This window comes from Hordeum vulgare, chromosome 4H, assembly GCF_904849725.1.
Source record: "Hordeum vulgare subsp. vulgare chromosome 4H, MorexV3_pseudomolecules_assembly, whole genome shotgun sequence".
Classification (NCBI taxonomy): Eukaryota; Viridiplantae; Streptophyta; class Magnoliopsida; order Poales; family Poaceae; genus Hordeum; species Hordeum vulgare.
Window position 1 is genome coordinate 544,831,284 of NC_058521.1, and position 71,223 is coordinate 544,902,506.

The 71,223-nt window shown below is 45.1% G+C and overlaps 5 protein-coding genes across 5 annotated transcripts; 3 read left to right on the forward strand and 2 right to left on the reverse strand.

Moving 5' to 3' along the window:
* Window positions 1-14,979: 14,979 nt before the first annotated feature.
* Window positions 14,980-16,192, reverse strand: LOC123446884 (putative cyclin-dependent kinase F-2). Its single transcript, XM_045123427.1, has 2 exons — window positions 15,045-16,192; window positions 14,980-15,013 (listed from the first exon to the last, which is right to left on the reverse strand). Exons 1-2 carry the CDS (start codon window positions 16,190-16,192, stop codon window positions 14,980-14,982), a joined length of 1,182 nt encoding a protein of 393 aa, XP_044979362.1.
* Window positions 16,193-32,642: 16,450 nt separating this feature from the next.
* Window positions 32,643-34,085, reverse strand: LOC123446885 (putative cyclin-dependent kinase F-2). The gene has a single exon (XM_045123428.1). It carries the CDS (start codon window positions 34,083-34,085, stop codon window positions 32,898-32,900), a length of 1,188 nt encoding a protein of 395 aa, XP_044979363.1. The 3' UTR covers window positions 32,643-32,897.
* Window positions 34,086-37,528: 3,443 nt separating this feature from the next.
* On the forward strand, window positions 37,529-40,227 carry LOC123449398 (eukaryotic translation initiation factor 3 subunit A). Its single transcript, XM_045126608.1, has 4 exons — window positions 37,529-37,705; window positions 37,873-38,161; window positions 39,281-39,332; window positions 39,427-40,227. The coding sequence occupies exons 1-4, from the start codon at window positions 37,575-37,577 to the stop codon at window positions 40,035-40,037; spliced, it is 1,083 nt and encodes a 360-aa protein (XP_044982543.1). The 5' UTR covers window positions 37,529-37,574; the 3' UTR covers window positions 40,038-40,227.
* Window positions 40,228-43,074: 2,847 nt separating this feature from the next.
* LOC123449399 (dual-specificity RNA methyltransferase RlmN) lies at window positions 43,075-47,986 on the forward strand. Its single transcript, XM_045126610.1, has 8 exons — window positions 43,075-43,222; window positions 43,330-43,495; window positions 45,092-45,202; window positions 45,404-45,538; window positions 46,120-46,224; window positions 46,862-47,031; window positions 47,127-47,226; window positions 47,456-47,986. The coding sequence occupies exons 1-8, from the start codon at window positions 43,107-43,109 to the stop codon at window positions 47,696-47,698; spliced, it is 1,146 nt and encodes a 381-aa protein (XP_044982545.1). The 5' UTR covers window positions 43,075-43,106; the 3' UTR covers window positions 47,699-47,986.
* A 3,281-nt stretch (window positions 47,987-51,267) lies between these two features.
* Window positions 51,268-54,807, forward strand: LOC123449400 (mitochondrial outer membrane protein porin 5). The gene is made up of 6 exons (XM_045126611.1): window positions 51,268-51,441; window positions 51,544-51,611; window positions 53,533-53,643; window positions 53,736-53,822; window positions 53,896-54,104; window positions 54,186-54,807. Exons 1-6 carry the CDS (start codon window positions 51,390-51,392, stop codon window positions 54,490-54,492), a joined length of 834 nt encoding a protein of 277 aa, XP_044982546.1. The 5' UTR covers window positions 51,268-51,389; the 3' UTR covers window positions 54,493-54,807.
* The last annotated feature ends 16,416 nt before the right edge of the window (window positions 54,808-71,223 follow it).

Here is a 71,223-nt window from a genome sequence, read left to right on the forward strand (position 1 = left end):
GATGTTATGGTGCATCTGCTGGTCCATATCGTGGAGGATATCATCCAACTCGGGCCGACATTCCTGCACAGCATGATGCCGTTCGAAAGGATGAATGGTGTCATCAAAGGATACGTTCGCAACATGTCACGTCCAGAGGGAAGCATAGCCAGGGGCTTTCTGACCGAAGAGTGCATCTCCTACTACACGAATTATCTAGGCATCGAGAACCCCGTTGGTCTGCCCGTCAACAGGCACCTCGGCAGGCTCACAGGATGGGGTCACCGTGAGGGTCGCCGCGAAATGCATGTCTACTTCGAGGGTCGACTCGCCGACTTTGATAGAGCAAACCTAGTCGCGCTACAACACATAGACGTGGTCGATCCTTGGGTCGTAGAGCACAAAACCTTTATTGAGAAGACGTACAATGACCGAGGCCAACAGAGGACGGACGGAGATATAATCAAAGAGCACAACTCATGTTTCACGCGTTGGTTCAAGCAGAAGCTTCTGTCGTACCCTTTACATGAGGATTCTTCCGCGGAAGAACAACTCATATTCGCCTTGTCACAGGGCGCCGAGCACAACCTGATGACTTATGAGGCGTACGATACCAACGGCTACACACTCTACACCGAGGGAAAGGACATGAAGAGTGATGGTTATCAGAACTCCGGGGTAATGATGGAATCCTACACCGGTAACGACAAGGACAGATACTACGGAAGGATCGAGGAGATCTAGGAGCTGAGCTACGCTGGAGAGAAGGTCCCGATGTTCCGTGTCAGATGGGCAAAGAGCGTCATAAGAGAAGACCGGTATTTCACCACCATGGTTATACCCGAAGCCAAATCCAAGACCGCGGGCGCAAACGTCACCGCGAAAAATGAGCCATGGGTACTGGCTTCCCAAGTGGACCAATGCTTCTTCATTACCGACCCTCCAAAGCCCAGTCGTGTTGTCGTGAGGAGAGGCAAAAGGAAGATCATCGGAATGGATGGAGTCGCCAATGAGCAAGACTTCGACAAGTACGGCGACCCGAAGATGGAACATGACGACGATGATGAAGTACCAGCATACACCACAAGAAGAAGCAGGACCACCCTACCTAAAGGACGTCCGTTCAAGAGAAGAACTCCATTTACGAAAAATAAGGGCAAGAAGATTGTGAACAAATAGCTAGCTAAGATCGATTGTATTTAAATTGTAGCCTTCATTTCTCGATTGTATTTCGACATTTTCAAATTTGATGATATTTTTTCATGTTCAGTATGAAAAAATATTGAATATTCATGAGGACACTCGATCTCGATCCCCTCCATCTCGATCGCTATCACCCCTCGCAAGATCCCCCTCGCCGCCGAGCACCCCCCGCACCCTCCCCGCTCCACCGCCGCCGCCGTCGGCATGCTTACCACTAGAACACCTATTCACAAGATTCAACTCCTATTCATAGGCATCTACTTGCAAACATCAAAAAAATATACTAGGCAGTAGATGTTGTGAGGGAAGATAAATCACCCTCATGGTGTGATGCACACCACAGCATCAACTTCTCAAACCAAGGTGCAACCAGCACAAGAAAACAATGCATAGAAAAAAATAAAAGGAAAAAAATAAAAGGAGGGGGCAAGAGGATTCGAACCCGGTCCCCCTGGTACTCAATCCTGCATCAAACCACTAGGCTAAGAAGCATCTGCTCGACAGCAAAGTGCAAGAGGGCAAGGAATACTCTCTGATGGCTAGTGTGCCGAAGGAAAATAACCCCAAAAAGGGTGCTGAGGGGGGATCGAACCCGCCACCTCCTGCTAGCAGGCAAAACCCACGCGCCACTGCGTCAGTCTTTCAGAGATTAACAAGGTAGAGAAGGCGCACCTCATATACATGCACCATTACTATATAAAAAATATTCTAATGGCGCACCGCTCGGGGTGCGCCATTCCTAAGTCGGCTGCCCTCGCGCGCCTCTACTCCATCTGCCCTCGTGCGCCCTCGTCCCCGCCCACCCCTTCCCCCACCTTCGTCCACGCAGCCCACGGAGCTCTGGCGGCGCTAGGGTTTGCTCCAGCCCCAAAGTTGCGCACCCAACCGCCCCCTCCTCTCTTCTCCCGCGGCCTCCCCCCTACCCCCTTTCCAATCCAGGCTCGAAGCACCGAACCGGCGTCGTCACCGGTGAGTCCCTGATCCAATCCAGGCTCTCTCCCCTGTTTGTCTACATGTTGGTTGTGCCTGGTCATGCTTGCCCCTCGAGTTTGTCATTGGCAAGGAAGCCGCTGGTGGAAGTCCACTCACCTTGTCCAGTCTTTACTCCCTCTCTTCAATAAATCTCTGAATCTCCATGGCTGATGCTTGGCCTGCCCTCAGGTGAGGCGTGCTAGAGTTCAAGGTGATTGAACGCCACGACGGGGACACAGATCGGCAGCCGGTGGCCCGCTGATCCTAACCCCGTCAAGTTCATGTATGTGCTCTCTTCTTCTCCTTGCCCCTCTTGTTATTTTCTTTATCAAGTTCGATTAGAACAACCTCTTTCTTAATTGAGTGAATATTCTTTGTGTGGCTTCTGGTGTTATCCTTTTACTTCCTTCAGATATATTATAAACATTCAGATAGTTGTTCTTTTGTATAATCATATAACAAATTCTACATTTCTCAGTTCACTGACGCTCATAAGGTGTTTGTTTTTATGTCTGCAATTCCTTTTTCTTCAGAAAATGCACTGCTCGGTCCATCGTCAGCCTTGGATCGCTGTTTCATCTGCTCAGTGGATCCTCTCTGTCCTTCAGGTACGATTTGCATCGATTTTTCGTTAGAGAGTGCCCGCTCCATACGAGGCGGCTCTGGAGAGATATTTCTTGTGGCTACATACTGCATATATCGGAGCTGAGAGGGCATTGGATTGAGTGTATAAAATAGGTGCAATTGCATGATGCAAAAGTTAGTGGACTTGTACTATTTTTTACTTTGAATATATAAATAACCTAGTGACAGGTTCATACTTCATTATCTTTTTAATCTTTCATTCTGTCAGGGTGCTTCTGGAAACCACAGAACTAGAACCCCAAGGTATCAGCAACCTGCGCAACCCTCCGACGCTAGTTTTGTTGCTATCCCGGTTGAGATTAGGATCAGGCATATAGAAGCAGTACCATTTTCTTCTTCTTGCATTGGGATGGGGAAATCCCTATCTTACTGCTTACCAAATTTTTTTCATGTTACCTTATCATATTCTTGACCTTGTAAGGCATGCCTTGGACACTGCTTGAATAATATTTGGCTGAGTGCATTTTACCTTATGCAAATTGCAGTAAGATGATTCTCGTATCCATGAGTTGTGTGTCTTAGCTGAGCCTTGCTCTGATCTGCTATATTTGCTCAAGATGTAGATGAGCCTGGTCCATTAATCCTATCTAGATCCCACATCCAGGTTAATCATCTGTTTACATAGTGTGTTGGTTATTAGTGGTTCCGATTATATTCCAGCTGGTAAATGACAACATGGTAAACCTGCAAGGTGCCAGCTAGCATGTGTACTTATTTCTGAATCTTGCATGCCATGCAAGACATTAACATTAGCTTCATCAGCTAGTATCAACACTTGCATTGCCTGCGGGTCAAGTATACTGAATTAGTAATCTGTTGTAATGATTAGCTCCATTTGTGATGCCAAAATTAGGATCCAATCTTGCTATTATCTGATCATCTTGAGACATTGTCTAGTTTACGTGCATTGAATTTTACTTGATACTAGCATATTAGCATGGCGTGTTATGTTCTGTTTGCCATTGTAAAGGCTATTGATGGATATAGAAAGTTACAAATATGCTTTGTTTTTTTGCTCATTTGCTCTTTCCCTTTAGATTTACCCAGGTACAGTCATTTATTGTTTGCTTCCCGTTTCACGTATGTAGTTTGTGTGTTGTGCTAGCTTGATGTTTTCTGTGTATGCTTTTTATGGCCGATGATTTACTGCAGGTTAGCATTGTCAAAAGGTCATACATAACGCATGCCTATATCTGAAGCGGAAGAGGCGCATCAGCAGCACGGACAGAGGAGCATCAGCAGCACGGACAGAGGAGCAGCAGCAGCTAGTTCTTCAGGTACAATGGAAAACAAGCAAGCTTATATCTGAAAAATGAGTTAGCTAGGCTCAGAATTTTGAGTTGGCCCCTTTACATATGCTATCTGAAAAATGAGTTAGCTAGTCATCTAAGTTGAGCTGATTTTGATTTCCGTATGTTATGGGGGGACAACAGATATTGCTATATGTTCATTCTTGAGGGTACAGACTTGCTAAACTATTGATGATTTTTTGTTGGGTGACCTATTTTTGTCCATATGAAAGCAGAGGACCATATGGTCTGTGTCCTTTTCATCCATATGAAAGTAGAGGCACATTGTGGTGCTAGTTTGCTGGGTTTTGTTTCCGACCATCGTGTCGTGATGATTTTGCAGGTACCCCGAGAGGCCCTTGAGTTTGCCGGAATGTCGATTAACTTCCGTTCCGGCAAATTCGGGTACTCCATATGTCCTATTTTCTGCAAAGGTCATGCTGAAATTTTCCGTGAATTTTAGCATGACTTTGCTAAAAATAGGACATATGGGGTACTTGCGACTAATGCATGGGCCGGGGTATCTTAGTACTTAATTAAGTAGGATCAACTGCCCCTTTATTCTTGCTGCATTAAACCATAGGTGGCAATAGAGCCAAGTGATTAGGCCCAACTTAGAATTCTCCTTCCCTTTTCTTGGCTTTTAGGGTGCCTCGGTATCGATAAAAACCTAAATGATGAAAGCTTAGGCTTTTAGGGTGCCTCGGCGTCGACAAACCCTAAATGATAAAAGCTTAGCTTTTAGGATGCCTCGGTGTCGACAAACCCTAAATGATGAGACCATGATCTTGTTCCTTGACAATAACCAACTTTTTGACCAAACTTTTTTCCTATTTAGAGCGAAACATGGCCCACAACGATGAGGCCGGCGGTTCGGGCAAGCCATTCTGGGAGCTGTCCCAGGAGATGGAGGAAGAACCTCACCGCTATGAGGACGCCGCGGAAGACACCGATCCCGTGTACACAACCCCTAGTGGCGTCGAGGATGACACCACTGATGGTGCCGCCGAGGATGCCACCACTGATGATGGCAGCGCACGCACAGATGGCAGCCAATCGAAGAGGCAACGGAAGGACCGGCACCCGAACGTGCTCAGCACCGTAAAGGAGGAATTTACTGAAGTGAACTCCGACGGGTATCCAACGGCGCCCAAAGAAATAGTCAAGGGGTACGCAGTTCAGCTCGGGTGCATTCTACGGAGCACTGTCTCGATCAACACCGAGAACCTAAGGCATAAGGACCGAGGGAATTTGCGCAACCTCCTCTTCACGAAGCTGCACGAACAATACAAGTTCCCCGGTGACGTCGCAAACACCCGCCTCTCAAGGAATAAAGTGAACAGTGCCGCCCTCACGAAGATGAGCAAGGCCCTGTCTACTTGGATAAGCGTGGTGAAGAGAAAGATTGACAAAGGTGATAGTTATGAGAAGATCAAGGCGAAAAATCCTTCGATCAGCAAAGATGACTACAAGGAGTTCAAGATCAAGTGCGAGAGCAAGGCAACCGCGGAATCAAGTCAATGGGGGAAAGAAATGCGGGAGTTGAACTTAGGGGTCCACCAACTCGGTCCCGGCGGTTACAGAGTGGCGGAACCTATATGGGACAAGGAGGACGCGGAGCGTGCTGAGCAAGGCCTACCACCCCGCTTGGAGAAATACGGTGACAAGCAGACCAGGAACTATGTCAGGGCCCGGTACAAGGTGGACCCAGTAACAAAGGAGCTTACCACGGATGCGAAGACCAGGGCGCTTGAGCGTGTTCTGGTAAGGAATACACCCCACGTAATTAGCTCCATATGGTTGCATTCTAATTAATGAAGCCAAATTTCTAAATGGTTCATTCCTTCCGCAGGACACTGAAAGCAGTAGCGCGGGGTCGTCTCAGAGCTCCCACTGGGACACAAATTTAAATAGGGCGTTTAACATAATGAAAAACAAGGATAAGTCCAGTAAGCCGTCGTTAGCTGGTCGTGTGGCCGGCAAAGGCTTGTCCACGAAATGGTCGTCATACTATAACGCTGGTGGGCGAAAGGAGAGAAATACCAACTTGGAAAGCCAGTCACGCGAGGTTGAAGAACTCAAGGCAAAAGTGGTGCGGATTCCGGAGATGGTCCAAGAGCTAGTGCAACACCAAGTGGGAGGGGTGATCACCACCATTGTGCCTACCTTGATTGAGGGGCTGCAGGCGTGGATTGCGGGCGGCCAACAGGGGCCGCCCCCGATTCCCAGCTTCACGGCCAGCAACTCGCACAACGCGCAGGCGACGCCATTGGTGTCTCCGGCGCCGGCGCCGGCCGGCACCTCGGCAGCAAGCGGCCCCTCCGTCACTTGCACGCCCGCCATTGGCGGTGCCTCGACATTAGCCGAGCTCGACGCCATCACGGTAACTAAGCCTCTCTCGGCCGATGACTTCATCTCCTTGCCTTTGACTGGGCATCCCCTGACGCCCTACATGTTTTCGCAGGGCGCCGGCGCCGACGTTCCATGCACTCTCCTGCACTTCATGGGCGACGAGTTGATCGATGTCGCCAAGGGCAGAATCGTTCAACCGTGCAACCCCATGTTCCACGGTAAACCGATGCCACCCACCACATATAGGGTTCAACTGGTTCGGGTGCTGCCAGGCTGCGACGACTTGTTACCTCCGTTCCACCCCGTTGGGGCCGACAAAGATAATGTGATGACCCTCAGCGCCTGATTAAGCTGGCCCTTGCTTTGGCCGAAGAGCCAGATTCGTTTGGGGGCGGGGGACACCACCCCACAGACAACACCGCCAGTCGTGCCGGCGCCAAGCCATGGCAAGACCGCCGCAACGCTACCGGAAATGCATATGGCACAAGATCCGGACATGCATATGGCACAGGTTCCGGACGACGACGATGGTACATTTACCAAGGTTGATAAATACTTTGCCGGACATGGGTACGGTGAGGAATTCTTGGGGCCTCCTTCTCAAGAACCCAACCCTGCAAAAGACGACCGCGATCTAGCTGGTACCGCGGAGAAACCCAATTGCAACAGGCATTGTCTGGCGTTTAGTTTTGAGGAGACGCCTCCAGCTGCCGCCTTCACCGAGCCTCAGATAGCCGAGGTGCGAAATATTATCAGCCCCAACACACTCAAGAAGGTGGTCTCTGAGCAGATGAACTCGATCCCATTACATCAGCAGAAGAAGGGACGGAAAAGAAAGACTAACAAGGGTGCGAGCCAGCCGGCACTGAGTACGATCCGTGCTCTGGACGGGCCACCTTCACCTAAGGATATCTCGAGGAGGGTGCATGTGGAGGGTAGGCCGATGCTACCGACTAATCTGCTCAATGCTGCAACCGGTGCTATGCGGAGTCTGCATGACAGTGTTCTTTGTTTGGAGAAGCGGCGTCTCTCCGAGAATAATGTGGCATACCCGGTTTTCGTGGCCAAGGTGCTAGAGGGCAAGGGCTTTGTCGATAGCGCCATCGGGGGTATGATCGTCCTGCGGTTTGCTGACATCTTCGCTATGTTTAACCTTCATCCGCTGCACTACACCTTCGTTCGGCTATTTTCGCTGAGTATGGAGATGCGGATCATTAGAGACAAGACCCCGGACCTAGTGATAGTCGACCCCTTCTATATGCATGCCAAGATCTTGGGCAGCGCTGGGGACCGTCAAGTCGCGAGTTCATACCTCGAAGGCGTCATTCTGGCAAACTCAGAAAAGGATAACTTCCTCGTGCCTTACTTTCCCTGGTAAGTTATCCCCTCATCGCCACGTAACATATGATTTCTTAGATTTTGATCGTCCTTTTTTTCTAACATTCCGTGTTTTGTGCAGTGACACACGTTGCACACTCATCCTCTTAAGCCTGAAATATTCCACGGCCACGTATTTCGACTCTGACCGTCAGTCAAAAAAAGACTACCCAAATATCAAGAAAGTTCTTTATGAAGCTCTTCCCGGCTACGCCATATCTGGAGGCACCTTCAGCAGGACAAGTCTCAGGCACGGCAAGCACGTGTTCACCCACAATAAGACGTTCGCCTGTGTCAAGCAGCCGCTTGGCAGTCAGAAGGATGCCTACTACGCCCTCCATCACATGCGGGCGATCATACGGGACAGTAATCACCTTCGGCTACCAAATAATCTCAAAGATTGGGCCGCACGCTTGTCGGCAATCCAGGATGCGGACATCAGACAAGAATTCTTTCGCATCCAGTCGGAGTTTGCGGAAATCATCCATCAAAATGTCCTTCGTACCTCGGGGCAGTTCTACCTCAGATCTCCGTTGTCCAATAGTGAGATAGATACAATGCTACAAATGCAAGCTGACAACGACCGCAATTTCATGACCATCACGAAAGACGGCGGCTTCATCCACGTTCCCGTGAATCGCTACTAATTCATGTTGCAATATTAAACTTTAATGAACTGGTATGTCTCTTTGGTTCGGACAGTCGTTCAACTTATATATAATCGATGCTATTTATTAGTAGGACCATGAATCGTGTTGTTATAGTTGTAATATTAAACTTTAATGAACTTGTATGTCTATGTGAATTGCTACTAACGTTTTGTTTGGCTAGTGCATAGAGATGCCGTCGTATGTCGTGTACAAGGGTAAGGTTCCCGGAGTCTACGACGACTGGGAGGAGTGTCGGAGACAGGTTCACCGATTCAGCGGTAACGGTTACAAAGGGTACACCACAAGGGCGGATGTGGAAGTTAGATACGTGCGCTATCTAGCAGGAGAGAGGAGGGAGCGTTGGAGGAACCGGATGAAGACCAGTTTCATTGCGATTATGCTCATCGTGATGACCGCAGCTCTCTTCTATGTGATGGTAGTTTAGATGGTCGATATCGACTTGTAATGTGAAGACAAACTCGCTACTCGCGGTCTCGAGACTTGTAATGTTCTAACTTTGTTCGGTATTTTAAATTCGGAGACTAATATGATGAATTGTATTCGGAGACTAATCTTCTATTGTATTCGATAAATCTATTGTTTATATGTTGTGCTATCTATATTCTGTGCAATAATATATGTTGTAATCTGCGCAAATATCAGAAAAAATAAAATAAATACCTAATATCCATACTAGTGGCGCATCATCAGCACACTAGTGGCGCACTTCAAAAGCACACTAGTGGCGCATCGTCAACTAGTGCGCCATTAGTAAGCCGGAGCATATGGGTAAATATGGCCCTGGCAGGCATACTAATGGTGCACCATAAGCTATACTAATGGCGCACCAGGATCTATATTAATGGCGCACCGGGATCTATACTAATGGCGCACCGAGATCTATACTAATGGCGCACTACTTGGTGCGCCATTAGTATACCAGATACTAATGGCGCACCGTGAGCAATACTAATGGCGCACTGCCTGGTGCGCCACTAGTATACGAGATACTAATGGCGCACTTGTGGTGCGCCATTAGTAAAAAAATCTAATGCCGTGATGCTAGTGGCGCACCTATAGTGCGCCATTAGTAGCCAAAATAGGTGCGCCATTAGCAAGCCTTTTCCTAGTAGTGGTGATAGCAGCAGAGCAAAACCAGTAACAGCAGCAACAACAGTAATAACAGCAGCAGAGCAAAACAAGTAACAGCAGCAGCAACAGTAGTAACAGCAAAAGAGCAAAACAAGTAACAGCAGCAACAACAGTAGTAACAGCAACAGAGCAAAACAAGTAACAGCAGGAGTGGGACAAACTCGTAGGCAAATCGGTGATTTGTTTGGATGATATTCATCATGCAATAGTTATAACACTGAGAGATATGTGGCTAGCTCCCGTTCGTCAATGTGATGTAGGCATGAATTCCGTGTGTCGTCATACGTGCTTAGGGAAAAGAACTTGCATGACATCTATTGTCCATCCCTCCCGTGGCAGCGGGGTCCAAAAGGAAACTACGGGATATTAAGGTTCTCCTTTTAATAAAGAACCGGACCAACGCATTAGCACTTGGTGAACACATGAACTCCTCAAACTATGGTCCTCACTGGGAGTGGTTCCGGTTATTGTCACTCCGGGGTTGCCGGGTCATAACACATAGTAGGTAACTACAACTTGCAAGATCGGATCTAAAACACACATATATTGGTGACAACATAATAATTTCAGATCTGAAATCATGGCACTCGGGCCCTAGTGACAAGCATTAAGCATGGCAAAGTAGTAGCAACATCAATCTGAGAACATAGTGGATACTAGGGATCAATCCCCGTCAAAACTAACTCGATTACATGATAGATCTCATCCTACTCATCACCGCCCAGCGAGCCTACGAATATATTACTCACGAACGATGAAGCGCTTCATGGAATTGGAGAGGGAAGAAGGTTGATGATGACGATGGCGACGATTTCCCCTCTCCGGAGCCCAAAACGGACTCCAGATCTTCCCTCCAGATGAAGAACGGGATGTGGCGGCGCCTCCGTATCGCAAACGCGACGAAATCTTCTCTCCTGATTTTTTCTGGGACGAAAGTGAATTTATAGAGCTGAGTTTGGGGGGCGGCAGAGCCACGTGGGCCTCACAAGCTTGCTAGCCCCCACCAGGGGGGCGGCGGCTACAGGGCTTGTGGCCCACTGGCCCATCCCCTCCGGTGGATCTTTGCGCAGGTATTTTTCATATTTTTCAGAAATATTCTCCGTAAATTTTCAGGACGTTCCGAGAACTTTCATTTCTACACAAAAACAACACCAAGGCAATTCTGCTGAAAACAGCGTCAGTCAGGTTAGTTCCATACAAATCATGCAAATTAGAGTCCAAAACAAGGGCAAAAGAGTTTGGAAAAGTAGATACTATGGAGACGTATCAGGATGCCCCAACCGAAACCGTCCTCTCATTTTCCCCCTCGAGCGCCGCTCGCTCTCCTGCCTCCTCTCGACGCGACCCCTTCCATTCCCGAGCGAACCTTGGCCAGGGATGGCATCGGCCGCCGGCGGCGAGGTCTAAAACCTCCCTCCCGTGTGCACCCTTGGTCCTCCCTCCCGCGCCGGTCGCTCTGGAGGTGTGGCGCTCACGCCGCTCGCCTCTTAGCCAACTCTCGGTGATCCCTCGCGCGGCAGCTGCCTTGCCCCGCCGAGGAGGGCCCAGATCTGGCCGCCGGCAGTGGCGACCAAAAGGTCCCGTGCCGCGCGCGCCATGCTCCATACTTCTTCCTCCCTGAGCCATGGCCTTCCCCTCGCCGGTTGCGCACACGCCTTGCGGTGGGTGCTCCGTCGTCGAGCTGTCGGCTACGGCTCAGCTCCCCTTTTCCTTTTTCGTATTGCCTTCCACCACCACGACCAGAGAGGCACCGGATGCGCGACGCGATGGCGTCGTCTCCGTCCCCTTTGCCGGCGTGCGCAAGCACCTCTAGGGTGAACGTGCCGCCGTCAAACGGCTCGGTGGTGGCGCCCTTTGCCCCAGGAGGTGTGAATTTCTTTGCCATGTCTTTGCATTTTTTGTTTGACTTTTGAATCTAATCATATCCATTCTTTTCCTCCGAGGAGGTACGTTCTTCTTCCCCTCACCTCGGCTTGCCGATGCGTGTGAGGATCGAGAGGAACACGCGCGGCCTTGCGGCGGCGCTCGTTGCCGGAGAGGGCTCCGGTGAGGCTTTGTTTTTCCTTTGAACTTTGCCCTTCTCCGGTTCAAATCGGGGATGGGAAAATCTTTTCGCTTTCGTTTTCTTTCAACCGAAACGCATCTAATGCCTAGTGGCTCTGATACCATTGATAGATCCGTGGATCCTCTAGGCTTAGATGAATCTAGTAGTACCCGTACTTTACCTTGTTCGGAACTCGATGAGCTCCCGTCGGCGTCCATCGTGAGGTGGTGACGACGGTGTGGAAGGAGAGATGGGTGTGGCGTGGGTGGTGCTTCCCGGGAGCACCGCGCTAACCCTGGATCGGATGGGTTTGTAGGTGGGAGTGTGGCGGCGGCGAACCTCGCAAGTCGTGCCCCGGCACCCGACCGTCCTTTATATATCGCGGGTCACAGGGGTCCACCAACCATAATGGGTTGGGCGCCCCCGATCAGGGCGTATGGATCAAGGTCCGGTGGGCCGTTGGGCCCATTCGGGAGGAGATCAACCTAACAATCCCATCGTAACCACAAGATTTGATTCACATACCACAGGAAAACGTCTCCCCTTACCATTTACTAGTTCCCTTCAGCCAGTTTCAATGCAAAAAACTCAGCTACATTTTATGGTTTGTGACTGATCATCATAAGGAAGGGAACTGAAAAGAAGAGGAAATTGAAAAACCCGGTTGATGCGAACATTCTCCTGAAATCTTTGCCTTGTGCCAATTGCCCATTTGTACAACAGTCCTTTCGCCTGCGGAGAATGCAAAAGAGATCAGACGTCATGTAAACCTTTTAAAATGAAAATTAGATATATTCAAAAGACATCGAAAGTCTTGAAGTCAAGTAACATCCAAACCACCATAATCAGCAGAGTATAGTTAAAAGAGAGAAACCTCATCCTTTACTCCTGATAGATTATTTATCATCTACCTACATGTATTCAGAAAGAAACAGAAGATATTTTTATACCAGATTTAGTGGATGGCTCGGGCCAGGGCGAAGGTCGGGGCAGTCTCCAGGGTAGCGGTTGGGCCTGTGGCGTTCTCCAGGGCAGGGGAGGGAGCTGTGGCGGTCCGCGGGGCAGCTGTCAGGGCAGACGCTTTCCCGTGAGGCATAACCTTAGCCAAAGCTTCCTTTGTGATCTTTTCTGCGAGAGTGGCCTCCTTTAAGTTCATTAGGTCTCGCATCTGTGTCACTTCCTCCTCATCCTCGTCATTGAACCCACGCTTGATTGCCATCTTAATCTTGTCCTTGACTCGGAGTCGATACATGTTGGGAAAGGAGCTGCAATGTCACATACAAATGTCTCAGCACAAGACAACTGCAGACCTAAAGAACTGATACTGTACTTCAGAGACAAACGGATAAAAATTGCATATCTGATGACACAATACTAAGCTGCGACAACTATGTGCTTCTGGACCTGATTGTAACACAAATGCAAAGTACACGTAGATTCCATGTTTAACAAGATCCAATCCTTTTATTAAACTCGGTTAAAACAGAAGAATCAAGGAAACAATTGTGGCACTAATTATTGAAAATCGAGTTAATTCGTCTGTCCATTGCCCATGTGGATAACTGAAGATATGGTGGAATACTAACAAACATGCTCCTGGATTTGATTAGATAAACAGCAGTGTAACTCAAATCTGAATACAACACAGTAATTGCAGATCACAAGATCTGATCAGAAGTACATTTAACAAGGTAAGTTGTACGCGAGTTGCATCGCAGAGGAACATAGATAAACAGTAATATAAAAACACAGAATTGGTATAAGGATTTCTGAACTCTGAGCAGGACACCTCTGAGTGGGGGGATTTGATTTGAGTAATCGTCGATCCCATCAGAATGTGAACCAAATTCAAAATTTTATACATCAATCAAATGTGAAAGCTCCAAAATTAGGAAGCATGTGAATTAAAAGAATTGGATGAGAATGCTCATTTAGAGATTGTTGACCCGGTCAAAATCGGGTGACCCAATTCCAAATTTCAATTATTTGTGAAGATTTAAAAATTAGGAAGCATAGTGTATTTTATATTAAATTAAATGAGAGAGTTTTGAGAATTATTGATCTAGTCAAAATTGGGTGACCAAATTTTAATTGAAGACCTCAATTGATTGTGAGGCCTTCAGTCCTAGAAAGTTTAGTTATATAGTATATGGGATGTTGGGGTATTTCGTGTGTGATGAATGATAAGATTTTCAGAGCAGCACCACCACACTTGGAAACATGGAAGCACTATCCGAAAGAGGGACTATGGGCAACCCAGCTCCCCGCAAAGCCCATCAAGGCAGAGAAAATCAGAATTCGGATAGATCAGTAAATGTAATACAATTTTTATTATGTTTCCTAGAGCTGAAATTGGTTGATTTCTATTGTAACTTTAACTTCTATACATAATTTATAAATGAAAACTACTGTAGAACAATTGTTCTAGGGTTTCGACTAAAAAAACAAAAGACTGTGGACCATTGTTGTGACTTAGCTATGATATTTTGTAGCATTGAGAGAAAGGAGATAAAAATAATAATCCACCATGTTAAATTAATTAAGAATATTGTTAGCCAATTATGTACACAAACGAAGAAATGCAAAATCAAACCAGAAAGAGATTTCAGGAGGACTGCTAGAACCTCCGTGGATAAGATTTTTTACTTAGCCAAAAAATATTTTTCTTAACCAAACTGTCCAAAACAATTGCAACAATTCAGGAAATCTATGACACATACGAGGAAGCAGGACACCTTCAAGTGGCGGGATCTGATTTTTAGCCACTAATGTGTTGACGATCCGGTAGAAATTAAGTACTCAATCCATGCATTCCGATGGTGCAATTTCCGAAATAGAGGACATACTTGATTTTCCTATCTACTTCCTCTGCCTAAAATAATTGTCTTAACTTTATACTAGTTCTAGCATAAAATTGTACTAAGCTAAAGACGTTTATTTTAGGACGGAGGGAGTATTACAAAAGTAACTGAATTTGCATAAGGAGAAGATGGTGGAAACACATACACTGAACTGTATGAGTATTACAAGGGAGTATTACTAGTACATGTTTATCATCAGTTCTGGATTTTGGAAAAACAGCATAAATTGTGCACTATGACTCAATAACAACTGACCATGTAAACAACATGTCAGCACTTTAATGGATCTCTGAACACAACCTCATAATTACACATCTCTGATTCTCTGAACATGCGCATGGTGACTGATAGAATTCAGAAAAGCAGGCCAACATTAACGATCATCCAGCGATCAAGGCGCAGCTTCTAGAATTACAAGCAACTGATCTACATCTCTGAATACTGATCTACAGAGTCTAATTACACTCGTTGCGCTGCGTTCCACACGGCAACTGGAATTTTGTGTAGATTCTTCTGTCGTGGCATCGCCGGAGGGATGAACTTGATCCTTGGTGTCTTCTCTTTCAGAAACGACAGAGAGTCGAGCTTCTCAGCGGCGGCGTCGGCGGAACGAGGAGCATCGAACCATGGGTGCTTCAGCGCGTCGGCTGCCGTCAGTCGCTCGTCGGGGTTGCACGTGAGGAGCCCTTGCAACACCTGGAATCCTTCCTCGGACAGCTTGTCTTCAGGGAACAAATACCGGAGCCGGCTGTGCTTGTACCCCGCTGGTAGCCGTTTCAGCACGTCGGCGGTGAGCGGCAGCGACTTGAACTCCGGCCACGTCCTCTCGTCCGGCATCCCGAGCACACAGAAGATGCTCCACAGCTGCCTTATGTCATTCGTTGTCTCGTCTTCGTCGTCATCTTCGAGGTAGCCATTGAACAGCGTCTTGCCGGTGAGCAGTTCGGCAAAGACGCAGCCGATGGACCACGTATCCACGACCGCTTCGTAGTCCTTCTTCCCCAGGATCATCTCGGGCGCCATGTAGGACGCCGTGCCGGCCCGGTTGTACGGCGGCCAGTCGGCCATGGACATGGCCAGCCCGAGGTCGCAAATCTTAAGGAGCTCCAGGTTTTTCCCGACGAGGATATTGGCTGGCTTGATGTCGCGGTGGACGATGTGGCGGTCGTGCTCGTGCATCTTGTCGGCACCGGTCAGGAGCTTCCACATGAAGTCGCGCACCGTGGATTCCGGGAGCGGCGGGTCGTCGCGCTCGCGCCTGTCCCACAGCAAAGACCAGAGGCTCGACGCCTCGACGTACTCCATGACGAGGCCTGCGGTGTCGCCGGTTGCTGGGTCGCACACCAGGCCCTCGAAGCCGACGACGTAGGGGTTTCCGTCGCAGGCCTCGAGGAATCGTGCCTCCTGCTCAAGATCTTTGACGACGTCGGTGTCGTCGGGCGAGGAGAGGAACTTGACGGCCACGTTCTTCTTGGTGACGCGGTGGCGCATCCTGTGGACGACGCCGAAGCCGCCTTTCCCTAGGCAGGCCACCTTCTCGTAGTCGTCGGTGCTCCCGATGGAGGCGCGGCTCCTCTTGCAGCACGACGGCGATTGTCGATGTTGAGCGGCCGTCGCGTGGCCGTGGCCGGCGTCGAGGACAGCGGCAGGTCGCTTGAGGACGGCCATGGCCGGCGCTAGCTCGACAAACGAACTACTTTGGTTGCTGGAGAGGGCGGCGGAACTAAGGAGGCAGAGATCGATGAAGGAGAATGGGGAGGCGGCGGAACTAAGGAAGCAGAGATCGATGATGGAGAATGGGGAGGGAGGAACTTCCGTATGGATCCATGCCCTGCGTTGGCTATTTTGTTTCGACAGGTCCGAGTTACGGTGGAATTCAGTTCAGTTTCAGTCCGAGTTACGGTGGCTGCGAGCTTCTATTTTCCTTGCTGCGTGCGAGCCGTAGATCGAACCGTGTTGACCGTCAGATTGAGCCATGCAACAAAAATCATCGATGATAGCAAAAACAAACAGCGATGTAGCAAATTTTCATCACGGATGCAGCAAAAATCTGGTTGCAGCAAAATCATCGCCGTCGTAGTCGCGAGGTCGCAACACCGCCTCGATGGATGTAGCAAAAAAATTCGCCGGTAGTAGCAAAATGCAATTGCGGTTGCAGCAAAAAATTGTTGCAGTCGTCATTGGGTCGTAGGTCCACCTTGATGGATGTAGCAAAAAAGTTAGTCGGTAGTAGCAAAATGCAACTACGGTTGCAGCTTTCCTTGCTGGGCATAGCCGATTGAAGTTTTCTCCGTCCATGGTTGAAGCTTTTTCAACAACGTTTGAAGCTTTTTTAGATAAAGGTTGCAACACTTGTATACGCGCGAGCCCAGCCATGGCAGAAGGCGACGAGGATCACAGGCGGAGGCTGGAACCGGCGAAGCGGGCGGCCGACGGGGGCGGGCACTGACGATGCGGACGGTCGACGGGGGCAAGCACCGGCAATACGGGCGGCAGCAGTGCAGGGGCGCAGCCGCGCGAGACCGGCCCGACCGTTCGGCCGTCGCACCGGCTGTAAACGTTTCTCTTTTTTCAAAAAGAGGGGTTTCCCCTCCTTCATTTATTATGAAGCAGCAAAGGTTCACAAGCTTCGAGTGTGTCAGGAATGGTCAGATCAAGGAAAACGAAAATACAACAGTCTAAATGGGTGAATAGCTCCTGTGCGAGAGTAAATTGCTGAAAACCATCATATTTGTGACTATGGTACTCCAATACCACCATCTTTGCAGAGAATAACGAAAGACAATCACTTGTGTGACAAGTGAGTAACAAAAAGCACTAAACGAGCTGTGACGCGCGAGTAATAGGAAAACTGACAGTGCTGGCCCAGCTGTCGGGTCCACATGGCATATCTACATGGACAATACGCTGACGTGGCCAACGGTTCCACATGTCAGCCCCTCACATCTTTCTTCCTGCTTACATCTCTCTCCCCCTCTCTCTCCCCCGTTGACTCCGACACTTCCTTAGCCGCGACAACCCCGACTACACTTGGCCCCCTCCGCCTCTTCTCCGCGGGCCCAAGGATAGTACGCCTCTGAGGAGGGATGCATGAGCCCGAGCTCGATGGCGAGGGCGGGGCGACGATGCGATGGCCGGAGGCGAGGAGCGCACGCGCGGGCGCGACGGCGGCGCTGCAGACATTGGTGAGGCGACGTACAGGCGTGAACGCAGGATTATGGCGTGCACGTGCACGCGCAACGGCGGGGCTGCACACGCAGGCGGGGCGACACGCAGGTATAGGCGTGACGATGGTGCTACAGACGATGGCTGGGGGACACGCAGGCGCGGACACGGGGCGGTGGCATGCAAACGCGGGTGCGGTAAGGCACTGCGGACGCCGACGGGGCAACGCGCAGGCACGAACGCGGGGTAGCGGCACGCAGGTGCGGGCACGACAGTGGCACAACAGACGCAGAAGCGGGGCGGCAACTTTGTAAACGCAGGCGGGGCAGCGACGCACAGGCGCAGACGCAATGCGATGGCACGCATGCGAGGGTGCGATGTCGGCGCTGCACATGCAGGCGGGGCGACGCGCAAATGCGGGACGACGGTGGCAAGTTCACTGGTCGAAGAAAGAAGAAAAGGGGGAAACAAGACATGTGGCTGACGTGGAGAGTTCACCGGTCGAACGGAGGAGAAAATGATCTAGGGAGGGGCGCTCCTTCCCCTCTATATGTATGTGGAGGGGCGTGGGAAACAGCCCCTCCAAGCCTTAGGGCGCAGCCAAGGGGGGAGGAGGTGGAATCCTAGTCCCCCTCCTTCCCTTCCATACAAAGGTGGACTTTCCACCTTTCCCAACTCCATGGGCCTTGAGGGACTTGTGCGCTTGGCCCAATAAGGCCACAATGTCTCCTCTCAGCCCATACAAACCCTTGGGACATGGTAGAACCCTTGGTGGACTTCCGGACTCCTCCGGAAGTTTTCGAAACCTTCTAGAAGCTTCCCGATACAAAACCGGAAAAACCTGGAACTTTTCCGGTAGCCAAAATATGACTTCCCATATATATATCTTTACCTCCGGACCATTCCGGAGCTCCTCGTGACATTAGGAATCTCATCCGAGACTCCAAACAACATTCAGTTACCATCACACATAACTCACTAATACCAAATCGTCACAGAACCTCAAGTGTGCACATCATCCGGGTTCAAAAACTATGCACACATGACCAAGACACTCTCCGGCCAATAACCAATAGCGTGCCGGCCGAAACTCGTGCGCGAGCCGTCAGATCGAACCCTGTTGACCGTCATATTGAACCATGCAGGAAAAACCGTCGATGATAGCAAAAACAAGCAGCGATGTAGCAAATTTCGACCACGGATGCAACAAAAACCTGGTTGCAGCAAAATCATCGTCGTCATCGTCACGAGGTCGAAACACGCCTCGATGGATGTAGAAAAAAAGTTCGTCGGTAGTAGCAAAATGCAACTACGGTAGCAGCAAAAAATTGTTGCAGTCGTCGTTAGGTTGCAGGTCCACCTTGATGGATGTAGCAAAAAAGTTAGTCGGTAGTAGCAAAATGCAACTACAGTTGCATCTTTCCTTGTTGGGCAGAGCCGATTGAAGCTTTCTCTGTCTATGGTTGAAGCTTTTTCAACAACGTTTGAAGCTTTTTGAGATAACGGTTGCAACACTTGTATATGCGCGAGCCCGGCCATGGCAACAGACGATGAGGATTACAGGCGGAGGCTGAATCCGGCGGAGCAGGCGGCCGACGGGGGCGGGCATTGGCGATGCGGGCGGCAGCAGCGTGATGACCCACAAGTATAGGGGATCAATCATAGTCCTTTTGATAAGTAAGAGTGTCGAACCCAACGAGGAGCGGAAGGCTGTGATAAACGGTTTTCAGCAAGGTAATAACTGCAAGCACTAAAAGTAGCGGTAACAAGTGATTGTGTAGCGAGGTGAAACGTAGCAAGTGAAAAGTAACAAGTAACAAGTAGTAGCAATGGTGCAGCAAGTGGCCCAATCCCTTTTGTAGCAAGGGACAAGCCTGAACAAAGTCTTATAGGAGGAAAAACGCTCCCGAGGACACACGGGAATTTCTGTCATGCTAGTTTCATCATGTTCATGTGATTCGCGTTCATTACTTTGATAGTTTGATAAGTGGGTGGACCGGCGCTTGGGTACTGCCCTTACTTGGACAAGCATCCCACTTATGATTAACCCCTCTCGCAAGCATCCGCAACTACGAAAGAAGAATTAAGACAACGTCTAACCATAGCATTAAACTAGTGGATCCAAATCAGCCCCTTGCGAAGCAACGCATAGACTGGGGTTTAAGCTTCTCTCACTCCAGCAACCCATCATCTACTTACTACTCCCCAATGCCTTCCTCTAGGCCCAAGTATGGTGAAGTGTTATGTAGTCGACGTTCACATAACACCACTAGAGGAAAAGACAACATACAACATATCAAAATACCAAACGAATACCAAATTCACATGACTATTATTAGCATGACTTATCCCATGTCCTCAGGAACAAAAGTAACTACTCACAAAGCATAATCATAATCATGGTCAGAGGTGTAATGAATAGCATCAAGGATCTGAATATAAACTCTTCCACCAAGTAATCCAACTAGCATCAACTACAAAGAGTAATCAACACTACTAGCAACCTTACAAGTACCAATCGGAGTCGCGAGACGGAGATTGGTTACAAGAGATGAACTAGGGATTGGAGAGGAGATGGTGCTGATGAAGATGTTGATGAAGATGCCTCCCCACCAACGAGAGGAGTGTTGGTGATGACGATGGCGACGATTTCCCCCTCCGGGAGGGAAGTTTCCCCAGCAGGATCGTCCTGCCGGAGCTCTAGATTGCTTCTGCTCAAGTTCCACCTCGTGGCGGTGGCGAAACCACGAAAAAGCTCCCTCTTGATTTTTTTCTGGAACGAAACCCTTCATATAGCAAAAGAGGGGGGCCAGTGGGCCGTCAGGGATCCCACAAGCCCTGTATTTTTTATATATTCCCAAAAATTCCACGTAAATTTTCAGGGCATTTGGAGTTGTGCAGAATAGAGGACTCAGATTTGCTCCTTTTCCAGTCCAGAATTCCACCTGCCTGAATTATCCCTCTTCAAATAAACCTTGCAAAATAAGAGAGAAAAGGCATAAATATGGTACCACAAAGTAATATAACAGCCCATAAAGCGATAAATATCAACATTAAAGCATGATGCAAAATGGACGTATCACAACGCAGGGGCACACGGGCCGCCAGATCTAGGATCACGCGGGTCGCACACGACCGGCCCGAGCGTTTGGCCGACGCACGAGTTGTAAACGTTTCTCTTTTTTTTCAAAGAAAGGGGTGTCCCCTACTCCATTTATTATGAAGCAACAAAGGTTCACAAGCTCTGAGTCTATTAAGAATGGCCACATCATGGAAAACGAAAATACAACAGTCTAATGGGTGAATAGCTCCTGTGCAAGTGTAAATTGCTGAAAACCATCATATTTTTGACTAGGATACTCCAAAACCACCATCTTTACCGAAAATAACGAAAGACCACCGCCTTTGTGGCAAGTGAGTAACAAAAAACACTAAACGAGTTGTGACGCGCGAGTAATAGGAAAACTGACAGTGTTGGCCAACCTGTCGGGTCCACATGGCATATCTACATGGACAATACGCTCACATGGCCAAGGTCCCACATGTCAGCCCCACACATCTTTCTTCTTCCTTACATCTCTTTGTCCCTCCTCCCCCCCCCCCCGGTTGACTCCGGCACTTCCTTGGCGGTGACAACCCCGACTACACTTGGCCCCCTTCGCCTCTTCTCCGCGGGCCCAAGGATAGTACACCTCCGAGGAGGGATGCATGCGCCTGAGCTCCATGATGAGGACGGGACGGTGATGCGATGGCTGGGGGTAGCGGAGCGCATGCGCGGGCGCGACGGTGGCGCTTCAGATGCCGGTGAGGCGACGTGCAGGCATGACCGCTGGGTGATGGCGCACAGGCGTAGTAGCGATAGCGGCGCTGCACACGGAGGCGGGCGACACGTAGGTACATGCGCGACCATGGTGCTACAGACGCTGGCGGGCGGCCATGGAGGCGTGGACACGGGGCGGCGGCACGCAAACGCAGGAGCGACGGCGGCGGGGCAACACGCGGTCCCGAACGCGGGGCAGTGGCACGCGGGCACGTGCGTGAGGGCGGCAGTGAAGACACAGAAGCGGGGTGGCGACATTGCAGACGCACTCGGGGCAGTGACGCACAGGCGCAGATGCGGGGCAATGGCACGCATGCGAGGGCACGACGGCGACGCTGCACACTTAGGCGGGGCGACGCGCACACGAGGGACAACGGTGGCGAGTTCACTCATACGTCTCCATCGTATCTACTTTTCCAAACTCTTTTGCCCTCGTTTTGGACTCTAATTTGCATGATTTGAATGGAACTAACCTGGATTGACGTTGTTTTCAGCAAAATTGCCTTGGTGTTGTTTTTGTGCACTAATGAAAGTTCTCGGAACGTCCTGAAAATTTACGGAGAATATTTCTAGAAAATATGAAAAATACTTGCGCAAAGATCCACCGGAATGGATGGGCCAGTGGGCCACAAGCCGTGTAGCCGCCCCCTAGTGGCGGCTAGCAAGCTTGTGGGTCCCACGTGGCTCTGTCGCCCCCAAACTCAGCTCTATAAATTCACTTTCGTCCCAGAAAAAATCAGGAGAGAAGATTTCGTCGCGTATGCGATACGGAGGCGCCGCCACATCCTATTCTTCATCTGGAGGGCAGATCTGGAGTCCCTTTTGGGCTCCGGAGAGGGGAAATTGTCGCCATCGTCATCATCAACCTTCTTCCCTCTCCAATTCCATGAAGCTCTTCATCGTTCGTGAGTAATCTATTCGTAGGCTCGCTGGGCGGTGATGAGTAGGATGAGATCTATCATGTAATCGAGTTAGTTTTGACGGGGATTGATCCCTAGTATCCACTATGTTCTGAGATTGATGTTGCTACTACTTTGCCATGCTTAATGCTTGTCACTAGGGCCCGAGTGCCATGATTTCAGATCTGAAATTATTATGTTGTGACCAATATATGTGTGTTTTAGATCCGATCTTGCAAGTTGTAGTTACCTACTATGTGTTATGATCCGGCAACCCCAGAGTGACAATAATCGGAACCACTCCCGGTGATGACCATAGTTTGAGGAGTCCATGTGTTCACCAAGTGCTAATGCGTTGGTCTGGTTCCTTGTTCAAAGGAGAACCTTAATATCATGTAGTTTTCTTTTGGACCCCGCTGCCACGGGATGGATGGACAATAGATGTCATGCAAGTTCTTTTCCCTAAGCACGTATGAGGACACACGGAATGCATGCCTACATCACATTGACGAACGGGAGCTAGCCACATTCTCTCCGTGTTATAGCTGTTGCATGATGAATATCACCCAAACAAATCACCAACCCATTGCCTACAAGTTTGTCCCACTGCTGATGTTACTTGTTTTGCTCTGCTGCTGTTACTACTGTTGTTGCTGTTGTTACTTGCCTTGCTCTACTACTACTTGCTACTACTGTTACTTCCTACTGCTGTTCCTTGCCACTCATGTTACTCGCTACACTACTGCTACCTGCTACAATACTTTTTCTCGCGCCGTTGACGGGAAAGAATAATTTCCATCCACGGTCAACTTTTGGCGCCATTGATACAATCGTTAGGAACAGTCTGCCATCAACAAATCGTTTCTGACATCGTTGTTATCATACTACTTTGCTGCTGATACTTTGCTTGCAAATACTAATCTTTCAGGTGTGGTTGAATCTGATACATTCAGCTGCTAATACTTGAGAATATTCTTCCACTTCCTGTCGGGCGAACCAACAAATTTGGGTTGAATACTCTACCCTCGGAAATTGCCGCGAACCCACGCGCTTGTGGGACATTGCAAGACAATTGCTAATTGTTGAGCAACTGGGAGCAGTTCTGGCTCCGATGTCGCGGAGGCATCAAGTCAGGAACACGTCAACAACATTTCTCTAGTGTCGTTGCCGGGGACTGCTAGCATTCACTAGCCGGAGAAAGAAGAAAAGGGGTAAACAAGACATGTGGCTGACACGTAGGGGGGCATCCACCTCAGCAGGTCAACACGTTGACTAGGACAAGTCTTAGGATTCAAAAAGGCTTTGTCATGAGGATTTGATCAACCCCATTGATGGACTTCTTTCGATGACCATGAAATGGATGAATCAAAGTGTCACATACCTCTGTTTTAAGCGTTCACTTTCTCTTGCCTAGAAGAAAAATGATAGATTTAGTCTAGTTTTTCCTATTTTTTGTTTTAGCGTCCCGAAGAAAAATACCCCGAAAATAAAAGTTCTCCAATGGTCCTGAAAATCTAGTATGATTTTTTCTGGAATATTTGAAAAATACTGGGACTGAGAGCTCGCCTGGGGGCCACACCAATGGACCACAAGACCTGCAGCCGCCGCCCCCTGGTGGCGGCTACCAAGCTTGTGGGGCCCACAGGGACCCCCTTCACTCATTCCAGCTCCCATCCTCTTCTTCTACCTCCAGAAAAAATCGTTTCGCAGCTCAAACCCGTGTTCTTGCTCATTTGGCTGTGATTTTCGATCTCCTTGCTCAAAGCACCATTCTCCGTACCGTTTTGGGGAAGTTACTCCTTGGTAAGTGACTCCTCCATTGGTCCAATTAGTTTTTGCTCTAGTGCTTTATCCTTCGCATATTCTTGCTACCTTGGTGACCCTGTTCTTGAGCTAGAAATGTTGATTTTAGCTGGTCCCAAGTAGTTTTAGCGTGTGATACGGTCTCTTGGCACTAGTAGGAGTAATTGCTACAAGGTGTGGTTGGTCTTTATTCACTTTTCCCTTGAACTTCAAAAATTTCAGCAAAAGGAAATTATGTTCAGGAGGAAGTTTCATGGTGGTTCCTCAAGTAAGAAGGGTCCCTGTCTTTATTTTCGGGAGCCCGAAGCTTATCAACTAAGGGACGAACCGGTACAACCATGTGAATGGCCTTCCGATGAGTTCCTGATCAAAGCAGGCTTCAAGGATGAGTTTGATACACTTGTCCGCAATGCCGGGTTAGAAGAATTCCTCTCAGATAAATGTGAACAGTATGCTTTGCTCACTTCCTCTTTCGTGCGTAGATTTAAATTTTCAGTTGGTCGTGACTCATCCATACTGTTTGATCTGTATGATAAATCCTACACCTTGCATTTGGAGGATTTCAATAGGATTTGCAAGATACCAGATGGGGCTAGTCTTAATGATCCTGCTAAGTCTTCGGTTAGAGATTTTGTCTCTAGTATAACTGTTGGAGAAACTAGAGACATCACGCAAGCTACCATAGGAAGCATTCATTTCCCTGCCTTGCACTACTTTTCCATGCTTAATGCTTGTCACTAGGGCCCGAGTGACATGATTTCAGATCTGAAATTATTATGTTGTCACCAATATATGTGTGTTTTAGATCCGATCTTGCAAGTTGTAGTTACCTACTATGTGTTATGATCCGGCAACCCCGGAGTGACAATAACCGGAACCACTCCCGGTGATGACCATAGTTTGAGGAGTTCATGTGTTCACCAAGTGCTAATGCGTTGGTCCGGTTCTTTATTAAAAGGAGAACCTTAATATCCCGTAGTTTCCTTTTGGACCCCGCTGCCATGGGAGGGATGGACAATAGATGTCAGGCAAGTTCTTTTCCCTAAGCACGTATGACGACACACGGAATGCATGCCTACATCACATTGACGAACGGGAGCTAGCCACATATATCTCCGTGTTATAGTTGTTGCATGATGAATATCATCCAAACAAATCACCGACCCATTGCCTACGAGTTTGTCCCACTACTGTTGTTACTTGTTTTTCTCTGCTGCTGTTACTACTGTTGCTGCTGCTGTTACTTGCTTTGCTCTGCTACTACTTGCTAATGTTGTTACTTGCTACTGTTGCTACTTGCTACTGTTGTCACTACCGATGTTCCTTGCCACTGCTGTTACTCGTTACACTGCTGCTACCTGGTACAATAATTTTTCTCACGCCGTTGATGGGAAAGAATATTTTCCGTCCACGGTCAACTTCTGGCGCCATTGATACAGTCGTTAGGAATAGTCTGTCGTCAACAGATCGTTTCTGGCACCGTTGTTATCATACTACTTTGCTGCTGATACTTTGCTTGCAGATACTAATCTTTTAGGTGTGGTTGAATCTGACACATTCAGCTGCTAATACTTGAGAATATTCTTCCACTTCTTGTCGGGCGAACCAACAAATTTGGGTTGAATACTCTACCCTCAAAAACTGCCGCGAACCCACGCGTTGGTGGGCCATTGCAAGACAATTGCTAATTGTTGAGCAACTCGAAGCAGTTCTGGCTCCGTTGCCGTGGAGGCATCAAGTCAGGAACACGTCAATAGAATTTCTCTAGTGCCGTTGCCGGGGACTGCTAGCATTCACTGGCCGGAGAAAGAAGAAAAGGGGGAAACAAGACATGTGGCTGACAGGTAGGGGGCCATCCACCTCAGCAGGTCAACACATTGACTAGGACAAGTCTTTGCCACATCAACATGACACAGGGTTCCCACCATTCAGTTTTGTTGTTAGTCACGACTCAGTTCTGAATTAGTGCTTTTTGTTACTCGCTCGTTAGAGAATTCGTGGTCTTTCGTTATTCTCGCCAAAGATGGTGGTTTTGGAATACCCTAGCCACAAATGTGGTGGCTTTCAGCAATTTACTCCCTGTGTGACACGTTTGAGTTGAATTGGATGGAGCACAACGTAGTTGACGAAAATAGCTCTCGTGTGACATCTTTGAAGCCAATTATAGCTCCAATGCGACATGGCCCTGTTTAACCATGAAATGCAAAACACAAGGGGTTGGCGATTTGAGTTATAACACGCAGGACCCACTAGTTATCCACATCAACATGGGACCCACCACTTACTCACATGCGTGCGGGACCTACAACTAATCCACATAAGCATGTCCGAGCTCATCAACGTGCCCCGACCTGAGCCAGTCACGAGCCTAAGCCAGCCCACCCCTTCCCCTTTCCTCCCCACCTTCTTCTTCCTCTTCTCCGGAACAAAGTGCGCCGTAGGTGAGTGATGTCTAGCTCGACTTCGATGTCCCGCCAATCATGGTCGCAGTACAGTCCAGTGTCGTTGACAAGATGCCCCGATTGCCCGCGCATGGAGTCTTTGAAGCGTTTGACTTGTGTGAAGGAAGAAAATGGCAACCGTGGATGCGAGTTCGTGAAATGCTTGAGCACGCCACTGCCGGGGCAGGTTAGATCTATGTACTTCACCAATCATATGGTCTAATTTCTTCCGATTTCTTTCTTTTTCGTTGAATTTGGGCAGTGGATCTAGGGTTCATGCGGTGCTGACCCCCTTTTTTCAGGTTCTGAAGAAATGTGGGTATTTCCAGTGGCTCGTTGAGTACGTTGAGAGGTTGAGAATGATCGCATCAACCCAATAGCACATTTTTTGGGGGGGGGGGCTTGTTGTGGAACACGCCCCCCATTTGGCCAACACAGCCATGATGATGGACAAGGAACTGAAGTGTGCATTGAAGAAAATGGGCAAGCAACGAAAGTAGTTGATCGATTTGAAGCAACAAGCAAATATGATGGTTGGAGCATTTTATTGTTGTGTCATTGCTATGGGTTTGTTTTACTTGATGTTCATCAACCGACATAAATTGTTACGGTTTCACTTAGTGTGTCAAGCTAGTTTCCTTTCAGTTATCGTGTCTAGATAGTAGTTTCAGTTAGTGAGGTATCATTTGTTAGCTGAATTTGAATTTGTGTGGAGCAAAACTTGCCTAAATACTTGTAATGATATTCTCAATTACAGTTCTAGATAGTCCATGGATTATTTGCTCCCCTTGAAGAATAAAATGCAGCAATTGATGAATAAATTGCAGCAATTCTTCAGTTAACACAATGCAGAGTTCATGGGTCGTGGGGTGATGAGGACTGAGAAAAAGCAGGCCCAAATATAAAACAAGCTCACCCGCTTGGTGCACCCATTTTGGTGATGGGGAAAGTTGCATGGGAAACAAAAAATTCCCTACGCTCACCAAGATCAATCTAGGAGATGCACATCTATGAGAGGAGAGATTGTATCTACATGCCGTTGTAGATCGCTAAGCCGGAGCATTAAAGAACACGGTTGTGTACTGGTACGTCTTTGTGATCCAATCATGATCCGTCCCACGAACTCCCAATCGAGCGCCGAATGGACGGCACCTCCGCGTTCAGCACTCGTACAGCTCGACGATGTCTCTGCCTCCTCGATCCAGTGTGCGAGGGCGGAGTAGTAGATGAGTTATCCGGTAACACAACGGCGTGGTGGCGGCGGTGGTGGTGCTATCTCAGCAGGGCTACGCCTAGCGCTATTGAAACCGCGGACGGAGGAGAAAACGATCTAGGGAGAGAGAGGGGCGCCAAGGGCTTCGTGTGTGCTCTTGGGGCACCCCTTCCCCTCTATATATAAGTGGAGGGGCGTGGGGAACAACCCCCTCCCCCAAGCCCTAGGGCGCAGCCAAGGGGGAGGAGGTGGAATCCTAGTCCCCCTCCTTCCCTTCCATACAAAAATGGACTTTCCACCTTTCCCAACTCCATGGGCCTTGAGGGACTTGTGCGGTTGGCCCAATAAGACCACAATGTCTCCCCTCAACCCATACAAACCCTTGGTATGTGGCAGAACCCTTGGTGGACTTCTGGACTCCTTAGAAAGTTTCCGGAACCTTCTAGAAGCTTTCCGGTACAATACCGGAAAACCCAAAACTTTTCCGGTAGCCAAAATATGACTTCCCGTATATAAATATTTACCTCTGGACCATTTTGGAGCTCCTCGTGATGTCTGGAACCTCATCTTGGACTCCAAACAACATTCGGTTACCATCACACATAACTCACTAATCCCAAATCGTCACCAAACTTTAAGTGTGCAGAACCTGCGGGTTCGAGAATTATGCAGACATGACCGAGACACTCTCCGACCAATAACCAATAGCGGGACCTGGATGTTCATATTGGCTCCTACATATTCTACGAGATCTTTATCGGTCGAACCACGATGTCAAGGATTCAATCAATCACGTATACTATTCCCTTTGTCCATCGGTATGTTACTTGCCCGAGATTCGATCGTCGGTATCTCTATACCTAGTTCAGTCTTGTTACCGGCAAGTCTCTTTACTCGTTCCGTAATACAAGATCTCGTGACTAACTCCTTAGCCACATTGCTTCCAAGCTTCTTGTGATGTTGTATTACCGAGTGGGCCCAAAGATACCTCTCCATCATAGGGAGTGACAAATCCCAGTCTCGATTCATGCCAACCAAACAGACACCTTCAGAGATACCTGTAGAGCACATTTATAGTCACCCAGTTACGTTGTGACGTTTTATACACACAAGGAATTCCTCCAGTGCCAGGGAGTTGCATGATCTCATGGTCATAAAAACAGATACTTGACATGCAGAAAACAGTAGAAATAAACTCACACGATCACATGCTACGTTCATATTGTCTCCTGTCCATCACATCATTCTCCTAATGATGCAATCCCATTATCAAATGACAACTCATGTCTATGGTCAGGAAACCTTGGTCATCGTTGATCAACGAGCTAGTCCTTAGAGGCTCACTAGGAAGAGTATGTTGTCTGTGTATCCACACATGTATTTGAGTTTCCAATCAATACAATTATAGCATGGATAATAAATGATTATCATGAACAAATAAATATAATAATAACTAATTTAATATTGCCTCTAGGCCATATTTCCAATAGTTGCTACACACAAAAAAAGCCGTGCACTAAATTTTGTGGGGTATTTTGTGATGGTTCATTTTTTGACACACAAATGTAAATCGACAAAACATTCTATGATACATTAAATTCTTCAACTAAAACCTCATAGTAAAATGTTGCTTCGGCAAATAAACCTCTAACAAACATATACGCCCCTTCTTTACTTGTATTTACTTTAGCCAAAAAAAATCATGGAACAATGTAAATAAAAATGCGGCAAAATGCAAAGAGCTAGGACATGTTTTACTTGGGCCCGTTGTACATAGAAAATTTACTTCTCTTAATTCAAAAATTATTTCTGTTACTTGTTTTTTTCGTGGAAAATGTAAATCAAAATGTTCATGGAATAATGTAAATCAAAATGCGGCAAAATGCAAAGAGTTAGCACATGTTTTACTTGTTTTACTTGTCTTAACTCAAACAGAAACGTTTCTTCTTTTAACCTTTGAAAAATAATACTTACGTTAAGTGTTGAATGGTTCATGGAAATATTTGTTACTCCGACAAAAATGTTGCTCCATGTGGTGTTTCTTGCATGACTCATAAATACATAAAAAGGCAAGGAGTAAAGATATAGAAAAACACACTATTACTTGAATAAAACATACATATATTAGCACACCCGAACATAACATAGATATATATAGTAGCATGAACATCACCCTTATAACTTGGGCTCTCACAACTTAGAACTTAAAACTTAATAATAGTAGCACGAACATAAATGATTACACCTTAAAATACAAATATTCCTACTTACATCTCTCTTCCCCTCTCTCTCCCGCGTTGACTCCGACACTTCCTCGGCGGCGACAACCCCGACTACACTTGTCCCCCTCCGCTTCTTCTCCTCGGGCCCAAGGATAGTATGCCTCCGAGGAGGGATACATGAGCCCGAGCTCCATGGTGAGGACGGGACCGCGATGCGATGGCGGGGGCCGCAGAGCGCAGGCGTGGGCGCGACGACGGCGCTGCAGACACCGGTGGGGCGACGTGCAGGCGTGAACGCAGGTGAAAGGACGTGGATGTCGCCTAGAGGGAGGTGAATAGGCGCTTTAAAATAATTACAATTTAGGCTTGAACAAATGCGGAATAAAATTAACGTTTAATTTGCCAAGCATAAAACCTAAAACAACTAGGCTCACCTATGTGCACCAATAAGTATGATCAAGTATTGGAATAGAGGTAATATTTGGTTTGGTGAGTGGGCAAGATGATCAAGTATGTTTTTTTTATTGAATGAGGTGTTTTGGTTAGTCTTTTGTGATGTGATTGTGTGTTATCTGCTAATCAATCCATATTTATATGAGGAAATTTTCTACATCATTAACTACCTCTACTATATTGATGCTACACTTTTACATATTTGCACTACTTTTCTTTAGGTGGTGCGAGGGTGCACTGGGTTGATATGTTTTTATTTGTCGATTGCTGCCGATTGATTAGAGTAATCGTCGATCCCATCAAAATGTGAACCAAATTCAAAATTTTATACATCAATCAAATGTTAAAGCTCCAAAATTAGGAAGCATGTGAATTAAAAGAATTGGGTGAGAATGCTCATTTAGAGACTGTTAACCCGTCAAAATCGGGTGACCCAATTCTAAATTTCAATAATTTGTGAAGAACTAAAACTTAGAAAGCATAGTGTATTGTATATCAAATTAAATGAGATAGTTTTGAGAATTATTGATCTGATCAAAATTGGGTGACCAAATTTCAATTGAAGACCTCAATTGATTGTGAGGCCTTCAGTCCTAGAAAGTTGGTGATATAGTATATGGGATGTTGGGGTATTTTGTGTGTGAGGATTAATAAGATTTTCATAGCAGCACCACCACACTTGGACGCATGGAAGCACTATCCAAAAGAGGGACTATGGGCAACCCAGCTCCCAGCAAAGCCCATCAAGGCAGAGAAAATCAGAATTCGGATGGATCAATAAATGTAATGCAATTTTTATTATGTTTCCTAGAGCTGGAATTGGTTGATTTCTATTGTAACTTTAACTTTTGTACATAATTTATAAATGAAAACTACTGTAGAACAATTGTTCTACGGTTTCGGCTAAAAAAACAAGAGACCGCAGACCATTGTTGTGACTTAGCTATGATATTTTGTAGCATTGAGAGAAAGGAGATAAAAATAATAATCCACCATGTTAAATTAATTAAGAATATTGTTAGCCAATTATGTACACAAACGAAGAAATGCAAAAACAAACCAAAAGGAGGTTTGAGGAGGATTGCTATAACCTCCGTGGATAAGATTTTTTACTTAGCCAAAAAATATTTTTCTTAACCAAACTATCCAAAACAATTGCAACAATTCGGGAAATCTATGACACATACGAGGAAGCAGGACACCTCCGGGTTGGGGGATTTGATTTTTAGCCACTAGTGTGTTGAAGATCCGGTAGAAATTAAGTACTCAAAATCCATGCATTCCGATGGTGCAATTTCCGAAATAGAGGACATACTTGCCTTTCCTATCTATTACAAAAGTAACTGAATTTGCATAAGGAGTAACTGAATTTGCATATTTCCGATGGTGGAAACACATACACTGAACTGTATGAAGTTGTACTAGTACATGTTTATCATCGGTTCAGGATTTTGGAAAAATAGCACAAATTGTGCACTATAACTCAATAACAACTGACCATGTGAACACAACCTCACAATTACATATCACTGATTCTCTGAACATGCGCACGATGACTCATAGAATTCAGAAAAGCAGGCCAACATTAACGATCAAGGCGCCAGGGATCAGCTTCTACTAGATGGCTCATAGATGGCTCATCCAAGCATTACATCTCTGAATACTGATCTACGGAGTCTAATTACACTCGTTGCGCTGCGTTCCACACGGCGACTGGAATTTTGAGTAGACTCTTCACACGATGAAGAGGATCGATGGCTATGACAACAAGCAGCGGGGAAATTGGGTTTCCTTGTCGAAACCCTCGCCCATGTTGGATGGGTGCTGGCGAGCTACATTGGCTCCTCTATGAACATGACTAAACTGAAAAGAAACTGAAATCTCCACTAAGCTCTTGAAGTTGGTTCAGGATAAGGAGAATTGATGCATTCATATATATACATGACGATACTTGTTTTTCTATCTATTTCACATTAAGAAACCTGCATACGGAAAAGATGGTGGAAAGAAGCCCAATTGTTTAACTAGTGCCACTGGATTTACAAAAACTCATGAAACTTACACTGGCAGGAGATTTATCATCAGCTCATTATTTTGGAAAAACAACGGAGATTGTGCAGTATAACTCAACAATTGAGCATGTAGGAGTAGTAAACAACATGTCAGCACTCGAATGTAATCTCTGAAAACAACTTCACAACTACACATCTCTGATTCTCTGAACATGTGCACAATGACACATAGAATTCAGAAAAGCAGGCCAACACTAATGGGCGATCCGGCGATCAAGGCACCAGGGATCAGCCTCTACTTTGATGGCTCATCCAAGCACAGTTACATCTACTGATCTACAGGGTCTAATTACACTCGTTGCGCTGCGTTCCACGTGGTGGCATCGCCGGTGGGATGAACTTGATCCTTGGTGCCTTCTTTTTCGAAAACGACAGAGAGTCGACCTTCGCAGCGGCAGCGGCGGCGGCCACCGAACGAGGTGCATCGAACCATGGGAGCTTCAGCGCGTCGGCTGCCGTCAGTCGCTCGTCGGGGTTGCACGTGAGGAGCCCTTGCAACACCTGGAATCCTTCCTCGGACAGCTTGTCTTCAGGGAACAAATACCGGAGCCGGCTGTGCTTGTACCCCGCTGGTAGCCGTTTCAGCACGTCGGCGGTGAGCGGCAGCGACTTGAACTCCGGCCACGTCCTCTCGTCCGGCATCCCGAGCACACAGAAGATGCTCCACAGCTGCCTTATGTCATTCGTTGTCTCGTCTTCGTCGTCATCTTCGAGGTAGCCATTGAACAGCGTCTTGCCGGTGAGCAGTTCGGCAAAGACGCAGCCGATGGACCACGTATCCACGACCGCTTCGTAGTCCTTCTTCCCCAGGATCATCTCGGGCGCCATGTAGGACGCCGTGCCGGCCCGGTTGTACGGCGGCCAGTCGGCCATGGACATGGCCAGCCCGAGGTCGCAAATCTTAAGGAGCTCCAGGTTTTTCCCGACGAGGATATTGGCTGGCTTGATGTCGCGGTGGACGATGTGGCGGTCGTGCTCGTGCATCTTGTCGGCACCGGTCAGGAGCTTCCACATGAAGTCGCGCACCGTGGATTCCGGGAGCGGCGGGTCGTCGCGCTCGCGCCTGTCCCACAGCAAAGACCAGAGGCTCGACGCCTCGACGTACTCCATGACGAGGCCTGCGGTGTCGCCGGTTGCTGGGTCGCACACCAGGCCCTCGAAGCCGACGACGTAGGGGTTTCCGTCGCAGGCCTCGAGGAATCGTGCCTCCTGCTCAAGATCTTTGACGACGTCGGTGTCGTCGGGCGAGGAGAGGAACTTGACGGCCACGTTCTTCTTGGTGACGCGGTGGCGCATCCTGTGGACGACGCCGAAGCCGCCTTTCCCTAGGCAGGCCACCTTCTCGTAGTCGTCGGTGCTCCCGATGGAGGCGCGGCTCCTCTTGCAGCACGACGGCGATTGTCGATGTTGAGCGGCCGTCGCGTGGCCGTGGCCGGCGTCGAGGACAGCGGCAGGTCGCTTGAGGACGGCCATGGCCGGCGCTAGCTCGACAAACGAACTACTTTGGTTGCTGGAGAGGGCGGCGGAACTAAGGAGGCAGAGATCGATGAAGGAGAATGGGGAGGCGGCGGAACTAAGGAAGCAGAGATCGATGATGGAGAATGGGGAGGGAGGAACTTCCGTATGGATCCATGCCCTGCGTTGGCTATTTTGTTTCGACAGGTCCGAGTTACGGTGGAATTCAGTTCAGTTTCAGTCCGAGTTACGGTGGCTGCGAGCTTCTATTTTCCTTGCTGCCTGCGTTTCCGGCCCGAAGGATTTCCCGATTCAGGTTCATTTCCGAGTTGAATTCAGGTTCATTTCCGAGTTGAATTCAGGTTGTTCATTTACTGAAGAGACGATCTACCCGGAAAGGGGAAAGCCTCCAATGCATCGATCGTCTCTTCCATCTCGACCCCCTCTCCAGCAGCAAGGCACCAACCGGCAACCAAGCTGTTGATCGATCGTCAGCAGAGTCAATTCCGCTTTTTATCCTGTAGTTGTACATTTATGACCCTAATTACCCCCATCAAGTGGAAATTCGTCTATAATATCTCTTTTGAAAGCTTTGGACACTCGTTTTCTGATGCATGTCCATCAGGCATGGTATGATGTGACATCGAGGGTCTAAAAATATATGAACGTCCATGAGGAATGAAACAGATGGACAAGAAAAGTCTGGACATGATCGTCAACGATGTCCTTTGATCTTTATAGATTTTTCTACGAATCATTAACGCAACATGCCGATCCTATCTTACATAGACAAGAAAAATATAAATATGAGGAAATACCGTGTTAAAAGTCATTAAAATCTGATATTTTTAATAAAAATTTCACTAAATAGGATAATATGTGTCATAAATGTACAACTACAGGATAAAAAACGGAATTCACTCTCGTCGGCACACAGGCCATGCGATGACCACCCAAGGGCCAGAATCAAACACCAGGAGGCAGGAGAGGTGCGGCATCGGCAGGGGCAGCTCCGACATCGTCGTTAAGGCGCGCCACCGGCAAGACTATCGTGATCGAGTTCCTCCGCTGCACCAAGGACCCCGCCGACGACACTAGGGAGCTCCTCCGGCGCAAGGCCAGCTGATAGGACTACCGATCAGTAGCACACGAAATGGGTCACAAAATCTCGGATCATTTTGAAGGAACTAAGATCGGATTGTTTGACTGAATAATTCTGGAAATGTGAACTTGACGAATTCTTCTCAATTAAATAATTAAAAAACGATATTCGTATATAAACACAATAGGATTTTCTCTTATCAAACACGTCCTCTACGTCATCACAACAAAGGCAGACCGACTCAATATGCTGGGTTTTCCTGGACAACAGAAAATCATACGATCATCTCACATAAACACGAAATCATACACGGCCACCACGACGATAAAGCCATCCCAACGTAACCACGAGATTTATACCACGGGAAAACGTCTCCCCTTACCATTTACTGGCCCCCTTCCGCCAGTTTCAATGCACAAACTCAGCTAAATTTTAAGGTTTGTGAATGATCATCATAAGGAAGGGAACTAAAAACAAGAGAAAATTGAAAACCTTGTTGATGCAAACATTCTCCTGAAATCTTTGCCTTGTGCCAATTGCCCATTTGTACAGCAGTCTTTTCGACTGCGGAGAATGCAAAAGAGATCATACATCATGTAAACCTTTTAAAATGAAAATTAGATATATTCAAAAGACATCGAAAGTCTTGAAGTCAGGTAACATCCAAACCACCATACATAAGCAGAGTATAGTTAAAAAAGAGAAACCTCATCCTTTACTCTTGATAGATTATTTACCATCTACCTACATGTATTCAGAAAGAAACTGGAGATATTCTTATACCAGATTTAGTGGATGGCTCGGGCCAGGGCGAAGGTCGGGGCAGTCTCCAGGGTAGCGGTTGGGCCTGTGGCGTTCTCCAGGGCAGGGGAGGAGCTGTGGCGGTCCGCGGGGCAGCTGTCAGGGCAGAGGCTTTCCTGTGAGCCATAACCTTAGCCAAAGCTTCCTTTGTGATCTTGTCTGCGAGAGTGGCCTCCTTTAAGTTCATTGGGTTTGACATCTGTGTCACTTCCTCCTCATCCTCGTCGTTGAACCCACGCTTGATTGCCATCTTAATCTTGTCCTTGGCTCGGAGTCGATACATCTTGGGAAAGGAGCTGCAATGTCACATAGAAATGTCTCAGCACAAGATAACCGAAAGAACTGATATTGTACTTCAGAGACAAAACGGATAGAAATTGCATATTTGATGACACAATACTAAGCTGTGACAACTATGTGCTTCTGGACCTGATTGTAACACAAATGCAAAGTACACGTCAATTCCATGTTTAACAAGATCCAACCCTTTTATTAAACTAGGTCAAAACCGCAGAATCGAGGAAGCAGCTGTGGCACTAATTATTGAAAATTGAGTTAATTCGTCTGTCCATTGTCCACGTGGATAACTGATGATATAGTGGAGTACTAAAAAGCATGCTCCTAGATTTGATTAGATAAACGACCACGGAACAAGGTAAGTTGTACGCGAGTTGCATTGCAGAGGAACATAGATAAAATAGTAATATAAAAACACAGAACTGTTATAAGGATTTCTGAACTCTGAGTCTGGCAACTTAAAAACACAGAACTGTTATAAAACAAGGAACTTCCCTAAACAATCTGTCGAGAGAGAAAAAGCAAGGAAGAATCACCGATCACTGGACCAGAGAAGAGAACAGTCCCTCTCGAATCATCTGCACCAGTTCCAACTCTAGATAGTCTGTCCAGCACCATATCTCAAAGTCACCAATCACCCCCATGGCATTTTATATTTTCTATCTGCTGAAGAAATAATCAATCTCCAAATACAAGGGAGACATCTGGGTTTTGTAAACCAAACACCGGTTCAGATTCCCCCACACAATTAGGGTCTACTCGAATTAGCACGGAATTCAACATAGCGACCCATCCAAAGACTTGTAATGGAACTGATTGAATAATAAAAACTGAACTAGCAGACATGTATAGTAACTCTAATGGATCTAACGACCACAAAGGTTGACACACTTCCTGAATGTTGTGCTTCTCCATTCCTTGCCCCATGCAATGTTCCTTGCACGATTCGGATAAACACATGCTGCAACCAAAAATCCCTGTCCGACTACAGCCATATCTTACCAGCTAGGGAGGTCGGAGACAGGCTTGATACGAACCATCATCGATGATTGCGCAAACACTCTCGCTTCGCTCTCTCTCCCACTCCCTTTTCACTCTCCAGTTTTCCGCCACAGTCAGCCAAGCACGAATCTTAAAGCAGACCACGCGAGACGAGAGACCAGACCAGCTCGCGGCGTGTGGTCCGGTCCGGTCGGGCTCGGGTCCGACGCACCCTTTCGACCCAGGGTAAAAACCCTAGGCTCGCGCTCCACCCAGGCGAGGGGCAGCGAAGTGGGGGAAAGAGGAACCCGATAACGAAGAAGAGGATGACGGCGACGGCGACGGCGACGGAGACGGAGACGGCGAGGGAGCCGCGCGAGGCGTCCCGGCGGGAGGGCCGCGACTCCCACGGGAGGCGCCCGCACTCCTCGTCCAGGTCGCGCCGGGACGACCCCAGGCAAGTGCCCAACCCAATCCACCGCAACCCCCCTCGTCTCCCCCGATACGTCTCGCTGGAAACAATTTCCAGATTAGTGCTTGCAATTTCCGATCGGCGTCCCGTGCTCTCGTGGCAATGCGATTCGCGCCCGTGCTGACCCCATTCCGGAACTCATTTCTTGGTAGCCCGAGGAGGCGGAGAGACGACCGGAGGCACGAATCCGACAGGAGCCACCACAGGCGTCGGGCCGAGAAGGGCGCCGATGACGCTGGCGACCGCGACGAGAGGAGGAGCAAGCCCTTGCAGGACCCGCAGGCGCGGCGCGACGATCCTGATCCGGTGCGCGGGGAGGGGAAGCCGCCGCCGGGCGACGCGAAGGAGGACCCTCCCGCGAGGCACGAGAGGTCTCCCAGGGGAACCAAGCGGTTCTCCGAGACCAGAGAGGCCTGGCGGCCTAGATCTTCTTCCTTTCAGGTTCTTGTCTCCTATACACGCATGTGCAGAAAGGGATTGTTGTCAGTGGGTTATGTTCTTTGCTCTCGGTGGCTTGATAGCCGTTTGCAGTGCACTTAATAGACAGTTAGAGGATCGCGGCTTGATTGTTTACATGTGCTGGAGCAGTAACTGCCAATTCTTGTGCTAGTTCCCTTATGAAATGTCTGTTTGTTGTGCTATCTAGGAAGTAGTACAGACTAGCTAGAAGGCCAATTGGCTTAAATTACACATCATCAGTTCATTTTGTTCTATAATTGCTCACACTTTTACTATTACTTTCTTACATGGGTTGCAACTTTTTCAGTATGTAGTAATGTATTGCTATCATATTCCAGTTCCAGTGGTATAGTTTCTTCTCCCAAGTGTATAGAATTATGATTTAGTTAGATCCATGGACTACCACTTGTTCCTTCTTATTATGTACTTCCTCCATCTGCAGATATGAGTCATTTTTTATTTGTTTTCCGCAGTCCACGATGCAAGATTTACACTGTGTGTTTTATATTGTAATGTAGGTAAATAGTTTGTGTTGGTATTTTGCAAGAGAAATCCAATACCAAAATTTTCATGTATGTGTACTAATGGTCAAACTTTTGAAGGTTGGTCATGGATCCCATGGCACCTGTATATTTTTAGAAGCGGAGGGAGTACTATTTTGCTCACTTTAGTGGCTTTCTGATTCAGTTTGGTTGAGCCTACATTGTAGTCTGTTTACACATGTTGTAGAGTCTAAATGTTCTCCCCTAATGTTTTTTTACCTAGATCAAATTATTCCCGTTCATTTTTATAGTTTAGAGTTTAACTGGTTCGGTGGTTTGTGTTAGTATTTCGGTGATCTACCGTCTACAACTCATAGATATGAGCTACGACTATATGTTTACTTCTACATTGGTATTCATGTTCATGTTAATTGCTCATACTGTTACGGAACTAGTTGTGCTGAGATTGTTGGGTTGTTGCTAAAGAATACCTCTCTGTTGTCAGGTCATCATGCATAAGTGCTATATTTCTGGTGATTTAGTGGTAGTTCTCTTGTGACACATACCTTCAAATGTCCACTTATTAACAACATTAGGCTACTTGTACTTGTATGTACAGCATGATGAGCGTGAACGTGCTAGGCAAGGTGGTCGACGCTATGGTCACCAAGGTAGTTGTGAGCTGCCTTATTAGTTCTTATTAATTTCAGCGCTAGTTTATCTTTCCATCCCTTTGCTTAGGGTATTTTTGTTTTTGTTTTGAAGATTATGGAAGACAAAGGGATCAAAATGAACATCTCGATGATAGATATAAACACAGGTCTGAAGGACATGGTTTGCAGGAAAAGGTCGGGCAGGCTCAGCAACAGAGTGATGTTGATTCTACATGGAAGCACGATGGGTTTTTCAAGTTGGAGCAAGACGCTCCGGTTGCCAAAAGGAGGCCAGGATTTAAGGAGATGGGAATGCCACTGGCGGGGCAAGAATCAGCTCCTGCTGTTACAGAACCGCATTCAAGATCTCGTATACCTGATCAACCTGGGCTAACCTCTGGAATGGGAGAAGAAAGGAGAAACTACCACTCACGGGAATTCATAAGGCCAGATGACCGAGGTACCAGGTGGGGATTTTCTGATTACAGGAGCCCTGGTCAGAGAAATGGCTATGATCCAAGAGGTCGTTTTGCTGGCAGAGGGGGAAGGGGCAGAGACAGGTTTGACTACCAGTATGGTGGAAGAAGCAACATGCACGAGGATGCGGGTGATCATCAGACAGAGAAATGGAAGCATGACCTTTATGATGAGACCAACAGTACCCCAGCTCCGATGACTGAAGAAGAGCAGATTGCAAAAGTCGAAGCACTGTTGGCGCTGTAGTTACCATTTCTGCTGTTGCCTGGAGTTATTTGCGATGGGTAAATGATAGACATCTTTCCTCATTTTTGTCTGGACTCTGTAGTTGTTTGGGATGGCTCGATGGTCATGTATTTGGTCTCATTGTTATCGAACGTCAACTATATATGGCAAACTGCTGGAATTTGGCATCTTATCTAAGCATTTTCATCTAGATGATGTTTTCTTCTCCTGTTTGAAGTGATCAAGTGAAGTGTGTGAACTAAATAATACAATTATAAGTTCACTTCATGTATTATCAATTGAACTCTTCGTTTGGATTGATTTTTTTTCTCTTTTAACTCTTATGGGATGGATCGTCTGTAACAGTCATTATCAGTTTGTGTTGCGTCATTAACATGTTAAATTCACATATAATTTGTATCTGTTCCATTATCTTGAAGTGTACATCTTAGCTTGGTTTTATTATGGGTCGCAAAAGAGTCTGTTTTGTTTGATGGAAAATCTGCTTTGCCTGAGCCAACCCTTGATAACTGTTGTTTAGTGTTGCGCCTCAACGCATGGATGGAAGGAAAAAAAATGTCTTAGCGCCTCAAACTGAGAGGGACACAGCTAGTATAACACAACATTCTAAGAGCGTGCTTGGTTGGTGGAAATTAGTGGTAAGAAATGTGCATGAGGGGTCCGAGACATATAGGGGGTGTTTGGTTCCCCGCACCGCATGTGGCTCGCACCCACCATGCAAAAATCAAATGTTTGGTACACTGCATGGTCTTTTGAGCCTGGTTTGCTGGATGCAAAAGTAGGCCTCTCAGCCAGGCTGAGGGAAACGCAAGTTTCCTGCGTAGCTCGCATGCAGGTCGTTGCCTCGTTCTTTCCTTCCTTTTCCATCGAGCTCCACCGCCCTCCTTGTTCCTCCTCCATCGAGCTCCACCGCCGTCCTCCATCGAGCTCCACCGCCGTCCTCCATCGAGCCCCGTCGTCGTCCTCCACCGAGCTCCGTCGCCGCCCTCCTCATTCATCCTCGACGAAGCTTCGTCGCCACCATCAAGTGTCGCCGCCGCCGTTCTCGATCAAACGCCGTCGTCCTCGACCAAGCACCGCCGCCGCCCTCGTCAAGCCGCCCCACGCCAGATCCGGCCGCCTAGCGCCGTCGTCCTCGACCATGCGCCGCCGCCGTCCTCGACCAAGCACCGCCGCCGTCCTCGACCAAGCACCGCCGCCGCCGTCCTCGACCAAGCACCGCCGCCGCCCTCGTCAAGCCGCCCCACGCCAGATCCGGCCGCCTAGCGCCGCCGCACGTCGGATTTCGCCGTCTGGAGCCGTCTTCGTCACCTCGATTTCAGCAAAATTCAAAAAAATATGTAGGAGCTGCAGCCATCTGATGCAACTGAACCAAACACCCATCTCTACTCCTGCTTGCATCAGCCCAACCAGGCCATGCTCATCCAGGACCCCTGATGCAATGCAGCCTGTAGCTACCCAGGGAACCAAACACGCCCATAATGAGTGAATCTTTTTGAGATACAAACAATGTACTTCCGTCGTTCTTAAGTATAAGACCTTTTAAAGATTCTACGATATATTACATATGGAGCAAAATAATAAATGTACACTTTAAAATGTCGACGTATAAGATCTTTTAAAGATTCTACAATATATTACATATGGAGCAAAATAATAAATGTACACTTTAAAATGTGTCGACATACATCCGTATATAGTCCATAATAAGATCTATAAAAGATCTTATATTTAGCAATGGAGGAAGTACATTGTTTGTTTGGGGGGCAATCTTTTTAAGATACAAACAATGTACTTCCATCGTTCTAAGTATAAGGCCATTCAAAGATTCTACAATAGATTACATATGGAGCAAAATAAATAAATATACACTTTAAAATATGTCGACACACATCCGTATATAATCCATAATAAAATCTATAAAAGATCTTATATTTAGAAATGGAGGAAGTACATTGTTTGTTTGGGAGGCAAGGACATTGAGGAGGGAAGGAGAAATGTAATTAAGGAGGTTTAAATTCTTATGTATCTCTTCCCGTCCCCTGTTAATTCACTTGGGACGAGACTTCCTCTTAAAATCACACTGCTAATTCCCATCACATGCACCAAACATGGGATTAGGGCTACTAATCATCTTTTTAGCCCCCAATAAACTACATCCTTTATACTCTCATTCCCTTTCCTCAAAGTAGCCAAACACGCTAAGTAATGGACACCGAGGAAAGTTCGTCGCTAGACCCATCACATCTGCATCTACCACACATAGGGACGTCCGCATTGAGTGCGTCGAATAGGTTGACGAGCGTCGGGCTGCTCTGTGGTATGCTACTTCTAGTCCCCCCCCCCTCCTCCATTGTGATCAGCCGGAGTCTTGGGTCGCTCATTGCCGAAGACGACACATTTCGTTGCTTAGGATAATGAAAGAAACGCTCTTTTTCAGTGGCATTAGGTGATGGGCCCCCACCTTGATTGTGTTGACTACAATGACGATATTGGGTCGTTCATTATGAAGACGATACATTACACTACTTTTAAATCCACAACCTAAGTAGCATGATAACCAAAGAGGCGCTCTTTTCGAATAGTTTGAATTCCTTATCACATGTGTCACATGATCCGAAGAGGCGCTCTTTTGAGACGTTAGGGGAGGGGTCCCCTCTTGATTGTGTCAAGTAGGCTGACACCATTGGGCTGCTCATCGTCGAAGACGCTATGTTACACTATTTCTAAATCCACCACATCACAAACATGATAGTCGAAAACGCGCTCTTCCACGGGCCAACGGGAGTGAGCCTTTCTCCTTAATTAGCATATCATGAACTCAAAGGCAGAGCAAAACTAAGCTACTATTTCATCATCATACTATCTCATCCTTAATTTGGAAAACCTAAATCCCACCCTTAATTCCCTGGTTCCGAATTAATCATTACCTGGCCCGTTCTCTTTCATTTCTACAAGCAACTCCCACTCAAAACCCCCACACAAACCCACACATTGCTTCACCCCCTCACTTCCCCTTCCCCCCCGCCCCCGCCCCCTCCCCCTCCCCCTCCCCCTCCCGAACCCCCAATGGCGTCGTCGTCCTCGTCGCCGCCGGCGCGCCGCTCCGTGTTCGACGCCGCCTACATCCGCGCGGAGTTCGACGCCGCCGGCATCTCCCCCTCCTTCATCCCTGCCATCTGGAAGTACGCCTCTCTAAGCCCTAGAACCCTACGCGCACGCCGCCGCCGCCCAATCTCCGCCTCCTCCCCTGTTTCGAGCGGTGGCGCTCACTCTGTGTGGGCGTGTTCAGGTACGTGCTGCAGAACCCTAGGTGCAGCGACCTCGACGGCGTCCCGTCGCTCTCGGCGGCCGCGTACGCGCTCCTGCGGAACAAGTTCCGGCCGACCACCTCGACCCTCACCGCCGCCGCCGAATCCAAGGACCGCACCACCACCAAGCTGCTCATCCGCCTCCAGGTGAATGCCTAGCTGCTCGCGTCAGATCAATTTTGCGGACGGTGATGTAGGGTGCGACATTTTGGTTTTGTAAGATTTTTTAGGTCTTGTAAGTTTTTTAGGACCTGGTGACTGTCTAGGGCATATCTAGATGTGCTATAGTTATTTCACATCTAAGTGACTTAGTGCCGCTTTTGTTATAGTTTCCCTTACCCTAATCCCAGCCCCTAGATATGAGATTGACTTAGTGCTGTTTTTGTTGTCTGCAGTCCTACCCTGGTTTTGGACCTTTATATAGGACAATTCGCTGAGTCTCCCCTTATGTTCTCACCACCTTTCTGGTTTATAGCTTTTGTGTTTTGTTTTTGCAAAAACTCGTACCTTTGATTTTACTATGTTAGATATTGATAAATATTGATAAACATGTATTTTAGTGGGACCATAATTTAATTGCTGCTTGAGAAACATTTTATCGATCAAGCCTTGCCATGAGTTTCTCCAGTGAACTATGCATAAGTCCTGGATCATAGCGTGTAGGAGGGCATATTGAAGTATTTTGCCATCTAATGTGGCCTGCACTAATAAATATCTAGATTATCTCGGGCTCGTTACATGTGTGGTGTTTATGGTCACTATACTAACATAAAAATATGTTCCCTGTATTAAATCAAAATGTATCAGTACTTGTCTATGAACTTCATTCCAATGCTGGTCAAAGAACTATGCTGTTTGATTCAAGTGCAAACAAACATCAGCCACTTGTATGGATGTTGTTGAGGAAATTGATGTACAAATTGTTATCTGTACCTTCAGTAGCAATACGTTAGCATGTTTTTCTTGCTCTCTAGTTATGCTGCCTACCCAGGTGATCATGATAATTGTAGTGAACTGGGATTTATGAGGTTATATACCAATAGGAGGATGGCAGGGCAATATGGCTAATTCGGGAGGGGTTAGAATTATATTGGGGATTGAGAGGGTGAAGTAGGTGGGAGATATATTGTAATATTCTTACTTGATAAAAATGGATGCTCCAAGTCTCTTTATATAGAGCTGGTCCTAACAAATTGATTCTAAACAAATATCATATCTAAGGAAATATGCTAAGATGTATAGTATCTCTTATTGGCTTAGGCCCAAGCTAAGTGATGTCTTACCTCTAATTGATTACCCCTAATCTAAATGCTACTATTCCTAACTTTAAGGTAACTGTAATTGTATCCCTTAACTGGAGTCAGCTAGGGCCTGCTGGGTCTAGTGTGTGGGTGACCCATCCACATGATAATAATACTCTTGATCCAAAGCTTGGATGATTCAAGTTGTGTTGGACTTGTGATAGTGCGTGCTGTATTAATTTTATAGTTTCCTAACAATCTGAATTTTACACAACCACATCTTGAACTCTGTAATGCCACTCAGTACCATTTCATTTCATCACCGCTGCCAATTTGACTTGATTTGGTTGCTTGCATGTGAAACACCTTTCCTTTTGTTATCGTTGTTGTCAGATACTTTTGCTTGTTTCCATTTGGTGGCACAAATTATACTTGTTAGCTTGTTCTAACTACTAATATCAAAGGTGTTGTTCTAATCACACTTACAATTTTGCGGCTCTAGAATGGGGAATCTGTAGAAGCAGTGATCATGCGGTATGATTCACGACTGGGGAAGTATGATGGGAAGACACGCCCTGGAGGAGTGCGTTCAACCCTGTGTGTATCATCACAGGTAGATATATTTTCCTTTCATATTGAACGACCAGTGCTTTAGTAAGACCTAAAGACTTGTTTCTAATGGCATAAATTGTTTAGGTAGTATTGCTTCTGTGGACCTGTTGGTAACCTTTTGTGCGGCAGTATGCTATGATCATTGTTACGCTTGTGACTTTCTGATTATTTTTTATTCACTTTGCTCTATAATATAACACAGGTTGGGTGCAAGATGGGCTGTAGATTCTGTGCTACTGGAACAATGGGATTCAAAAGCAACCTTTCCTCTGGAGAAATTATTGAGCAGATGGTCCATGCAACCCGTTATTCTCAAATTCGAAACATTGTTTTCATGGTAATTTTAATTCTTAACGTGTTACGAGTTTCCTGGTATTTCTTTTCGAAAGAAAATCATGCCCACTGGAGTTTTTTCATCATCCTAACCTGATTCATTTGTGTTATTTAGTTTTATTATTAATTTTTACGTGTGTACTTTGCATGGTGATTTACGGTCAAAAAGTCGAAGCCATGGTGCATCTTTTTAAAGTGTTGCTGTGGTATATTTTTTGTTGTTTCATGACCGATGTTTGTAAATTTTATGATTATTATTGGCAAAATGTTGGCTGCTGTATGCGTTTGTTCTTGTACGAGGCTAGGCAGGATCACTGTGCTTCATGTTACATATACATTTGTTCATAAACATTTATGCATGTTCAAATTATTATATGGAGAACCATTTGTACTTGTATCGGTAAGTGCTTCCACTATTTTATCTATACAATGTGTCTTTATGGACAAACTACTGTGCCAATTGTGTTACTAGTGCTAATGTTATTAGTGAGAAAATTGGTTGATAATCTTATTGGATCTGATGTCTGGTAAACAGTATTCTCTAGATGGCTTTCAGTTTATGTACTTGCTCTGCCGTATATGCAGGGAATGGGGGAGCCATTAAACAACTATACTGCTTTGGTTGAAGCAATCCAAGTCTTGACAGGATTTCCCTTTCAGATTTCACCCAAGAGAGTTACTGTATCTACTGTAAGCATACCTGCATAAGTAGCTAACCTTATTGAACACTTATTAAAGTGACTTTCTGAATGAGCTATTATTGCCCCTGTTTTGTGATGAACCACACACTGGAAAATTGCGTCAAAGATATAGTTGACAACTGAGCAATGATCACCCAGCAAATAGTGCAGTGGGCATTTGATATAGTAACGATGTACTTGTCTGCTGAGTGGTCATCTCCTATTTCACTGTTATAAATTATTTTGCTGTCCAAATAATAATGTTGTTGGTTACCTGGATCATAAGACATGCATTTCCCTTTTTTACTCCACCTATTACTGAAGCTGCTTCCAGTCTACACTCCATAAACGGATAAACCTGCCATGCTGTATACCTTTGTTCTTGTTTGTCTAGTGGACTTATTGATGCTGATAACTTGATATTAATTTGTGCTCTTGTGCTATCCATTTGACCTGTACTGTAGTAGCTATTATGGCTTGTGTACCATATGGTTCATCATGGTGTAAGTATCTCCTGCTAATATTTAGTTGAACTATCGAGTTTCGTTTAGGACTATTGTAGCTGAAAAATTGATCATCATTTAGGATTGGACTTGGAGCAACTTTTGTAAATCTTAGTTTATATCGTAATATATGATGTACTGCAGGTTGGGATTATCCATTCGATCAACAAGTTCAACAATGATCTTCCAAATATAAATTTAGCCGTGTCATTGCATGCTCCTGACCAAGACATACGTTGTCATATAATGCCTGCAGCACGGGCCTTTCCTTTAGCAAAGTTAATGAATGCATTACAATCGTATCAAAATGCGAGGTAAGATTCTACAAATGTCACGACTTTGTCAATGCCAAAGTTTTACAGTGAGTAGTTTTAAGTATCAACGATCTCGCTTCCATGTTCCATTGCAGCAAGCAGACAATCTTCATTGAGTACATTATGCTTGATGGAGTGAACGATCAGGAGGAGCATGCCCACAAGCTTGGTAAACTACTTGAAAATTTTAAAGCGGTGAGATATGTTGTCTCTTGTTACTATGTCTTTTTTTCAGAACTGTTGTGAACCATCTGAAGTTCTGAACCGCATCTGATGTGAATGTGTGCTTCAAATCAGTGTTTTTTTTCTTAGGCACCAAGCACATAATGAATTTTTTAGTGTCTTTGTGATCTTGCTTATTTCATCTTCATTATTGGTCACATGTTGAAACCAATCATCACTCTGTTCTCCTAATCACTGACAGGTTGTTAACCTGATACCATTCAATCCAATTGGCTCAGCAAGCACTTTCAAGACAAGCAGTGACCAGAGCATTAAGAAGTTCCAGAAGGTCCTGAGAGGCATCTACAGCATCAGAACCACCGTTCGCCAGGAGATGGGTCAAGACATAGCCGGTGCCTGTGGGCAGTTGGTGGTTAGCCTGCCCGATGAAAGATCGGCAGGTGGTGCCACCCTTCTGTCAGACATCGAAGACCTCAGGATCTGACCTCTGCCCTACCTGTTGCCCGATATATCATCGAAAAGTCGAATTATTACCAGTCAGCGTCATGACTTGATATAGTATCTAGCACCATAGTTCCCAACCAAGCTTTTAAAGTACAGACCTGATTTTGGCCATCGTGTGTGTTTCCCTTCCAACTTGGGAATGCAATTTTTCTGCTGTTAGCACAAATGCGGAAATGCTTGGACAGCAACTGAAAAATGGTGGCAACTCTATCCAAACCTTGTGATGGACATATATATAGTAGCACCGCAGCTCTGGCCTTGCCTTCGATGTTTGCCTCGTGTTGAAGGTAGATGTGGATCTCCTGCTACCATTTTGATATTTGATCTGGGTGTCTTGGGCTTGATCTCTTTGTTGCTTGTTTGTTTACTTGTGTCGGCGGGTCTGTTGCCTGGTTGCTCAGACGTTATGCTGCTGCATGTGTGGGGTGATGATGCGTGGAGCTGGCAATTGGTGGGGTGTCATGTCTAGTGCTGGCAGCTGACCAGACACGGTGAATGAACAGCTCAGCTCGTTTTCTTTTCTGGCGTCTAGGAAATGTGGATGCTGGGCGGGAGCCTGCTCCAATGTCGAGAAGGGGTGATGCGGGTTAGTTTCAGGTGATACCAAGGCTAAACGTGAGAATGGTTATTAAAAAATCGGGTGTAATGGTTTGGTTCTTACTTTGGGTTTGATTGGTTCAGGTTTTATTGGGCTGAGATTTTTTTAGTTTGGTTTTGGTTTGGGTATATGGAGAAACCAGTTTGGGTATAGTTGGTTATGGGTTTAAACGGTTTGGTTATTAGCGGTTATGAACTATGTGTCCAAACTGATTTTTAGGCATTGGTTATATGAAATAATCAACTACGACCGAGAACGAGTATCTTTGATCCGCGTGCATGCTGTTAATTATGTATTATGGGGAAACAACAGATGAAAATTGGAAGTGTTTTCTTGTGTTTTCGCTAAGCAATTTGATTTTAATACACTTGTTAGTGAGCTTATCAGCCATGGACATGTTCTTTTTGTCTCTTACTGTGTGTTGACTGTATCTCAAGGATTACTTTGTTTCTAAACTGTTGTAGATGCACTTATGCCTTTTCTATCTTATTTGTTTCTTAACATGTCAATTTGTGCAATCGTATGTACATTAAAGCAAACCCATGGTTATGTACTGGGTTTAAACTCATGGTTATGTTTTGGGTGAAAAAAATAGTGGGTTTGGTTTTGGTTGGGCTAAAAATGACACTAAATGGGTATGGTTCAAGTATGGTTTTGAGAGATAAATAAATGGGTATGGTTCAAGTATGAAACCATTCTCAGGTTTAACCAAGGCCTAGGTAATACTGTGAATCTAAAATCCGGCGGCGCCTGAGGAGCTCTACTAATTGTGTGCAATTTTTAGACTTTTGGATGACCTTTTTGCAAAATGTTCAGGACCTCTTGAGAGCCGTCGGATCTGAGATCCAGTGACCCAGAAGCTCGTATCACCTAAGGACATCTCCAGCCGCGCCCGAGGACACTCCTTCAAGCATATTTTTTAGCAGCAGTAGAAAAAAAAAATCCCAGCCATGCCCCTAGGACGTTGTTTTGCATCGGATTTGACCAAAACTAGGCTAAGAGATCCCAAGCCAAACCCAGCACCCGAGGAGGGGGGAGCGCACCGGTCAGCCTCTCTTCTCTCTCTACTCCTTTTTTCTGCTAGATGCATTATGTACATGCAAAAAAGAAATCTCTCCTCTTTCTCTCTCTCTCTCTCCACATGTGTTCGGCTGGGTGAGGAGATGGCTGGAAAAATTCTTCCCCCCAGTGCAAAAATTCCGTCAGGGCAATCCCAGAAGACCGAAAAAACGCCTCGTGGGGGCACAACGGTGGAGATGCCCTAAGTCTTGGAATCACTTGAAATTTCCCCGTGGCCGTTGATTGTCGTGGCAGTGAATGGTAGGGCAGCCATTGGAAAAACAAAAATGTATTCTTACATTGAACTCATAGTACACTAGTTCATTTAAGTTAGCAATTACTCCCTTGGCATAGAAGATTCAAGTCTTCCTGGTAAAAGGACTTAATAAATATGCCAACAAATCCTAAGATAAGTACCATTTTCGATGGCAATTTCCATTACACAAGGATAACAAATTCAAGTGACACATGATAAATAATTAAATTGAAGAACGAAAGTTGTCATGCTTACAATTAAAGTTGCCATTCTCGCAACATTAAATTTGACATAAAAAACATTCGAAATTGTCATGTGCTCATGCCACACGTCATGTATTTATCAGGTTCCTAAATTTACAAGTTCATCTTAGCAAACACGAGCGGATGAAAACAAAACTGATGGGTAGAGACATGTACTATTCACGGGTGTATTTTAAAGAAAAACGACAACGCGAACAATGCAATACGATAATCCAGACTTAGGTAATACCATGATATGAGTTTCTAGGCCGTTGGGTCTAAAATCGGAGCTCTAGTAGCTGTGCACAATTTTGAGACTTCTGAATGACTTTTTTGCAAAACATTGAAGAGCTCCTGAGAGCCACTGGATCTGAGATCCAACGACCTAGAAGCTTGTATCACGCTATCATCCAAGTCTTGGAAAGCTTGTATCGTGGTATGAAACTTCCCTGTGGTCGTTGATTCCCGTGGCGACGAATGACAGGACAACTATTGGAGAAACAAAAAATGTATTCTTATGTTAAACTCATGGTATACTAGTTCATTTAAGTTAGCAACTGCTCCCTTGACATAGGAGATTCAAGTCTTCTTGGTAAAAAGACTTAATAAATATGACAACAAATCCTAAGATAAGTGCCCTTTTAGATGGCAATTTCGGTCATACAAGGATGACAAATTTAAATGACACATGCCAAAATCTAGTCAAAAATAAATTAAAGCACGAAAGTTGTCATGCTTACAACTAAATTTGCCATTCTTGCGTCATTAAACTTAACATAAAAACGTTTAAAATTGTCATGTGCTCGTGCCACATGTCATGTATTTATCAGGTTCCTAAATTTACAAGTTCATCTTAGCAAACACGAGCCGATGGATAAAAAACCGATGGATAGACACGTGTAATATTTACGGGTGTATTTTAAAAAACGACAATTCAAACAATGCAAAACGACAATCCAGACTTTGCCTTAGTTTATTTATTACTCCCTCTGTCCTGAAATAATTGTCTCAACTTTGTACTAGCTGTAATATAAAATTATAGCATAAAGTTGTACTAAGATTAAGACACTTATTTTAGAATGAAGGAATTATTATTCAACTGTTTGGCACAGAAGATTCAAGGCCCGTAAAAAGACTACTCTTAGTAATTATGTCAACAAATCTAATGGGATGGTTCAAAAGAAAAATCTAATGGGAAAGACAGGTGCCCTTTCATTCAGGCAAAAAGGAAGTTGGAGAAAGAAAAAGAACAAGATTCGGTGCGTTCGTCACGAAAGAAGGATCGATCTGGAGCGTACGATGCTGGGATCGCGAGATCGTGCGGCCACGAGGGTCCGGATAGCGGAAGCAGCCCCCTCCAACGGGTCCTCCTGCCTTTCGCACGGCTCACGCGATTACTAGTGGCGGAACGGGACTCGCTGGCAATCTCTCTCTGACCCTCTCCACCCTTTTCGTTCCTCGCTCCTCCTCCTCGGCGGCCGCCTCCCCGCAGCCCCTCCCCCAAGCCGCCGCCGCCATGGCCATGAAGGGACCGGGCCTCTTCACCGACATCGGCAAGAAGGCCAAGGGTACCTGCCTGCATCCCCTTCTCTCTTTCCACCCTCGTCCGCACTGCATCTCCTCTCTCTAATCTGTTCGGTCCTCCCCTCTGGCGTCTCCGTGATCTGCAGATCTGCTCACCAGGGACTACACCTACGACCAGAAGCTCTCCGTCTCCACCGTCAGCTCCTCCGGAGTGGTAAGGATCCCGTCCCGCTCCCGCGACTCGATTCGATGCCAGTGCTGTCGCGTCGTTTGCCGTCGGGCCGTACGATCTAGTAACCCTCCGATGGTTCCTCCCTGGCTATGAGTAGATTGGGTTCCACACTGTTGTACGTCTTCTAGCACTCCTGTTTGCTCGGAATCTCCGCGGTTGTTGGGTATTGATGTTAGTGTTTTGAATGCGGATGGAGGCCGTGCTTTGTGCCCTTAGTATGTGCTGGCTGCTTGGTACCCTGATGCGGTGTGAGAATCTCGTTGTAGTATCCTTGTACAACAATGTGGTCTCATGTTGGCCGAGGTTGATTGGGGGAACACGACCATCATTCGAGCTGAGCAATACCTTCTGTCTGACCGTCGTGGTTAAGACGCTGCTGATGGCCCACTTTGTTGCTGGCTCCTTTGTGGCAACGATCACTGTCCTCTTTCACGAATGGTTATGCAAGTGTTTTGTAGAGTTTGTCCTTGCCCTGCTGGCAGCCACTGTTTTTTGTAATTAATTAAGGCTTGCGCTTAGTTTCCAAGACTGAAAACAGAACACAAACTGTTGCAAATTTGTGATTTGAGAAGCTTTTAACTTTGTGTCATGGTTATGTGCCTTCATAAGGTTTCTGAAACATTCCTTTTGTAAAGATTCAATGTGCCTTATCAGTTGTGATTGGATGCCTGGTCATGTAGTGTATGCAGTCCACCCCCCCACCCCCCCACCCCCACCCAAAAATCTATATGTGGTTATTGCACTTGCCAAACTGTCGATGTTGGAATTGTCTGACCAACACAAATATGGTGCTTGTTTGAAATTGTCAAGAGCGTTGACACTTTGCATATACACTTTCTGGCCATTTTCTTTCTGTTCCTGTTCCTGATGTATACAATTGCTTCTTGGGGTGATGGCTATGGTCAAAAGTTTCTTCTAGGATAAATACAGGCTGTTGCTACGCAAGTTAAATGCTCGTCCACTGCTGTAGAAGTTCTTTTCTATTGCATGAGTTTTTTAAACGCTTGTGTCATCATATATGAAAATTATAAATCAACTGAATTAACTAATCAAAAGATTGTGATGCATCTGTGTACTACATATAATATACAATAACTGAATTGAATTCCTCAGCAACTTAAGAGGTAATCTCGGAGAACTTGGATCTTTATAATAGTATATAAAGGATATGTTTTAGTTGGATATACTGATTTAACAAAAACCGTTGCAGCTGTGCAATTTATGTGTTCGTTTGTGCTAGGAAGAGATTATTATGATTCATTAACATGTTCTTTCAAACGAATCGGTGTTTTGAGAAATTGAAGTGTTTTATTAAGACATACCGTTTGCCATGTCACACTTCCCCAAATAACATGTGTGTTATGAAACTTCAGTATTTTAGCATCTCAAATATTTCAGTAAGATCATTCTGGTTATCATAATACTTCTGTGTTTAGCTAGATCGTTGAGCCTGAACCATTTGTTTGACTGAAAATGTTCTAATAATATGATTCGCTTACCGTTTTCTCTCCATCTTTTTATCTAGAATTAAGAATAACATGCAGATATGAGAGTCAGTACTTTCAGTGTAAACCTACATTTGACCTATCAGCAATAGTCTGTTCTCATGATAGGCAATTATCCATTGCACAACCAAGATTATGAAGTGAAAATGTAAATTAATTTTATAGTCAGTTTCGGAATATAAACTATGTGTTTATGATAGAACCACCCTGTAGTTTGTTTGAGCTACAGAAAGAACTGTATTTAATTAATTTGCATTTGGAAATGTGCTGATTTTGTTCTTGTATGGTTAATATTTCCCCGTGCACTTCTCTACCATTGATATATTTCCCCGTGCACTGTTTTTGTTATCTGAATTTATTTGCCTTTAATGAACCTGGAATTCATGTATATTGTTCAGGCCGTCACTTCCACAGCTGTGAAGAAAGGAGGGCTTTATTCTCTTGATGTAGCTTCAGCTTACAAGTATAAGAATACTCTTGTTGATGTCAAAGTGGATACAGAATCAAATGTAAGTGATATTGAATACTCCCATTTATGTTTTCCCTCTTTGAAGCCTTCTTTGTATTGTAACACATTTATATTGTATTTGGCTATTTTCAGATCTCTACTACATTGACTGTCTTGGATGTCCTGCCATCCACAAAGCTTGTGACGTCTGTCAAGTTTCCTGATTACAATGCTGGAAAGGTAATATCATTTTGGTGTCAGTTGCCGGTTGTTGGAGTGGAAACAGTCTATGAGCTGAGTTCTTTCTTAACAGGTGGAGGTGCAATACTTCCATGACAATGCAACTTTTGCTGCCGCCGTTGGCATGAAGCCCTCTCCTATGGTTGATTTTTCTGTGGTAGTAGGCCCTAAAGGACTTGCCTTCGGTGGGGAAGCTGGGTTTGACACTTCTTCAGGAAAGTTTACCAAGTACACTGCTGGTTTCAGTGTAACCAAGCCTGACTTCCATGCTTCAGCTATTCTGTAAGTCCATGCTTTGCTGTGATTTTTCATCAGTTGAGATTTGAACTAGCGTTGATTGATAGATTACACCTATGTATACAGGGCAGACAAAGGTGACACCATCAAAGTGTCAGGTGTGTATCACCTTGATGAGAAGCAGAAGGCTTCGGCCGTGGCTGAATTTACCCGGAAGCTCTCAACAAACGAGAACACACTGACAGTTGGTGGCCTGTACACTGTCGACCCTCAGACAGCTGTGAAGGCAAGGCTCAACAACACTGGAAAGCTTGCTGCCCTTCTCCAGCACGAGGTTAAACCAAAGTCACTCTTGACGATATCCGGTGAATTCGACACCAAGGCCTTGGACAGAGCACCCAAGTTTGGGCTGTCACTTGTGCTCAAGCCCTGATGAGATCATACGTGGATGATGGTGGTTGAACATCGGATTCTTTGGTTATTTTTTGTGAAGCTATGGCCAATAATTTGTTCCGCAGACATGTTCTGTTAAATCTCTGGAGGTTTAGGTGCTCTGTGGGCAGGATCCGATAGGCCTTCACCTGGGATTTTATCCAGTCGTTTACTTTTGATGATCATTCATAGATGTATGCAGCTTGTTTCTTTCTACTGTGAGTTCCGAGTAGCTATCACAGTAGTCTGTTACTTGAAGAAGCTACATTTGATTTTTCATGCGGTGTTGATTGATTTTACCGCTAGTTGAGATTTACTGCCTGTCAGGATGTCAATCCTTTTTTCTTACTTTCTATATACTCCTTGCGTTCCAAAATACTTGTTTAGCTCAAATTTGAACTAAAACCACGACAGCTATTTTGGAACAGATGGAGCATTATTCTTCTTGTGGAGTCTCTTTTATAATGTTCTTGGTATTTTCTCTTATTGTTTAAGGCATTAGTATTGGCGATAAGGATTAGTTGACAAATGTGCAGCATTTAAGCTTTCATTTTTTCCACAGCCATGTTTCCGTTTGGATCTTTGATTTGGATACCTGTACTGCAAGGTTTACAGGTATAAAATTATCATATAAATTTTCAGAATTTACCTCCGACCCTTCTTAGTTTAACCAAATGAACTAATTTTTCAAAAGTGAGGTAATTTATGAAAATTTAGTTTATCTATAAATAGGGTTGGTGGGTACCCTGGAGGTTCCGAATTTGCATCCCTAACTGTGAACATAGATCATCATAGTACTTTGTCTTGGTGGATCATGGCCACGGATTGTGTATGGCGTGGCGTGCCCTAAACTTTGATATACAACCAATCCATGGAGCCGTTAAAAAAGGTTATCATCGTGTATATCGTGTCAGGAAAATGCAGAAAGTGTGTCACTATCACGTGACTTGGATGTCACAAGTTCAAAGAAAGCATGTGACTTGGATGTTGGAACCACACCCCGCCACTCTCGCATGAGATTCTTATAATTATCTTGTGAGAACCACTTGTATCCTGATGCTCATTTTTATATACACCTGTGTATCTTTATAAGGAATTTTATATACAACTCGGTATCTTTCCGAGGGATTTTATCATTTTATATACAGATGCGTATCTTTATAAGAAATTTTATATGCAACCCTGTACCTTCGTAAGAAATTTTATATGCAACCCTGTACCTTTGTAAGAAATTTCATATGCACCCGTGGAACCCTATGAGAAATGAGGCGAGATTAATGTATGGATTATGGGTCCCCGTCAACTTCACCCTGTGAACGACAGACACGTTTGAATCATGGATCTCACTACCCCAATATGCCTCACATAGCATCTCCGACAAACGGTGCAAAATAGGACAGCTACACAAAAAAACGTTTCTAGAGCATTCAAACCCGAAATATCCGTTCCGAGTCTAGGCTCATCTGCACCTGGTCAAAAAAAAAATCATAAAAAATACAAAAAAAGCTATTTTTTTGCATGATAGATAATTTGATGCGTGAGGTGCGCTATAAATTTCAGATCATTTGGATATACGAGTAGCTCTCAACAAAAAAGATAAATTGGGTCCGAAAAATACATAAACAGTAAACTTTTTTTACATACTCTAAATTTGTCTTTTTGCCGAAAACTATTCAGATGTTCAAATAATTTGAAATTTAGAACGCACCTCACGCACCAAATTATCTACCATTCACAAAAAATAGATTTTTTTTGTATTTTTTTGATTTTTTTCAACGTGGATACAGGTGAACATGGGCACCAAATCGTTGCTCTCATTTGAACCTAAAAAGAGTGCTTGAGTAGCTGCCCTATCTATCTCCAACAGATGAAGCAAAATAGGACAGGTGTCCAAAAAATCATTTTAGGCAACCAAAAGGTGCTTCAACAATTGCCCTATCTCTACCTCATGCTACAAAAAATTCTGGGCAGCCTCAAATTTTTGCCCCATATGTTGCAATTTTGCAGCAGTCGCCGTGTTGTCGTGAAACAAATCCTGCAGCTCGCTCAACCCAACTGCCAGCTTAAAATTTCACGAGGGGTGGTGGGCGGTGTTGGGAGAAGAACATGAGGTGGAGGGTAGAGAGATGGCCCGAGCGGTGGTGGGCGACTGCTTAGGGGAGGGTGTGTTTGTGAGGCAAAGGCCTAGAGACAGCATCGAGCTATGATTATGGTTGTCGATGGTAGATGCAGGAGGAAAAAAAAATACTTCGACATCCCCAAGATTTTGAATGTATTTTTATTTTTTCGTAAGGGTGTGTTTGTGAGGACATGTGCTAGTTAATCAGCTTGTTTTCCTTCCTAACCCAGCCGACCAGGTCAAACTCTCTCGTCCAAACTTCACCTGTGAGTCCATGGATTCGCCTCCCCTCTGCATGTCTCTCCGGTTGCCGGTGGCGGGGAGGAGAATCCCGATGTCTCCGCTCCGGTTAGTAGTTTAGGTTGTTTTTTAGTCCTCGTAGGTGTAGCTATCGGACGGGTGGCGATGCTTCTTTTTTTTTTTTTGGGCTTCGGTCCTCCTCGAATTCATTTGTGTGGACGTAGTCAGCAAGCTATAGCGTATATTTCCACCGTCTCTTTGGGGTGATGAGGTTAGGGTTTCTTGTCATGTGGCGAGATTCAGTGTCTGCTTCAGATCTATGCAAGGGTTCAACGACAATGGCTACGACTCTAGGACGCTAGTCCATAAGGGCATGTGCGCAAGGACTTCCCCGTTGTCATCGACAAGGTCAAGCCGGCTCCGATAACAGGGTGGCGATAGTGGTGCATTGGCGGCTCGTTTTGGCATCAGTAGTGGTTGTTTAGTGGTCTCGGAATCTCGATGTAAATTTTATTATATTTGAGATGCTTTGTACTTTGAGTGAAATTTTATAGTAGATATGATGCTTTTCGCCAAAGAGTGTTTGTAAGAGCATCTACAAGTGAGAAACTCCAACGCTCGGATGGACGGCCCGGAAAGAAAAACCCGACCCATACGAGCGCCTCAAATGGGCCTCAAACGGCCGGGCTAAGCGGCACCCCTCATATCCAACACAAATATGGGGTAGATATGGGGAGGCCCGGGCACACCCGAGCGCGACCGTGATGTCGGGCTTACGACGCTTGGAAAACCAATAGTCCGACGAGCATCTCCCCCGGTTGGGGTGTGAAAGTCCTGTGGCGCCACCCCAACTCGCCGCCTGAGGCCAAAGTCCGGTTATTTAGGCGACCAACGTCCCGAGCCCTAGCCACAACCCTTTCCTCTCTCTCCCTGCTACCAGCCTGAGCACTTTCCTCTTCGTCTCCACATCTTTCTTCCTTCATCGCCCACCATGGCCCGGCAGAATAAGACCACCTACGCTATGCTAACGTCGGAGTGCCACTTCCACATCGAGGAAGAGATCCGGGCTAGGCGCGCCACCCAGATCATAGTGGGCCTTTCTCCAGACACACTAGAGTTGGAGGAGGAGGGGCGAGCAGCAGCCAGAGCCCATGAAGGGGGCGGATCTGGAGAATGCGGACGCGACGAAGCCGAAGGAGGAGACGGTGTGTGTAAGGGCATAATTCTACCCCACTGGTTTTAGCGATTGATGACAATGCATTTGTGGACTAATCGTGTGCATTAGGCCTTTCATATAACTCATCATTTGGAACAAGATGATTCTCGCCCCTCGGTGGATTAGAGTGAAGACAATTTCTTCCCTGCGTTTCATTTTCGGTGGATTCGACTCGTAGGAGAACTGTACTATATAGGGGGTATGCATCGGAAAGTTTGGCTGGAATCATCACATACACTTTCATTTGCACCCTTGTTCCTTTCCCGTGTCATTGGAGTTGTTCCGACATAGCCTTTGTTTTGGTCCGGAAGGAACCAAGCGGAAGTACCATGCAAGGCAGCGGTAGTGTCGCTTATCTGCTATAGTACCATTGTTGGCAACGGTAGTATCGCTTATTTGCGGTAGTACCACTCTGGGCAGCGGTAGTACCGCTTACGGACGGTAGTGCCATTGCCCAGTACCGCGCGTTGTACCACTGGCTTCGATGTCTCGACTTTTCATGTCGGACTGAACGGTTTTTGGTCGTTAGTACGGCGTGGTAGTACCTAGTACCGCATGTTACTACCGTGCCACTACCATCCTTCTTTCTAGGCCTAGAACTCTCAACAAATTACGAGCGATAGTAGGGTGTGGTACTACCTCTTATCTGCGGTAGCACCGCTCTCGCAACCCAAGTGGTAGTACCGCTTGGGCGAGTGGTAGTACCGCTCCGACAAGACTACCGCCTCGTGGCCTCGTGCCATTGCCCTGTGTGGTTGGCTCAGCCGCCTCCCATGAGCAATAGTACTGCTTGTGTGCGGACTAAGAGGGGATAACGGTTGGATTTGTCCCCCCACTATATAAAGGGGGTCTTCTTCCCAAAAAAGACCACCTCTTCTAACCTTAAGCTCCATTCTTGCTCAAAACTCCATTTTCACCCGATCTCTCTCCCTAGCCAACAAAACTTGTTGATCTTCTAGGGGTTTCTTGAGAAGGTCTCAATCTACTCTTTGATACGACTCAGACATATCTATAATTTTGATTGTTCCATGCTGATATATTATCATTCTAGAATACTTTTGGGGTTTTATTTACCAATTTATATTATTTTTGAGCACTAACCTATTGACCCAGTGCTCAGTGCGAGTTGATATTTTCTGTATGTTTTCACTTTTCAGGTTTTCCATATCAAACGAAGCCCAATTGACCTAAAACTTTTGGTGATTTTTTTTGGATCAAAAGAAGACCGAGGAGTATCGGAAGAAGGCTAGAGGCTGCATGAGGGGCCCACAAGCCAACACGAAGCATCCTAGGGGGGCACCCTCATGGCTTGTTCCTCCCTCGTGACCCTCCCAACTCTGTTCTCTGGCTTATAAATTCTCTTATACCCTAAAAACACCACAGAGAATCTTGAACACTTTTTACGCCACTGCAAGTCCTTATTCCGATGGGAGGCCATCTGGAGCTTCGTTCCAGCACCGTGCCGAAGGGGGGTCGATCACAGAGGACCTCTTCATCAACCTTTCTACCCTCAAGATGATGTGTGAGTAGTTCACCACATACCTATGGTTCCATAGCTAGTACCTAGATGACAATATCTCTCTCTTTGATCTTCAATACAATGATCACTGCATCTTCACTTTGATCTACATGATGTAATTCCTTTTGTGTGTCGCGTTTGTTGGGATCCGATAAATTGTGGGTTTATGTTCATATTATTCATGATAAATATTTGAGTCTCCTGTGAATACTTATATGATTCTTATGTGCATGATTATGATAGCTTCATAATTCTCTTCGATCTATTGAAATAGTTTGGCCAACTAGATCGATATTTCTTCGGTGAGAGAGGTGGGTTGTGGTAGGTTCAACGTGGAGAATTTCTATATTCCAGGAACAGAAGGGGACAAGATGTGTCTTTGTGTTTCTGCTACTAAAGATAAAATGGTGGGGTTTATTCATATTACTTGAGTTTGCTTTGTCTACATCATGTCATTTTTCTACATGCATTACTCTCTTTTACTTAATACTCTAGATGCATGCTGGATAGCGGTCGATGAGTGGAGTAGTAGTAATAGGTGCACGGAGGAGTCAGCCTCTGCTACTAAGGATAAAATGATGGGGTTTATTCATATTACTTGAGTTTGCTTTGTCTACATCATGTCATTTTTCTACATGCATTACTCTCTTTTACTTAATACCCTAGATGCATGCTGGATAGCGGTCGATGAGTGGAGTAGTAGTAATAGGTGCACGGAGGAGTCAGCCTATTTGTTTATGGACGTGATGCCTATATACAGATGATCATTTCCGTGAATATTGCATAATTACCCGTTTTTCTGTCAATTGCCCAACAATAATTTGTTTACCCACCATATGCTATTTTTCATGAGAGATGCAAGTAGGGAAAACTATTCACAACATATTGATAAAACCTTCAACACCTTGCTTCCGTTTAATTGTTTTTATTTTATCTTGCAATCTACAATTATCTACACACCTCACTCGCTTGCAAATAACAAGACAAGAGGATTGAAAACCCTCTTGCCCGCGCTGGGTGCAAGTTGCTTGTTCTTTTGTGTGCAACCGCTAAGACGGTTGTGGTTGATATTCCTATTGATTCGATAAACCTTGGTTTCATAAGTGAGGAAAATAGTTACCCACATTCTGCTACGATAACCCCTTCCTCTTCATGGAAAAACCAACGCAGATCACAAGTATCATGAAGGATTTCTGACGTCGTTGCCGGAAAATATCATCACCAACTACCAAGTAACTCCACACAAAGTTTCATTCACTTGTTCCTCTTTTTATTTTCTGCTATATTTATCTTGTCTCATAAAAATAAAATAAAATAAAAATCTTTGCTTGTTACTAGTATTCTTGTTTGAAGTCATGGCTAGTTCTTCCTTTGTTTGCGTTACTCCCAATAATGATGTTGTCAATTTTAAACAAAGGGGAGGAGAAAGTTTGAAAGATGCATGTTATAGGACTAGCAAGTACTGCGTGGCGGCACGCCGCGCTTTTGTGATTGGTTTAAGACTTGTTTGTTCTGAGTTTTAAAAAATTTATCGTGTGTTCATAACTTCATATGAACGAAACAATTTTGCAGCCGCGGAGATAATAGATGTGCGCTTGTTCATGCGGAAACATAAAAGAATGCAATTACATCTAGTGGGATTTACACATTTGCTAATTTATTCTTTTATTGGTTTTAAATTTTTGTACAAGCTTTCTACTTATCAAGGGAGTATATGAATTTCTACTTATCAAGGGAGTATATGCGTAAAGAATAATTGTGGAGGTGTTTGGTTTCAAAATATTGTACCGGAGTAAATCTCTATTGCCTAATTCATCAACAACATATAGAATCACAAAATTGTAAAGAAAAGAACACCAACCAAATTGATCGAACTCTATGTTCGCCTTCTTTCTTCTTTCTGGTGAACTATACACCTCGCCCTGCTCTTCCCTGTCTCGTTTGTGGTTTCTTATTTTCCTTGCCTTTGACTCCGGCCACTGCTGGATGTGTCCCGCAACATCTACCAGTTGAATGCGTCCACCGTCGACGTTGACGCCAGGCACACATACGGGATGGGTTGTTTGTCGTCGCCATCCATCCAGTCATCCTCATAGGGACATGCACGGTGGAAGCAACAACCCGTGTGCGGGACGGCAGTGATGGATGCAACGACGCACAAAGGGATCCATGAAAAGGTGTGTGGGGACTTGGACGACATTGGATAGCAGGTGTGGGAAGTGACAGCGACGCACAGAACCCTGCAGGTGTTGGCAGGGTGCATGATGCTAGGGACAGCGGTGGCGATGACCATGACGATATGGTGCAAGGGTGTTGAGTGCGGCCTTATGTTACCCGCACAATTGGGGAAGAAGTAGGCTACGGTGTGGAAGAAAGCGGGACAGTTGTGAAGCCCTTTTATAGGCACACATCATGGTGAAGCGACGACACTGGATTGGCATGGAGTCTTCGCAAGAGAGCTAGATGATCAGATTTTTTTGGCGTATATGGCGGTGGTGGATAGATATGTAAAGAGTGAACAATCGGGATTTGACGGGCCTTCTAAAGACGGGACACGTGGAGACAAGAGAGAGGCAAACACATCGTGCTCATCTGAAGATATTATATTTTAAGAGAAAAAAACAAGAATAAATTTGTTAACATAATATATGTTAGGAGGATAAATCTAGGACGAACTCATCTATTGAAGATAATATATTTTAACTCATCTCTTTTGAAGATAATATATTTTAGAAGGGTAAATCAAGACATAATATATTTTAGCTCACCCGTTCTGAAGATAATATTTAGGAGGGAAAATCAAGATATTTTAATTTGCAAACCTAATTTTCTTTCGGAGGACACGCGTCGGAAAATCGTGGGACGTATTTTTTTTCTCCAAAAAAGAGAAAAATCGAACTCTTCACGCTCTAGAGTATGGTTTCATATTTGGTACAAACTTTCTACTTATAAAGGAGTATATGAAATACTACTTATCAAGGGAGTATATGGGTAAAGAATAAATGTGAAGGCATTTGGTTTCAAAATATTGCATCACAGTAAATCCTTATAGCCTAATTCATGAACAATGAATAGGCCACAAAAATGTAAATAAAAGAACAATAGCTGAACTAATCGAAATCTATGTTCTCCTTGTTTGTACTTTTTGGTGACCTGTAGACCTCACACTGCTCTTCCATGTCTCCTTTGTGGTTTATTATTTTCGTTGCCTTCGACTCCGGCCACCGCTAGCTGTCTCCTACACAGTCTACAAGTTGGATACGTCCATCGCCGACATTGATGCCGAGCACACAACGGGGATGGGTTGTTTGTCGTCGCCAACCATGTGGTCGTCCTCATAGGGACATGTACGGTGCAACATCAACCCGTGTGTGGGAGGTTAGGGACGGATGCGTCGACACCTAAAGGGGTCCTGACAACGGTGATTGTGGACTTGGATGACGTTGGATAGTAGACGTGGGAGGTGTGGGCGGTGTGCAGAACCCCACATGTGGTGGCAACATGCAGGATGCTAGGGATGACGATAGAGATGGTCGTGACACCATGGTGCAAGGAAGTTGAGGGCGACAGTATGGTACCCGCATAATCTGAGATGGCCGTGACACCATGGTGCAAGGAAGTTGAGGGCGGCAGTATGGTACTCGCATAATCTGGGAAGAAGCAGGCTACGATGTGGAAGAAAGCAGGGCAGCGGTGAAGCCCTTTTATAGGCATGCACCATGGTGAAGCGATGACACTGGATTGGCATGAAGTCTTCGTGAGAGAGGTAGATGATCGGATTTTTTGATGCATATGACGGGGGTGCATGGACATGTAAACGCTGGAAAAATGAGGATTCGAGGGGCCTTCCATAGATGGGGCACGTGGAGAGAATAAAGAGGCAAACACATCTTACTCATCTGTTTGAAGATAATATATTTTAGGAGAACAAAATAATATGAATTTATTAACATCAGATATATTAGGAGGATAAATCCACGACGAAATCACATGTTTTAAAGATAATATATTTTAGCTCATCTATTTTGAAGATAATATATTTTAGGAAGACAAATCAGGAGATAATATATTTTAACTCACATGTTCTGAAGATAAATATTTGAGGAGGACAAATCAAGATATTTTAATTCGTCAAACTTTTTTCTTTCGGAGGACACCGTCGGAAAAACATGGGGCGTAAAAAAAGTCAAAAAACAAAAACAAAAAAGTCAAATCCTTCGGGCTCTAGAGTATGGTCCATCCGCCGCCTACGGGCCTCATCAGAGGTCTCCACCCACCGCCTCTGATCATCGTTGAAAAGTTGGACTACACCAAGAACCAATTAATATGACATGGAAAGACAAACAATGGAACAAAAAACAGTACGCTAGCACAAGAAAAATACAAAATGAAAAAACAAAAAGGAACGAAAAACAGTATGCTAACCCAAAGCAACCTGATCAGCATACACATGACTACCAAATTGGCCGACATCAAGGCTTGAACCTTCGAAGAAACCCTCTCCCATACCACCAGCGACCGCTCCTACAAAACAATGAGAAGAAACATGGAATAAAATCAAAAAGTTAAACAAACAAACGCGCAAAACAGAAAATATACAGCAAACTTGAAACATCGGTGCAAGGTTCAGCTGGTCTCTGAGCGATCAGACCACGAGACACATACGAAGAACCTCCTAAAAATTTATACATTCGACATGAACCAAGCAAAAAATAACCCACAACATGAACAAACAAACATAGCTTATAGATAAACTAATAACACGAGACACAACCGGACAATAAACAATAGGATCAACAACAAATTCTAAAGCGGCCACGCCATCAAATCCAGATGAAGGATTGCCTGTGCGTAAGAAAAAACTATAAATACCAGCGGACGAACTATGGGATCTAGCCCCTACAGAAAATGACCAAACAAACACATAATTACAAGTCGCATATGCATGAGAGATTAACAAAAGGCCACCGGTTAAGCCAAACCTATGAGCAGGTGCGCAGCCAGCGGGATGACCACAACCATGTAATAACTCATCATCAGGTGGACGGCCACCAATAGTATCTTTCGGCATGGATGCACGACAACCTCGTCCACAAACGACAAGAGCCCCATGAATTCCAGGAGAAGTACCTGGATGACGAAGGACGCTTCGGACAGAATTCCCATGAGCTATTAACCCGAGAACCACTATTGCGTGAAGATCACAACCTGAAACACGAAAAAAAACAATGAGTAGAATCACATATTTATAAGGAGCAGAAACACAGGGAGAACATCGAGAGACTACCAGAATCGACTCAAGAAGCGCCCAGGAAACACAAACACATCAGTGCCGCCAAATTAGTCACGAGGCCCTTTGGAAATCTAAGCAATTGAATACAAGAAGGCAGGAGGATGGGCCTCCTTTATATAGCAGCAGGAAATGTCGAGCCTCTTCCTTTGTTTAAGGAAACAGAAAACACAACGATGAGGACCAAAGAACAGACGAAAACAAAATTGAACACTTAATGTATTGCAAACGATTCAGATGTCACCGTAAATTAATGAAGCAAGCTTATGTGGCAACACGCATGACTATGCATGGGATCGGGACAACTCTAGAAGGGACACATAAGAAGAAGGCAGCACCGATTATCAACTAGTCTACAAAATAATTCAGTAAACAAAACAAACATGGTAAACTACACCTAAGTGCACATGTTAGTGGTCATCTGTATAATTTGTTGGACACGTGTCAAATCCACATAATACAAAAAATAAAGTCAAAAAACCAGAAAATTCAAACCCTTACGTACCTAGAGTCTGTTTATTTGCTACCCTCAAAACAAAGCAACTAATAAGCTATTCACTACTACCTTTCTCCATAATTTTTATGTTGGTGTGACAACTTGATATAGGGTTGTCCTTGACACCATCACCGGTGAAAACTTCTTAATGTGTCACACTTTTGATGCCTATAATGCCATTAAAAATCTCGTTGGAACACCATCCATTATCGTTAATGAGACCAATTTAACCTTGGAACATATTATGCAAATGCTTGATGCTATTGAAAAAAAAATGATTACTGATGCTATTGAAAAAAAAATGATTACTCATGAACCAATTGATGAGTTAGATAAGAAAACTGTATAACCATATCACTCAACTTGGGTCACGTGTAGGAATGACTTTGAAAACCTTAAAGGAAAAAGATACTATCATTGATGAAAGGATAGAACAAGATTTAAGTAGAATTGATAAAATGCAGGATGTGATTGAAAAAGTGGGGTCCTCCTTCACACCATCTAAAACTAATGCTAGTACTTCTCTAAACAAAAGTTCCAAGTTCATATGCATTCCTAAGAGCATTAGTACACCTCCTACCAAAAGAAACGAAGATCACAAAACGATTAGTTTGTACCCCCAACTTCATAGACCTGATAAAGGATCCTATTCTCAAGGCTCCTCTTGTTCCTATTATCCATGGTTGTGTTATCAAGGAGCTTGATGACAAATATTACAACACTTGAAACTATGCAATATGCCTAGCTAGGAGCGTAAAACAATAATGCTTGTTGGGAGGCAACCTAACTGTTATCTTTATTATTGATTTTTAATTTATGTTTGTTTGTGATAACATGATTATTGCCTTTGTAATGATTGTGTTCTATGTTTTAATTAGTATATGTGCCAAGTAAAGCCTTTGGGATGATTTGCATGATGAGTAGAATTGATACGGTGCAAAAAAATAAACTTTGTCGTTCAGTGCAGAATTTCTCTAATTTTACTGGAACATATTTTTAATCTTATTTTTTTACAAAGTATTTCCATATAAATTCCTAAGTTCGTCCTACTTTTTTCATAATTTTTGGAGTTACATAAGTACCGGTTCATTACACACTACTACAGACTGTTCTGTTTCAGTGAGATTCTATTTTTTTGCATGTGTAGTTTGCTTATTTTGATGATGCTATAGGTTGTATCAGATGGTATAAGCCACATATTAGTTAGGATACAGTACCCTATGCTAAAGTAAAATAAGAATCAACTTATAATAACACTTGAAAGTATTTGATATGTTGCTTATACTAACATATCTCACAAAGTTTTGTTGAGTTTTATGTGACTGAAGCTTTCAAGTTTTGGGTATTGTCCCGATGGACAAAGGATTGAGGAGAATAAAAAGGCTAAGATTGGGGATGCCAAAGGCACCCCAAGGTAATATTATAGTAAGACTCAAGCGTCTAAGCTTGGGGATGCCATGGAGGGCATCCTCTCTTTTCGTCGCAATCCATCGGTATGTTACTTGGAGCTATATTTTTATTTACCACATTATATGAGTTTTGTTTGGAGTGTCGTCTGCTTTTGTTTGCTTTGAATTTCAGTTTTCCGCAATTATTGTTTGCTGGACACACTTATTTGAGAGATATACAACATCATCACAATTTGTTAGAATACTCTATGTGCTTCACTTATATCTTTTGAGCTTAGCAGTTGCTCTAGTAGTTCACTTATATATTTTTGAGCACGACGGCATGTAGATTTTATAGAAAAATTATGCCCCCGTTATTCACTTATATTTGTTTGGGATCTGGACAAATAGTGACGATAATTTTCATGGGTCATCAGACTAGATCAAAGTAATGGGTATTCAATGAGTGATAATTAAAACCATCACGTAGCACATATAAATAAATTATGGGTTAATGATATTGATGTGGTGATATGAAAAAGGTGTGATAGCATAATTGTTAATTTAGAAAGGTGTCGATATTAAGATATGTTAACCTTCTTGTTCATCTAAAAAAAATAAAAGGACAGGTGATGATGTGTGAGCATTCCTATTCCTCATTGAAATCCTAGTGTTGTTTTTAGTCGGAGTCGCGCAATGGTTAATTCCTACCAACCCTCTCCCTCGGGGCATGTGAGTAGTACTTTGATTTGTGAGAAAACTAGTAAAACTTTGCAATAAGTAAACAAGTTCTTCATGACTAATGTGATAGCATGGACATACGCAATCTTACCTCCTCATATTTGCTAGCCTATTCTGTACCGTGCATCGCTCGTTCTCACCTTGAGGATCGGTGCCACTTTCGCCGGTGCATCCAAACCCCATGACATGACGCGCTCTGTTGCACATAAACCTCTTTATATCCTTATCAAAACAGCCACCATACCTACCTATCATGGCATTTCCATAGCCATTCCAAGATATATTGCCATGCAAATGCCATCGTCACTTCATATGACTAGTTCGTTCATCATCATGATGCTTTGCATGATCATATAGAGCTGACATAGTATTTGTGGCAAAGCCACCGTTCATCATATTTTTAATACATGTCATGCTAGATCTTTGCACATCCTCGTACAGTGCCAGAGGCATTCAAACATAGTCATATCGTCCTATCAAATTTCATACTGAGTTATAAGTAAATAAAAGTGTGATGATCATCATTATTGGAGCATTGTCCCACTGAGGAAATAAAAATGGGGGAGGCCAAACGAGCCCAACATAATAAAAAAATAAAAAATGAATGAGAGAAAAAGAGAGAAGGTACTTTGCTACTATCCTTTACCACACTTGTGCCTCAAAGTAGCACCTTGTTCTTCATATAGAGAGTCTCATGTTATATCATTAATATGATAGTGGGAATCATTTTTTCATAAACTTGGCATGTATATTCCAATGAGGGGCTTCCTCAAATGCCCTAGGTCCTCATGAGCAAGCAAGTTGGATGCACACCCCACTTAGCTTCAATGGAGCTTTCATACACTTATAGCTCTTGTGCATTGATACGTCCATTTTGCACCATGTTTTCATGTTGATATTTATCGCTTCTTGGGTTGTTATTTCACTTCACAGTACAATTCTTATGCCTTTTCTCTCTTATTTTGCAAGGTTTACATGAAGAGGGAGAATGCCGACAGCTGGAATTCTGGCCTGAAAGTGGAGCAAAGTTGAGATACCTATTCTGCGCAACTCCAAACGCCGTAAAAATCAACGAGGATTTTTTTCCGGATTTATAAAAAATACTGGGCCGAAGAAGTGCCAGAGGGGCGCCAGGGGTGGCCACAAGCCTGCATGGCGCGACCACCCCCCAGGCCGCGCCATGGGGGCTTGTGGGCAGCCTGCTGGCCCACTTGCCCCCCTCTTCTACTATATGAAGGATTTCGTCCAGGAAAAAATGGAGGAGGAGATTTTTCATGGTTTTGCCGCCGCCACGAGGCGGAACTTGAGCAGAACCAATCTAGAGCTCCGGCAGGACGATCCTGCCGGGGAAACTTCCTTCCCGGAGGGGGAAATCATCGCGATCGTCATCACAAACACTCCTCTCATCGGAGGGGACTCGTCACCATCAACATCTTCATTACCACCATCTCATCTCCAAACCCTATTTCATCTCTTGTAACCAATCTCCGTCTCGCGACTCTGATTGGTACTTGTAAGGTTGCTATTAGTGTTGATTACTCTTTGTAGTTGATGCTAGTTGGATTGTTTGGTGGAAGAGTTTATGTTCAGATCCTTGATGCTACTCATTACCTCTCTGGTCATGAATATGATTATGCTTTGTGAGTAGTTACTTTTGTTCCTGAGGACATGGGATAAGTCATGGTAATAGTAGTCTTGTGAATTTGGTATTCGTTCGGTAATCTGATATGTTGTATGTTGTTTTTCCTCTAGTGGTGTTATGTGAACGTCGACTACATAACACTTCACCATTATTTGGGCCTAGAGGAAGGCATTGGGAAGTAGTAAGTAGATGATGGGTTGCTAGAGTGACAGAAGCTTAAACCCTAGTTTATGCGTTACTTCGTAAGGGGTTGATTTGGATCCACTAGTTTAATGCTATGGTTAGACTTTGTCTTAATTCTTCTTTCGTAGTTGCGGATGATTGCGAGAGGGGTTAATCATAAGTGGGGTGCTTGTCCAAGTAAGGGCAGTACCCAAGCGCCGGTCCACCCACATATCAAACTATCAAAGTAACGAACGCGAATCATATGAACATGATGAAAACTAGCATGACAGAAATTCACGTGTGTCCTCGGGAGCGTTTTTCCTCCTATAAGACTTTGTCCAGGCTTGTCCCTTGCTACAAAAGGGATTGGGCCACTTTTCTGCACCGTTGCTACTTTTGTTACTTGTTGCATGCTACGAATCATCTCACCACACAATCACTTGTTACCGATAATTTTAGTGCGTGCAGATTTTACCTTGCTGAAAACCACTTGTGAGATCCTTCTGCTCCTCGTTGGGTTCGACACTCTTACTTATGGAAAGGGCTACGATTGATCCCCTATAATTGTGGGTCATCAAGACTCTTTTCTGGCGCCGTTGCCGGGGAGTGAAGCGCCTTTGGTAAGTGGAAATTGGTAAGGAAACATTCATATAGTGTGCTGAAATTTATTGTCACTTGTCACTAAGGAAACTAATCCTTTGAGGGGCTTGTTCGGGGTATCTTCACCTCGAACGGAAGCACAAAGAGTTGCTCTTCAACCTGCTGCACCTACTGAAAATATTTTCTTTGAATTTCCTTCGGGTATGCTTGAGAAACTGTTGGCTAATCCTTTTACACGAGATGGAACATCACATCCAGACTTGCATCTAATCTATGTAGATGAAGTTTGTGGTTTATTTAAGCTTGCAGGTTTGCCCGCGGATGAGGTCAATAAGAAGGTCTTTCCTTTATCTTTGAAGGATAAGGCATTGACATGGTATAGGCTATGTGATGATACTGGATCATGGGACTACAATCGGTTGAAATTGGAATTTCATCAAAAGTTTTATCATATGCATTTAGTACATCGTGATCGGAATTATATTTATAATTTTTGGCCTCGTGACAGAGAAAGCATCGCTCAAGCTTGGGAGAGGCTTAAATCAATGTTATATTCATGCCCCAATCATGATCTCTCGAGAGAAATTATCATTCAGAACTTCTATGCTCGGCTTTCTCATGATGGTTGCACCATGCTTGACACTTCTTGTACCGATTCTTTTATGAAGAGAGATATTGACTTCAAATGGAATTTATTGGAGAGAATTAAACGCAACTCTGAAGATTGGGAGCTTGGAGAAGGTAAGGAGTCAGGTATGAATTTCACTTTTGATTGCGTTAAATCCTTTGTTGAGACAAATACTTTTTGTGACTTTAGCGCTAAGTATGGACTTGACTCTGAGATAGTAGCTTCATTGTGTGAATCTTTTGCTGCTCATATTGATCTCCCCAAAGAGAAGTGGTTTAAATATCATCCTCCTTTAGAAGTCAATGTAGTTAAACCCACTCCAGTTGAAGAGAAAGTCATTGCCTATAATGATCCTGTGGTTCCCAGTGCTTACATTGAGAAACCACCTTTCCCTGTTAGGATAAAGGATCATTCTAAAGCTTCAACTGTGATACGTAGAGGCTATATTAGAACACCTACACCCCCTGAGCAAATTAGAGTTGAACCTAGCATTGCTATTATCAAAGATCTTCTATTCGACGATGTTGAGGGACATAATATTCACTTCTGTGAAGATGCTGCTAGAATTGCCAAACCTCACGCTAGAGACAAACATAGGCCTGTTGTTGGCATGCCTGTGATTTCTATTAAGATAGGAGATCATTGTTATCATGGTTTATGTGACGTGGGTGCTAGTATTAGTGCAATA

What these genes read in the sequence shown, in the direction of transcription:
- LOC123446884 (XM_045123427.1), bottom strand. Translation starts at nt 16,192, where the DNA reads ATGGCCGTCCTCAAGCGACCTGCCGCTGTCCTCGACGCCGGCCACGGC. An exon ending in TTCATCCCTCCGGCGATGCC is followed by an intron (nt 15,014 to 15,044) that starts ACGACAGAAGAA and finishes AAAATTCCAGTT; the next exon opens with GCCGTGTGGAACGCAGCGCA.
- LOC123449398 (XM_045126608.1), top strand. Translation starts at nt 37,575, where the DNA reads ATGACGGCGACGGCGACGGCGACGGAGACGGAGACGGCGAGGGAGCCG. An exon ending in TCGCGCCGGGACGACCCCAG is followed by an intron (nt 37,706 to 37,872) that starts GCAAGTGCCCAA and finishes ATTTCTTGGTAG; the next exon opens with CCCGAGGAGGCGGAGAGACG. An exon ending in TCGACGCTATGGTCACCAAG is followed by an intron (nt 39,333 to 39,426) that starts GTAGTTGTGAGC and finishes TTTGTTTTGAAG; the next exon opens with ATTATGGAAGACAAAGGGAT.
- LOC123449399 (XM_045126610.1), top strand. Translation starts at nt 43,107, where the DNA reads ATGGCGTCGTCGTCCTCGTCGCCGCCGGCGCGCCGCTCCGTGTTCGAC. An exon ending in TTCATCCCTGCCATCTGGAA is followed by an intron (nt 43,223 to 43,329) that starts GTACGCCTCTCT and finishes GGGCGTGTTCAG; the next exon opens with GTACGTGCTGCAGAACCCTA. An exon ending in AGAGAGTTACTGTATCTACT is followed by an intron (nt 46,225 to 46,861) that starts GTAAGCATACCT and finishes GATGTACTGCAG; the next exon opens with GTTGGGATTATCCATTCGAT.
- LOC123449400 (XM_045126611.1), top strand. Translation starts at nt 51,390, where the DNA reads ATGGCCATGAAGGGACCGGGCCTCTTCACCGACATCGGCAAGAAGGCC. An exon ending in CCGTCAGCTCCTCCGGAGTG is followed by an intron (nt 51,612 to 53,532) that starts GTAAGGATCCCG and finishes TATATTGTTCAG; the next exon opens with GCCGTCACTTCCACAGCTGT. An exon ending in CTGATTACAATGCTGGAAAG is followed by an intron (nt 53,823 to 53,895) that starts GTAATATCATTT and finishes CTTTCTTAACAG; the next exon opens with GTGGAGGTGCAATACTTCCA.
- LOC123446885 (XM_045123428.1), bottom strand. Translation starts at nt 34,085, where the DNA reads ATGGCCGTCCTCAAGCGACCTGCCGCTGTCCTCGACGCCGGCCACGGC.